General features: G+C 46.2%; 1 protein-coding gene across 11 annotated transcripts; it reads right to left on the reverse strand.

Moving 5' to 3' along the window:
* Window positions 1-6,359: 6,359 nt before the first annotated feature.
* Window positions 6,360-52,531, reverse strand: mbnl1 (muscleblind-like splicing regulator 1). Of its 11 annotated transcripts, XM_056293556.1 has the most exons (11): window positions 37,386-38,041; window positions 18,709-18,879; window positions 17,746-17,967; window positions 15,809-16,048; window positions 14,995-15,048; window positions 13,561-13,714; window positions 12,494-12,529; window positions 11,565-11,656; window positions 11,104-11,148; window positions 10,318-10,389; window positions 6,360-10,063 (listed from the first exon to the last, which is right to left on the reverse strand). In XM_056293556.1, exons 1-10 carry the CDS (start codon window positions 37,557-37,559, stop codon window positions 10,333-10,335), a joined length of 1,245 nt encoding a protein of 414 aa, XP_056149531.1. In that variant the 5' UTR covers window positions 37,560-38,041; the 3' UTR covers window positions 6,360-10,063; window positions 10,318-10,332. The 11 variants fall into 11 exon arrangements, with proteins under 11 accessions (XP_056149531.1, XP_056149530.1, XP_056149524.1 ...); XM_056293555.1 differs by lacking the exons at window positions 14,995-15,048; window positions 37,386-38,041 and adding an exon at window positions 51,987-52,531 and having other exon boundaries at window positions 18,664-18,879; XM_056293549.1 differs by lacking the exon at window positions 14,995-15,048.
* Window positions 52,532-72,089: the final 19,558 nt, after the last annotated feature.

A 72,089-nucleotide genomic window follows, 5' to 3' on the forward strand; every position in this document is an offset into this window, starting at 1 on the left:
GAAAAGTGACTGAATATTCTGTTCACTATGGACTCGGTGTCAATGTCCAACCATGTTTTGCACAGTTGTGCACTATATGTGGGCCATACAGTTTGCCTTTATGATGCCACTGTTATCTGCTTTTAGCTTCTGGAAAAAACAGAATTGCTTTTGCCGTAATTTACACTTGCATTATCGGCAGTGTATGCTGAAATCGTGTCCAGTCGCAGGTCGTTTTCTTTTTTAACTTGTTCGTAATCTGGCGGTGTATGTTAGCAGATGACTCGTCGCTATCCTCATAAAAGTCAAGGATCTTGCTTTTCAAACCCAACTCTGGTGTCCAATATGTAACAGACAGTGGGAAAAGTGTTGTAGTGCCATGATTAGAAGCATCTGAAGCCACTGAAAAAAAATGGTGTGTATGCATTTTTGTCACTTTGGAGTTGAACCGTTGGTGTTTTTAATGGACTCTGCATAACTGTGGTCCCACTGACTTCCGGTTTCTACTGCAGCGGTCATACCAGTTTCCCGTTTGCTGGCGTGTGCTATCAAGTTACGTCCGTCCGTCCGTAACTTGATATGTATGTGAGATGGTGAAGGTGACACATCATTTGTGCTGTAATGTTTTATTTTTGAGATGTCTCCTTCCTGGTTCAATTTACAAGGTAGTCTGGGAGTAGCCACTGGGGGGCGCTCGGTTTGTTGATATGCCTGGTTGAACAGCTGTTTGAGCTGCCGACGTTGGTCGTGGTGGCCATTTTAGGTCACAACGTTTTTGATATGTTAAAGGTGACGAAAGACAGCCAAGAGAAAATAAATTCTGCACGGCTCGGACCAAAGAACGCCGACTCCTGTCCGTTTTCTCCTGACTCCAACCACACCGATCAAATAACACATCGCAGAGGGAGCCAGGGAGGAGGCAAAAATACAGGGCCTGCAGAACCAAGGGCTACATGTACAACTTGAAACTTTTCACCCGTTTGCTGGTAGGTGCAGGTGAAAGTTTGTCGACAATTCTGTGCACGTCGTTGACATTTATCCATGATAAATTTTGCAGGCATCGCGAAAAATATGCCATTGTCAAGAGGAGGGTTTCCGTGCAACGTCATCACAGAGATGCGTGCGCAACTAGGGGGCAGAAAGCAGCTACAGCGCCGAGATTCTAACCAAGCTAGAGCTCAGATACTGCAGCAATGACGCGCAGTTGCTGTGAAATAAACTGCACAAACCGCTAAAAGGATGGGTGGAAAATGTTCAACATTCCAAAGGGGTTTGGAATGTTGGAACATTTTCATTGTTGAACGGTTTTGCCCCCCCCCCCGGCTGCGCACTCACTCGTCTATAGCACACGCAAACAAACAGGAAACCGGTATGACCGCTGCAGTAGAAACCGGAAGTCAGTGGACTACAGTTATGCACAGAGCCGATTCTATCAAACAAGTCTCCACAGCGTGATTTTTTTCGTACCCATTTTCCGGCAACTCTGCCTCTGATTGGCTAGTACTCGTTGCCTCCGTTGATTAGGTTGGTTAAGGTTAGGGTTAGGGATAGGGTTAGCCAATCAGAGATAGAGTAGGGCGGGTCTTCCCGGAATGCAGGTGAACGCTCTCTCAACGAGCACTAGCCAATCAGAGGCACCGTTCCCGGAAAACAGGTACGGGAAAAAAATCACGCGTCTCCACAGAGGCAGGTGCAAGCACATCTGTAACTATGGACGCTGCTTCTGTACAACCACATGGCATTATTTTTGCAATGTCCGAGTCTGGAAAAATGACCGGTGCTAGCTTACGACTGTAACCGGTTGTTTTCTTGCCCCGTGCGGGATTCGATACGGGGTGTACTGCACCATAAGGCGACGTCACTAACCGCTCGGCTAAAGGGTCAGACCCGTTAGCTAGGGGGCTAACGTGTATTATTAGTAGTTTACAATATTAAGGAAAATAATAATATAATATCCACGCTAAGCTGATATAACTCAAGCGTTCCATCTTCAAACTCCTTTTGAACAAGACGAAGGAGCTCAGGTGTTTTTGATTGTTGATCTTAAAATATTTTTGATTCATTATTTTAGATTTTTTTTTATGATTAAATTGTTTATATTTGAAGCTCTGGGAAAACAGGGTGGCGCTACGCCGGACTGGCAATCTAGCCAAATGCCAGATGAGCCGCAAGGCCAGAAATGTGTGTGGGGGGGGGGGGGGTTGCGAGGGGGGGCGGATCAACCTGCCGACCGCGGCCCGCGTGACTTTGGAACGGCCCATTTGATTGGGGTTACACGATCCCAGTTGCCAACAGGCTACCTATACTGTAAAGCAGGTGCGGGAAGCGCTACGCTCGCCCCCCCCCCCACCTTCTTCAAGTGGACGCGTCCGGCCACGTAACGTCAGAGGTCGAGCGGGAAATAATCAAATCAGGAGGGAACGAGCGGAAACTAATATTTTTAAGTTCAAATCGAAAATGACGCTAACCGGAAATAGGTCCGGAGCGGGAAAGGTCAAGAGAAAAAGAAAAACCCGAGGCTGATGCTGCAAACTGTTTTAAGTTACGTTTATTCGAAAATACCGATGCCACCGATGAGCCGTCCTCTCGCCGCCAACGGTAGGACGCGCTGTTTTACTCATCGTTTAAGGCCGCTGAGCCCGGCCGTTGTTTCAATGCTGGCGAGGCGAGAACGCCGCTATGACTCGGCTGATTGGTCAATCTGGGGCCGCTCCGATAGGGTGCAGGCGTGAAAAGTGGGCGGAGCTACCCGGATCCCGACACCGGCACTTCTCCTCCTCCTCCCCCGAGTCAACCGGAGCTGAGATCCGGCGCTCTGTAGACAGGAGTAACTTCAACCTTTTTGTCACAGTAAAATTTAAAACAAAAAACATGATGCAGCCAATTCACAAGCATTACAAAATAAATCGCAAGTAAAGTCGTTCTTCTATTTTTATAACTACTTTACTTTTTCTAAAAGTTTGAACGATATCGCGTCCTCACGTGACCCGCACCTGCCTGCTGTCTGGCTTCACCAGACTTGACGTCAGAAGAGACTGGCTTCACACTCACGGGTCAGGGTCAGTTCACCGCACCAGGCAGACAAGACTCGAGAGAGCGTCAACCTGCTACCCGCACTATTATCCTGGATTGGGGGGCATAAAGAGTGAGTATCTTCAGTGTATTTCCGATAGTATTTCCAATAGTTTTGTCTAGCTCTGCTGTGGTTTTCATTCAAGCAACTAACGTTAGCGAACGTAACGTTAGCTAGCTAGCTAACTAGCTGTCTTCCACCCGGTAACGTTGCTAGCTAGTTGCTGGCTAGTTGTTTGGATGCTGCTAGGCAAGCTAACTATCGGTAGCGTCCGGTAACGTTACCGGTAGCTAGCTAGTTATGTTTGTCCAACCTTAGCTCTGGCCATGCAATATTTTCATTCAAATAACTAACTAGCTAGCAAACGTTAGCTACCGGTAGCTATTATTAGCTAACAATGCTAACGTCGGGACTACTGGACCAGTGGTTAGCTAGCCTAACGTTAGCTAGCTAGCACTTTTGCCCGCCTCTCTAATACAGAGATCCCCCACTTACCAAATCCCACTTTAACCCCTGCCCTCACCTACCAACTCGAACCCCCCGTGTTACCCCCCCGGCTTAGTCGGGCGTCTCTACAGACACAATATGTGGGTATGTGTCCTGGTCGCTGCATTAGCGCCTCCTCTGGTCGGTCGGGGGGGGGAATAGCGTGATCCTCCCACGTGCTACGTCACTCTGGTGAAACTCCTCACTGTCAAGTTGAAAAGAAGCAGCTGGCAGCTCCCTGTGTATCGGAGGAGGCATGTGGTAGTCTGCACTGCAGCCCTTCCCGGATCGGCAGAGGGGGTGGAGCAGAGACCCGGACGGCTCGGAAGAGTGGGGTAATTGGCCAGATACATACAATTGGCGGGGGGAGGGGCGTTTAAATAGTGACAGTAGCACGAAATACTGACTGTTAAACCTGGTGTGTGAATGGCATCAGATCAGCTGTGAACACACACATTTCCAAATCATCATTAGGCTGGGCCTATATTAAGGAAAACCTTTGTCCGGTGTGAAAATGGAATTTGGCTGTTTTGTTTCATGAAGACTGTTACGTTCCACGTTGCTGCCCCTGCTGAAATGCTGCAGGACAGTCATTCACTCCATTCGCTGTCACTGCTGTCAAGTCATCATTATCCTGGTCCCTGGTTCACCATGCCATTCGATGTCCCCACTGTCAATCATCGTCCCATTTTCAGCTGTCGTACTCTTGCGTGCGTGTGTGTGAAAAAACAAGCCAGTGTTTGACCATTTTCCCTGCTTGTGACTGTATGGTTGTCTGTGTGTAGGTCAGGCCCAGGGGCGGGCAAGACAGAGGCCTCTATACATGGCTGCGACACATAGGAGGAACCTGTGTATAGACACATTAGGTAAGGGGTGTCTTTATTCATCCTCAATAATCCAGGTAAGGAAATCACATAAAGCTGAATCAGTTCCTCTGGACACAACGTTACAGATGAACTGATTCAACTTCCTGTGATAGGTAAGGGGTGGTTGCCATTTGTGTTTTTATTTTTGGACAGTGGTCAAGAGTAGTCATATGGGCAGGCTTTTGTTTGATTGAACATTTAGTTAGTTAGCCAGAATATCTTTTGATTCTTTCATTTCTTTGGCAACATCCGTGTCCCTTGGCCTTGTGACCTAGTCGTGTCTTTGTGAAATTATTGGCAATGTAAATAGCCCTTCTCTTGCACCTTGTTACAATACACCCCCTTGATTGCACCTTTAATCTTGTCTGTTCTCAATTATCCCCCCCCCCCAACACGGTCAAAATCTTTCCACCTGGTCACTTTATTTAATTATATTTATGTTACGTACCTCCTTCTACCCCTAGACCCACTGAGAGTCGTGACAGCATTGCATTTTGTCATAGACTACATTCATGACATTATTATGCCATATTTGTTTAATTTAAGTTACGGATTGTCGCATAAGTGTGCGGAGAGTTGGGTTGCCAGTTGTCAAATGAATAAAATCTTAAGTGCGCCTCTTGGGGTGCAGACCTATCTTCAAGGCTATTTCTTGGCTATTACATTATTTTATGAAACCCTGTAAGTACACCTGTTGTTAGGGGGTCAACTTGATAGCTATTGCGTAGCCTATATGTTATAAATTGCCTGATATTGCTTTATGCAACTCGTAAAGTGCGTAAGTTGGGGAAAAAGGGGGCCAGTCCAGATGAAAATGGCCAGGGCCGAATTTTGTTCCCAGTCCGACCCTGGCGTGGCGATAGGTTTGGCAATACTACACAAGGTTAAATAAACCAGCTGTGGCCAGACCCACACAGAGAAGGCCACAAGTGCCTATTTTGTCTATTTAAGGGCCATCCCAGAGAACTAAATGGAAACCTGGGTACAATGCCTCCCTCTTCCAAAACCCACACACTTCTATGGATTGACTGTTGCGATTGGTAATAATGCACACAGGTAGTGATAGTACATACACATAGGCAGCAGCTAATGAGAGAATTGCTATAGCACCCTGTCTATGAACTGTTGATTTGTGGCAGACGTCTCTAAACAACCCAAACTCAAGTGCGGCACATTTGTGAAAAATGTATGGTGTGGATGGGGAAGTTCTCTGCTTGGGTTCTGGATACTAGAAAATATCTGAATATCCATCCCTCAGTCAAAATGTGAGTGGTAAACAGAAGTGATAGTCGTCTAACACAGTCTGCAGTTTGGTAGTCGACACAGAGCTGTAGGGATCCATCAAAGTTAGAGCACAAGCACAATTGCATGCAATGGTGACTGTGGGATTCCTCTAATATTTCCGGCAATGCGTTCCTTTCAACTTTTCGCTCGTGTTCGGGCAAGTGCAGAGACTGGCCTGCACTACTGCCGCAGGAGAGTGTTAACATGGTGAACTATTAGATTTATGCATTGTGTGTGGGGCCAAAGCACAAAAGCTTTTCTGTACCACGGCTACCTTGAGATGATAAAACCTTTCATTGCATCACCTCTGTGATTGCACAGCCTCTTAACGGGAGTCATGAGTTTTATTCGGTGATAGTATTATCAGTTCTGCTCCAGAAAATACCTTCTTGTTGGTAGAAAATTGCCCTTGATGCACTCCCAATCACCTGTCCTAATCATTGCCATATGTCCCAGTACATGTGGTTCTAGGAATTTTTAAATTGAGTAATAATTCCTAGTCTCTTGCTATTTTTGAACCCCTCAATTAGACAAGGTCAGATAGTATGGGCAAATAACTATTGGTATTATGACCCACAGACACCCCGCCCTGTCCGCCCACACACACACAGACCACACTGTTGACCTCACACACATTATCTGAACAAACCAAACCACACACAATACAAGTGTTGCATGAGCAAATCAAATTTTGTTTTATTCAGATTTTTTTTATCCATACAGCAAGAGTCAATTCTGGCAACAATAAAATGTGCATAAACAAATCTGAAGACAGAATAGTACATTATTGTGTGGCAACTATTAGCAAATACATAATTGGTGGTTGCACTTACAAGTAAAAAGCAGTCAAAGCATCAATGTGCGCCCAGCAGGGAAGAAAATCCTTGGTTTTAGCCAAAAGACTGAACGTCTGTCTGCCCAAACTACTTTGCTCGGTTTGGAGAAAACTGTGCTTTGGTTCTTTAGCAACTATGCAGTAATTTCAATTCGGAAACATGTTGACCTTGACTTAAGATGGTTCCTTTTAATTTTTGCGTTTGGTGTGGTGAGCCTTCGCCTGCTGAGTGCACAGCTGTGATAGCAGGAATGATTTCCTGTGAGTCAATGTTGAATATACGGCCATGATGAGAGAAAATATCTGGGGTGGATGAGTGCTAAACATGTTATTTCTTTTTAAAATGTTATGGTTGCTTGGAAAATATTTCATCACACGAGTAAAGTGACTTGCATTTGAAGTATTATTCCTTCCCCACCGTGGATACTACTATATGTCAGTTGAAAAATATGTTATTGTGTATTTTGTAATCTGAATGCATTAACTTTCCTTACACTCTATGCAGTTTCTTTTTGTTTAGATGTTTGTTCTTTTTACATGCAGTCAATTAAATTTACAAGATAACAGTTTTGATACTTTAATGCATTAACTGAACTATGGGAATAGCAATGCTGCATGACCAAGTCCAAAAAACTGATATGTGGACGTCATTTGATATGTCATCCTAGATAAAGGGGTGGAAGTGAGTATGACATGGCGTTATCTGCTCCCATACAACATTCCCTGGCAACACGAGCCACCGATAAAATAAGCCAAAAAGCGCGCAGCTCCCTCTGAATGCATTGGCCAAGAAACTAGTGCCCTTCTTTGCAAGCAATTTTTTTTTTTTTAGCTGGTCTTCTAATTTAAGAATTTAAATTAATCTAACAAAATTCCTTATAATTATAGATCTTTTTTTTATTCAAAATAATATCTCAATATGATACATGTTTTTTTTTTCTCTGTTCATTTGACTATATACAGAAGTGCAAAAAGTCAACCTTCGTCCCTTAGGTTAGAACTCATCATCTGCAGCGTATCCGACCTCACCACTCTGGCAAAGTCTTTGCCTCCTCACACCCTAAATCCCACAATCCACCAGACATCCAAAGACCCGTCAATCTCACTGTTCATTTTGGCCTGACATTCAGGGCAAACTTAAGAAATATTCAAACAATAATACATATCATTTTGAAATGGATACAGTAGAAAATAATTTTCTCCTCTAAAACATGGACAAATCTATATTTCAGTACAATATAATTTCGGACATGATCTCGACATGTTACAAGGAAAATTTTAAGTCGGTTAAAACATTAGCAATTCTTCTACCTTTGCTGCATTTGCAGCAAATTAATTGATCTCATTCCTTGTATATAAAAAAAAACACAAACTCTTTCACCGGCAAATTAATTAATAAAGTAACAACAACTAAAAAGAGGCATCCAGCTATATGAATGAAGTGAATATTTAAAACTGACTCAACACATTATCATGTATATGGTTTTGAAAAAAAGTTATGAATGTCATACTACCTCAAAATCTACAACGGCTATATCAATGTTGTCAAGTAATATATAGTAAGGCAAAAAAAATCTACAACTACATACCTCAAATAGATTCAAATCCTTAAGTAGTACATAACACATAAGTTCAATAAAATTTAAGAGTAATTGTTACTTTTACATAGAGAGAGAGAGAGAGAGAAAGAGAGAGAGAGCGAGAGACTATAAGCGGCATGTAAGAGAACTATAAAAGATCATTGGTGTCCTTTACCTGCATGGTGATTGAAGGTACATTTGAATGGGCTGGGACCCATAATTGTAATCTAAGGCTTTGTTAGGTACATTACAATCGGTAAAAACAAATCACACACGTCTGTGGGAAAAAAAAAAGAAAGGGAAAAGGGATGTCACCGTATAACCGACAGTTGGAACGAACGACAAACGTGTTTCCCGAATTTTAATCGAAACCTCTCAGGCGATGCTTCAGTAACCCTTCATAAAATACAATTAATGACAAAAAAAACAAAAACAAAACAACAACCCTGTGCTTTGGTTTCTAGAGTCAGATCAACATGTGAATTAGGAAGAAAAAAAAACACTTTGCGGTTTCGTTTCAGTGAGTTCAAATGGGATATGGGGAATGAAATCTGAGCATTTGGGTGATCAGACCAAACGACTATTCAAGTGCACGTGTGGTTCAGATGACCTACGAGACCTCGTTACGGTCTGCCGTCGTTGCGTTTCATTGTTTCGTTCCAAATCAGCACATGGCTCAACGGTGCTTCTTGCACACACACACACGGTTTTAGAGTCCCTCTCCTTTTCATGATAAGGGGGACCGGAGTAACATGGTCTACACACTGGAGTGCCGCTTCCCCTTCACTTCCCCAGTCAGAGGACTTGAAGAACTACCTTGTCCTAACTGATAAGCAGAAGAAGAAAAAAACAACCTACGCAACACAAGCGAAAAGAAAACCTGGGAGAGGGGAAAAAACAGCTTGGGGAAAAACAAAACGAAAGAAAAACAAGCAAGGCACCTCCATTCTCTCAACCTCATTGAGCAAACAAACATTAAAAAAAAAGGACCTCATTTCTAAAACAAATTACTACGACGAATGAAACGTAAAAAAAAAAAACACTCAATGGAGATTCCGAAAGAAGAAGAAGGAAAAAAACCCAATATAAAAAAGGAGCCATACAAAACATATATACCTTCGGTAAACAGGATAACACTGCTGAGATAACACTCTGGTTTTAGCTGTATGGCCTTGATGGCACATGACGCGGTGAGAAAAGCTAGCCTGGCTGTGCTTTCAAGGTACACAGGTATGTTGGTTTACCTAGAACATTCATATGTCCGAGACCCTCATTTTCGACATCTAGTTTCACTAGTAGCCATAAAAAGACAATACTGTACACGCTAAATCATTTTTGGCGAATAAAATTCCTGTTAAAATGTCATTGTGCCTTTCAGATTTTGAATCAAATTCAAGGTGCCTGTTTGCATCTCTCTTGTAAACCATGAAATATGGCTGTCAATAAAAAAAAGAAAAGAAATAAAAATCAGAAAAAATAAAAATCAGAAAAAATAAAAAGGAAAGAAAATCTTTCTTGGTCTACTAACGTACCAGCACTGTATGTCGTAAGTTTGATACAACCACGGTCTGGACCGTCGGTGTGTGCAGTAATAATAATAATTTGAGTAATTTGGGTGGGAGGATTTAGTCAGACACAGAGGTGTAATTCCAGTGGACGTCCCCACAGAGGAGGAGACAGACACACTGACCTTGGCACCGGGATGTATTCTTTTGGCTGGACAACTGACAGCACGGAGGTTGGCGAGGTTGGCTCTTCTTGAAGTTGATGTGCGGGTGAACAGTTGCACCCTGCGGTTGAATGTTGCACCCTAGTTGTTTTGCATGCGTGGCGAGGTCGTCACTATGGACCGGCTAAGAGATGGCACACCCTCCTGTCCCTTTGCTTGACATTCTGAACGTTATGTACATAAAGGCTGAACTCTTTTGGCTTGGACGGTGCCAGCACACATTCATTTGATCTGCAACACAAGAAGACAGGTATTTCACTTGAAATCCCAAAAACGCTTGGTGCATTTGTCTCTGAAAGACTTCAGGGTTCCAGTTTGCCTTCTGAAAAGATGAGAATTATATAAGGCTTACATTACGTGCATGCAAAACCAAATGTCTTGATTTTACCTACAGGCTATGCATTTGCAAATAGAATTCGATTCACACAACATGGAGAACGTTCATAATGATTAGTCAGAGGATGAGGATTAAAATGGGAACTCACTGTTTTTGAGAGGAACTACATTTGAGTCAAGTACTTGTGACTACTCAGATGATCTGCAGATATTATTGGAATCTAGGGGGATAGAAACAGAACAGAGATCAAATGAAATATCACCAGACTTAATACATTTCCAGTAAATGTTGGCCAACAAAAGTATCTAACACAAATCAGCATGTTAGGAGTTCACTGCTAAAAGCATGGAGATGACAAGGTAGGAAAGCAATTCGGTTAAACTTGTGCCACAGTTCATTCAGGCATGTCAAGGGTATATGATAATAAAGAGTCAGCATTAACTTTTGCGAGGGGAGGGAAGGGAGGACTGAAGGGAAGGGAGAGGTGAGGGGTAGGGACGGAAACTGTCAGTGAGGAGGCTCCCCCCATGCAAATCCAAGCCCTCCAGCTTGTTGACCTGCACCCCTCATTACATTTCAGAGACCTGGCCCTGGACCGAGAGGAGCAACCTGAACATCTGCTATATCAACTACTTCCATTCGTCGATCTGTCCACATAAACCGCACACTGCAGCTGTGCTTACAACTACCCAGTCCTGAAGAGAGTTGAGATGATGGTGTACATCTGAAACTGTGACATCCTATGAAACATTCCGTCTAAATGGTTTGAAACACAAGGCATGTGGAAAGCTTTGCCTAATGTGCTTGAAAGCAGCAGGGTAAAATAAAAAAATAAAAAAAGCCAAGCACCAAATGGCACAGATAGCAGTTCTTGCACAAATTGTGCAAAAGTCTCTTTAAAAAAGGGGGGGAAAATCAGCTACCTCATACATACCAATTGCATGTATTCGTTGGTAGTCAACTTTGAAAAGGAAGAGTCCTCAAAATGGGAAAGGACAAAAATCGAGGTTAAAATGAGGACAAACATTAAATGGAATACAGTATTTTTCTTCTGAAATACAGTTGAATACTGCATCATAGTTGCAATATTATGTTTGTATTCTTAAAAAAGTGTGATGCTTTTTAAGTTCTCGTAGTTATATAGCATGTGTGATCATTACTGTGTTTTGTGCTAATACAAAAATACAAATGCAATGTGTTTTGTACTGATACAAAAGTGTAGGCCAACAAGAGGGAGTACCGCCCATTCCCTTGCCCACCCTCTCGCTGTCAGACACGAGCATCCCCAGATCGTCCATGTGCATTGAAAGAGAGAGAGAGAGATAGACAGAGAGAGGGGAGAAAGAGAGAGAGAAGTGAGAGAGAGGAAGAGAGAGAGGCAGTGGAGGTGCAAACCTGATTGGTGGAGGCAGTTGCGAAGGGAACGCTTGTGGCAGATGTGGTGGCTGCAGACACAGTGGCTGGACTACCACCGTGCATCATGGGAACTTTTTTTGGAGGGAAAATCATGTAAGCAAATATACTTAGAGGAGCAGTGTAGCTACATACACCAGGCAACTTGGGCAGGAGAAGGAGGGAGGGGATCAGACAAGGGCTCAATTTAACTTGTTTTCCTCTCCTCAGGCAGCGTTGACGAAAGCTCTCATGACTTGAAAACTTGATTTGACCCAGTTATTGAAGCCATGTTGGCAAGAACTTCTGCATTTGTGTGGCTTAATGATTAAATGACCGTACAATTTCCAAATAAACACCAGATAAGTGCAATGGGGAAAAAAAAGTCCCAATCCTGTCATGTCATTTTTGAGAACAGCGTACGAGGCGAGGAGATAAGGAGGCAAGTTACAATTGAAGCCCCCTTGCTTTAAATGTTTTTCAAAGGGGTTTTAATAAGTGTCAGGTTAAACCAGCCAAAAGCCAAGGTGATCACAAGAGTTGCGAATGAGCAGAGATGTGTGTTGGATATCGGGGGAGGTAACTGATACAATTATATCAAAATCAAAGTCACTTGAACGGTCAATAGGAACTATTGACGCTATAATAAAGTGCAATATTCCACAAATGCACATCACAAAATCCATCTCTTTATACATGGACACTTGCTTTTGCGTCAAATCACAAATCATGTCCTCATGTAAACCAGCTCTGTGACTCTCAGATCACCAAAACTCACATTAAAAATCAAAGTATGTGTCAAGAGGCTCATTCATACAAGGTTATTTGGGTAGCTCAGTGAATGCCCCCTTCACTGCCCCCTTAGTTATCGCTGATTAGATTATGATGGCATGCGAGTTACAGGTAACTGAAGAAGAAGAGCTGAAACCTACCAACGCTGGCCGCAGGTGTCATGCACAATATTGAGCCTGCCCATCATGCAGTGCAACAGGAAGTGGATTGGAAAGGGAAGAGAAATCAAAACAGCCCATCACAAGGTTCGTTAGAATGAGGGGAGAGATAAATTGGAAAACATGTTAATAACTCTTGGACAACACAGTTATCAGTGATTGGACAAGCGAAGTGGCGAAACTCAAAACATGGCAGTCGGTAAAAGGGTAGATTCTGAATCTTCACTTTTGCTTCAAGTGCAAAGCATATCAATGTGTAGGAGACCAACGGTGATCGGGAAGATGATTACACTACCAAGTGTTAGCCATTATATACAGACTGAAGGGAGAAGAGAAGTATCCCCCTGCACAGAGGCCGAACACAGCCTACCATTTACTGTCAAGCTGATGGATCGGACAGAACTAAACAACCCATCCGGCCCGCATTCACTCTTAGCCCCAGCCAAAGCCCCAGCAGTAGCACATCATCCATACCATCAGCACATCAATCAAAAAGTTTACAGAAATCCAATCCTATCCCTGTCTTTTCAAAGATGCCCATATCTTCCTCCGCTCATCGTACAATTCCTATTAGGAGGAAGCAGCCATTATGGAGCCTTATAAAGGCAGTTAGTGAGCGATTAAACAGCGTACCCATTCTAAGTACAGAGTGACCATGCAACGCCATACAAAGCTCAAGGCAACATTGGCTGAAACCTTTGAACTTTCCCATGCTCGATCTCAGTAATTCTAAGTATCTTTTTTGTGCATACCCCCCTCCCCATTACCATGCCCAGAAATTGTTGATTGTTTCCTGTCCACTGGCCTCTCTCATTTGTCATCCTTATTCTTTCCAACTTTCTAAAAAAGTTAACGGGCGATATACTCGATTTTTCCGTGCCTCTCTCGTCTTCGGAAAAATAAGCAAACAAATATGCGCTTAACTGCAGTCTACTCGCCCCTATACCTGTTCTGGGATCATCCAACAACAGCTGGACAGAAAAGTTAAACTGATCTAGGCCTCCTTAAGGCGGTCAGAGGCTTTTTTCGACTTAGTGATGGAGCCATACCTGACGGGAGGAAAGCAGCCTGCTGCTGAAACTGCATGTTGGCCAGGGCCTGTTGGTACTGCAGCATGCCAGTGTTAAACACAGCAGAGGCCCCATTGGCCTTCTCCAGGGCTGCCCGCTTTGGCAGGGGAGCCATGACACTATGGGGGATGCCCTGCCCAGCCAGGCGGAGGGAGGGAAGTCAGGGAGTGAAAGAAAGAGAGCAAGAGAGAGAGGCGTGTGTGGAAGAGGAGGAGTGTGTGTAAGGGGAGAGAGAGAGAGAGAGAGAGGGAGACAGAGAGAGGCAAAAACGGGAAAGAAAACAGACCAAAACAAAAAAAAGGTAAACAAGTTAGATGACATCGTACAAACATCGTCACAACATCCTTCAGTGTACAACCACATTATCATTATGATCATCATCATCATCATCATCAACATCATCATCATCATCATCACATCATTATTAGCAAGCAAGCAGCAGTCTGACACAAGTACTACACAAGCAGGAGCATGGTGCCTACTGCGACTACTGACTAACAAGCACATCATATATCCATCATTTGATCAGGAAGCTTACTGGGATGATTTGATTTTTTACAAGTCTAAGGCTAACTAAATGCAACAGAGGCAAGCATTAACTAACAAAACAATAAGGCTGCTTATAAGTGGTGAAACAGACAGGAAGCACTGAGAGAGGGAGGCTGCACTGCTAGCTCCATGACAAACTGTGTAGGCCGTGTTTAAGTGATCGTTCACTCTCAGGCAGGCGTCAACAACGGTCTCAGGTCAAGACAGTGAGTTGAGCTGTTGAAAAAAACATTTTTTTCTCTCCAGGTTTTCCACACAAATACACGGCATGTAAACGTTGCCTTGACGTGGGGCCGCTCCTGAGGCCTCAATATCTGTGACAAGGCTTGATGGTGGAGTGAACAATCATTTGAACTCTTTAATCATCAGTTAGGGCGGGAATCACTCCTGGATGATTTTTTACATACTGCTGAATCTCTTAGCCCCACTCTTATCCATCTGACATGCGCTATAGGAACACACAACATGCACGAACACCCTGATTTGAGCCGCTCCACAACATTGAACACTGACTTTGGACGAAAAACTTAAAAGCCATGCCACCATTGTAATAGGTCTAATTTTCTAGCCTTCACTGACTGACGTTAATTAAGCTATTGGTGATGAATTGATTGTGGCTCACAAGTTCCACGTCTGAATTCGTGTTTGAGTTGAAACACAAACACGGTGGTTATGTGCCAGATGCAGTCTAGTCGGCCAGAAAGCCACAATCATTTTATCACTGGTAATAATGACAGAGCAACAGGAGGAAAAATAGACATTGCTCTAAACACAACGACAACAAAAATAGCTAGGTATCTTTGGTTAAAACATTGCTCTACAACAAAGCCACATGCCAAGCTAAAAGGTGAAAGGTCATAGTACCAGGTCAAAGGTTGCGTCGAGGGGTCGCTTCAGTGATTTGACAGCCGACTGAGTCTTAATTAGCAGGCAGCGAGCACATGATGGCAATGGGCCAATGGGGTTCAAGCGCATTAACATAAACCAGCAAGCAGAGGTGCATCATGGGGGCAGCAGTGCAGTTTGGGTATAGGTGAGAAAAAACAAAAACAAATAAAAAAACAAATCATTGGAATGCAATATACAAGGGGATAACAGGACTAAGGCATGCACAGTTTCAACACTAGCTCTACTGCTCAATAGTTACGTGATCATCACTAACAATAAATAAATCTACAGAAATTACTGTCATACAAATAAGGAAATATTGCAATGACAAAAATGTTCAATCGCTACTTTTAGTGAGTTGTACTACGTATAATGGACAGAAAATTATAAAATAGTGTAATTCAAAATTGTTATTTTTTTCCCCATTGTGCACACTATCGTGCATTGTGACACACAATCATTCACCCCAGGCCTTGCTATTTCACAAACAGCATATAGAGAACACTGATCAAAAGACAAGCGTACACTTTACTACTGTTCAGGTGCTGTTACTGAGTGACAGGACACTCTGCTGCACACTGAAAGCACAATGAATCCATTTGTTTATTTCAGAAGGAAGTGGAGTTAAGGAAGGGAAGTACTGTATCATCAGCGGTCATCAGAAGTAAATAGACAGAGAGAGAGAGAGAGAGAGGGAGAGTGAAGGGGAGCGGCCCGTTTATGTTATAGCCCTGCTGAACTGTGTGTATGTGGATGAATGTGTTTCCGAGATGCCGTCCAGACTGCTCACCATGGCCGCGGCGGCTGTGGCCTGGTTCACCTGGTGCTGGGCGGCCTTGATCTTGGCCTGGAGATGGGCTGGGGGGTGGAAGTACTTGCACTTTTCCCGGGAGCAGCGGCCCTTGATGTAGTCCATGCAGACGGTGACCGTGTTGTCATTGGTGTCTATCATGGTGCTGTCTGCGGGGTGGGCGAAGCGGCAGTCGTTCTCGCCGCGGGAGCAGTTGCCCCGCTGGTACTCCCGGCAGACCTGGAGACAGCGTCGGATAGCAGGGATTACGAAAAGACGCCGAGTCACTTCAGCGCACGTTGGCACTGCGAGACGTGATTGGTGCGGTGGCTGTACTTTTGGTGGCCATGGGAAGTGCTTTGTGCAGTTTGTGTCCGTCTTTAGGACACCAGAGGGCAGCACCTCCTTTACCTTTAGAAGGAGCTCTGACCTAAAGGTCTCCGAAAGTGCCACAACAGAGCACATGTTTACTACTTCAGGTTGCTGACGGCTCTATCTCATGACTCGACAGTTTACAGGCTTGAATGTATGTGTGCGCCGTATTGTGCACAATAAAGGACGCGTCAGTAATGTATGGGGAGTCTTTTACAGGCGTGGTTTTATTTGACTTATCTGCCAGGCACTCACAGTCACCATTAGGAAATCACCCATAAATGTTAAATGGGTCATAGATCATATCAGATTATATATCCTGCGGCTGAAAGGGCCTAGGCTAACAGCCGTGGCTAACAGCGGCGATATGGTCATTAACACTTTGTTTATATGGTCACTATTATCCTTGGAGACTCCCCGTCTCCCATTAAAACAGACAAGCGCCACATAAAGGTGCCTCGTGCAACAACACCCCCCCCCCCCTTAAACTTCCCTTAAATTTGTTCATACAAGAACTGCATGAGAGAAATTTACATCGCATTCATGGAACGTTCTTCACCACCCAAAGGGATTAGAACAGGCGCTGCCTTTATATCAACGTGCTGCTGTCAGAACTGACAGAAAGGCATGAAAACCTTCAGCATATGGTTTTTAATGCCAGGGTTATCGATCAACTCTCAAACGTTGACGTTATACGAGAGCGTGGTGTGTGATGTTTTTGTCTGGATTTGATACGTTTGCATCACCTCTATTCCTCTTATCTGCGTCTGCATTAACATTCGAAAGGTATGCAAATAATTTTCGAAGAACCGACAAATAGGGAAATAATTTTAAGTAAGGGCAGGATTTTCTATATATATCCATCCATCCATCCACCTGTTATCCAAGCCACTTATCCTGAGTAGGGTCATGGGATGCTGGCGCCTATCCCAGCAGTCATTGGGTGGCAGGCAGGGAGACACCCTAGACAGGCCACCAGGCCATCACAGGGCACAGGGCCGACACACACACACACACACACACACACACACACACACACACACATTCACACCTAAGGACAATTTAGTATGGCCGATTCACCTGACCTATATGTCTTTGGACTGTGGGAGGAAACCAGAGCACCTGGAGGAAACCCACGCAGACACGGAGAGAACATGCAAACTCCACACAGAGGACGACCTGGGATCACCCCCAAGGTTGGACAACCCCGGGGTTCGAACCCAGGACCTTCTCGCTGTGAGGCGACTGCGCTAACCACTGCACTACCGTGCCGCCCTCTATATATCAAATATCTTAAATATGATTATATTATTATATGTTATGTATATATGTGTTTATAGGCCAACCTCTCCACCACTCTTAAATTTTGACCATACCAATAAGCAAATCAAAAACAAGTGATAATTGGTGGGTGCAGCTAGAGTTCTTAAATAGCTTGTACCCACACTTTACAAACAGCTCTGTGCAGATGAACAGTTGTTGCACGAGGCCCAGTGGTTGCTGCAGGTGTTCTGCTCCCTTTTAACCCTCATACTACGAGCCAGTACATCTGTCTGTCTGCTTACCTCCAGTCTGTCTGTCCTCAGCAGCTTCTGAGCAGCGGCGGCGGCGGCGTTGGGGACCTGGCTGACGGTGGGGCTGGAGGCCATGAGGACGGGGGTACTGGGCAGGATCTCTGCAGGCATCAGGCTTGGTGACACGGGGCCCAGGTAGGGATTAAAGGCAGCAGCCGCTGCTGCAGCTGCACTGGCGCTGGTAGCCAGGCCAGGGGTCACCGAGAACATGGGCTGTGAGGGGATACATTGATGGGGTGGGGGGTAAAATGTAGGCATGTAAAAGGAGCCTATACTGTATTAGCTTTTTTTCCTGGGAAGACGGAGGTACAGACTGAAAGACAAATGGAAAGACTGAAAACGCCACAGGGGACGTAGAAGAGTGAAGGCAACTTTATTTTTAAAGTACCTTAAACCACAAAAAAAAAAAAACGTTTACCAAAGTGGTTTACAAAGCAAAAAGAATAGAAAGAGAGAAAAGAATATAATAAGAACACAAAAGCAAGAAAAAACATCAAAAGCGAGAAAACATAAAAGCGATAGAATATGAAAGGCTAGTGAATAAAAATAAGTTTTTGGAAGGTTTGTGAATTTTGACAGCTTTGTCTGATCTGGGAGGCAGTCCCAGAGACAGCAACCGCACCAAAAGACCCATCACCCAAATTTTTTGACCAGGACCTCGGGACTGCCAGGAGCCCCTGACTGGCGGACCTGAGGGACCCGACCGGATTATGCTGGGAGAGAGGCTTGGAAATACAGGCAGGAGCAAGACCATGTAGCGCTTTGAAAAGAAACGATAGGAATTTAAAACCGGGATTGTAAATAAATAAATAAAGCACTATTTTATTTTTTCGCTGGCATAAGTAAAGGATGAGCTGTCGGCTGATAGAAACACGAGAGGGATGTGTATGTGCATGTCTTTGGTCTCACCATGGGCGGTAGCTGTGGTGTAATCATACGTGTGTGCCCCCTCACCATAGGTGGCAGCTGTGTGCCGGGCATCATGGCGTTGGCAAGTTGCATCTGCTGGGCCAGCATGGCCATGTTCTTTTGCTGGATCAGGTTGTTCCTGCCATTGATCTCCAGCTGAGTCTTTAGGTGTGGAGGTGGATGCAGGTACTTGCAGTTCTCTCTGGAACAGCGGCCCTGACGGGAGAGAGTGAAGGAAGGGAAAGACAAGCGATTAGGGCGCGTGCCAAACACAAAATAGTTGGCAACAGCGGATTTTAGGGCGCAGTTGTAGAGCTGTGCTTTCTGAGGACCGATCCGTTTTTGAATTTACTCTTGTGTTGTATACAAGGTGTGCGAAAATATGTGATGCTGGAGCGAGTGTGTTTTTCTGCGCGTGTTTCTGTTTGAAGCGCAGGAGAATCTGCATATTAAACATGCGCCATCCTTATTTAAAGACAGTTAAAATCTGCAAATCTGAGTTGACATTAGATCTTGTCTGAGTTGTGCGCTAATTGCTAAGGGCCTGTCAGTCCTGGCAGGGGACCAGAAGTGTCCATGCATGCATGCGTGTGTGTGTGATGCCTGAGGAGGTGGTGACTGGCAGTTTGGGACTAGTCTCCAGACACTGAGCCAGGCTACATGTGTGGCAGTCTCTATAAATACCATCCACTCATATGATCCATAGATATTATAGACTAGTCAACTGGAGGTCACACTTCAAAGCCATCAGATAATTATCTGAGACAGAAAACCCATTTTGCTGCCTGCTGTGTGTATCTAATAATACTGTCAGCTCATAGGGAGGGGTCTCGTAGCAAGCCCGGATGACTGAAGTCAAGCCCCAAGGATTTAAATCAAGATAGCTCAAGTCTAACACTCACATGCTCTTGCAGGCAAGAATGCACAGACACAAATGCATGCACACTAGGGGCATGTTAATGTAACAGGTGGCAGACACACGTCACGGCTCGCATACACACACACACACACACACACACATACACATACAAATGCATGCACAACACACACACAGCCACACAGCTGTGCTTAAGGAGAGGTATGGATCTGCTCGCCGCCCTGTGTGTCACAGCCGAGCTGACTCCGGCAGTCTGCGCTCCCTTGCTGACAGAGTTTCCCCCCACTGGGATTCATCTAAATGCTCAATATCATGACTTCATTCCCCTCTCCGCTTTCCTTCACTTTAACTGACACTGGAGCACTGGACAGGTGCTCGGCTAGGGGAAGACGACGGGAGGGGGAAGCACTTATATGATCGAGGGCCTCTAATCATGCTACAGATACAGTGTCATATAGCTGAAGCACATGAAGTGGCCCCCTCAAGCCTGTCCTCATTTTCACCATTAGATTTGGTAACACAAGTCTATAAAGATGGCTGCTATACTGTACAGCTACTCAGTGTGGGTAAATGTCCCACCTATAGAAAGTACCCCCTACCAGAATATTCCTCTACTATACAGTAGCCCCTGACCGCCTTTTATGCAGTCCTGCTCTGCGATGTGAATTATTCACATTCCCTTTCAACGGTCCCATGCAACGGCCTTAAAGTGGAAATTTAAACGGGGCATTTAGCAGCATTTAATGTGGACGTTTGCAATCTTGAAATATGAGCAGTTGGGTGGGCTTTTGTGAGGGGAGTTTGTTTTGACTGACGGCCAATAATGTGCAGAAGAATGTGGACATCGAGACGTTATTGGCTGGATTTAATTTGGTGGTGGAAGATCACTCGTCTTCTCTCAATCTCGCCCCCATTTCACTGAGCATTTTCGTTAGTGTACATCCGCAAGTGCAGGCGTTACTACACGTTACTAGAAAAATGTATTTGTCAAGAAGAGAAAAATATTATTCTCATAAAAGCAAAACATTTTCGTGAATTTCTGGAGCACCGTGTCAAATAGATGTAAATGAAGTGCAGATAAAAGAAGTATGAGTAGAAATACATTTTTTGGGGGGGGATTTCCCCCCTTTTTCTCCCCAATTGTACTCGGCCAATTACCCCGCTCTTCCAAGCCTTCCTGGTCGCTGCTCCGCCCCCTCTGCCAATCCGGGGAGGGCTGCAGACTCCCACATGCCTCCTCCGATACATGTGGAGTCGCCAGCCGCTTCTTTTCACCTGACAGTGAGAAGTTTCACCAGGGGGACGTAGCGCGTGGGAGGATCACGCTATTCCCCCTCCCCCCTGAACAGGTGCCCCAACCGACCAGAGGAGGTGCTAGTGCAGCGACCAGGACACATACCCACATCTGGCTTCCCACCCTCAGACACGGCCGGAAGTAACACGGGGATTCGAACCGCCGATCCCCGTGTTGGTAGGCAACGGAATAGACTGCCATGCCGCCCGGACACCCATGAGTAGAAATACATTTGACATTTCATGGGACCTTTTATAATGGATGTAGATTCTGTTATTGGACTTGTTGGAACAAAACACCCAAGTGAGGAGCAATGCAAAAAAGAAGAAGAAGAAGAAGGGGAGGTTGACCGATGTTGATTAATCACCATTATGCAATCGGACTGTGTGGCATGAAAGGGAAATGGAGGAAAAGTAAGGTTGGACATATAAGAAGAAGAAGTGGCAAAGCTGCCTCAGGGCCACATCTGTCGCAGGAAGACACCCAGCTTGTCGAACATTGCCGCCGAATGGCCAAAACCCAGTCAACCCCCTGTTCCCGTGCTCATCCACCGCCCGCGCTGCACTGTAATGTACGATTCATCTCAGAACGTGCAGGCGGAGGGTGATTGATTGTGTGCCCTGCAGTTTTAATAACTCATAGAGGCAGCTGCGGAGCCACTGTGCACTAGTAAGACACCAAACGTGATGAGAAGCAGTAGCCGTTAGTACTGTAAACACACATGACAGCAGGGGGAATGGGTTCCATTAAACCATCTGTCTGAGATTTGGATGAGGAAAAAAAAAAAAAAAAGCACAAACCAACCCAAAAATCTTAGACTTGGCCCCTGTTATATGTTGTGTGGGGCGGTGGTTTGCATGGCAGACAGATACCCTCGCTTTGTTTGCCATTCCAAATAAAATTTTAAGCTTGGCAAAGAAGTCCTCTCACGGCTTCTTGGGAGTTCATATGCGACAGATGAGTTTGTGATCTAAACAAGCGCCCGTGAGTTTAGCTTGCATTAAGGCAACCTCTGACACCGGCGACGGTGAGAGCTGTGCGTGGGAGACGAAGGGACTGGAAAACAGGCACTCATCTAGAAAGTGCTAATGGCACACAGAAAGTGTGTGTATGTGTGTGGGGGGTGTTATGCACAGGGGAGGGGTTAGGTGGGCATGAAGGATCATGTTGCCTCCAACCCCACCTGACCCCGTTCGTCGACCACTGGATTCACCACTGCACTAGCAGAGTGCTTTTCAAAGTAGGAAACATGTGGCTTTGACTCTGACTAACTGCTGAATCATGCAGAAGAAAATGACCAAAGAAAAAAAGAAAAGAAAAGGAAACCCTGTCAACTGACATGCGTGGCCATTTTGAATAAAGAATTTGGTTTCAAAAGAGGAAACAGACAGTGTGTGTTTATGAGGAGTATGGAAAGACAGGCCAGGGAGCGAGAGAAGAGAACTGGAGAATGACAGAGATCTAGAGAGAGAGAGAGGGCTGGAGAGGGAGGGAGAGAGAGCTGGAGAGGGGGAGAGAGAGAGCTGCAGAGGGAGGGAGAGAGAGAGTGAGCTGGAGAGAGAAAGAGAGAGAGCTGGAGGGGGGGAGAGTGAGCTGGAGAGGGAGGGAGAGAGAGAGCTGGAGAGGGGGAGAGAGAGCTGGAGAGGGAGACAGAAAGAGAGAGAGCAAGAGCTGGAGAGGGGGAGAGAGAGCTGCGGAGGGAGAGAGAGAGTGAGCTGGAGAGGGAGGGAGAGAGAAAGAGAGAGAGCTGGAGGGGGGGGAGAGAAAGAGAGAGAGCTGGAGGGGGGAGAGAGAGTGAGCTGGAGAGGGAGGGAGAGAGAAAGAGAGAGCTGGAGGGGGGGGGAGAGAAAGAGAGCTGGAGAGGGAGAGAGCTGGAGAGAGAGAGGGGGAGAGACAACTGGTGAGGGAGAGAGCTGGAGAGGGGGAGAGAAGAGGAGAGAGAGACAGAGGAGACAGACAGAGAGGGGGAGAGAGTGACAGAAGAGAGACAGACAGACAAACAGATGGATGGAGAGAGAGAGCGAGGGAGCTGGAGAGGGAGAGAGAGTTATCATGGTTCTGTACCAGGAGCCTGGCTGTGTCAGGGAAATTGTAGAACCTGCAGGAGAAGGAATTAGTGTGGGTCACCCCATATGGGGAGGCAGGCAAGGGAGGGGAGATGGAAGGAGAGGGGGGGGGGAGGAGAAGGAGAGGTGGAACGGAGGAGAGACGAGGCAGACGTTCCGTCTCACATGATGTTTGTTGGCTGCTGTTATGACATCAGGGGCCTTGAGCGGCAGCAAGCGACGGTGTCCACGGCAACCGAACAGCCCCGCACTTCCCACAACAACGTGATTCCTGGAATCTGCCTGATCACTGGCAGATGCAGGAACTCTATGCAAAGGCCGGTCTGACAGTCACAGCTACTCCTGAGGAGGACGGGCTGCGTTCACGTTATTCATAACACTCTCTTTGCCTGACATATGAACAAACAAGCTAATGGCAAGCGAGGTGTACTTAAAAGTGACTCCCTCGCCCTTCAAGAGGCCGACGATCACAGCAACTGAAGGGTGGAGATAGGATCTCATAAACACCTCATCGCAGACTGATGTCATGCACGCGTACGTTTTCATAGCGACAGATTTGAAAACCTGGTAAGTGGAGCAGAAAATCACAACATCCTCTTAACGCCGACTAATATACACATCGTAGACCATTTTGCTCAACATAAAAACAAAAAAAATTGAGGCTTCTGTCAAGTCTCACTTAATTAGATGGGCGTCTGATTAGCAAAAATAGATTCAGCCTGGGGGGGGGGCAGAGTTTAAACTGCGTTCTTAACAAATCTGTTCCTGAAAACGTTGAAGCAAGAAGTCGCACAATCATTCGCACATAGGCGCCCACATCTTCATGTCAGTGAAGGGCATGTAATGTCGGCTGTAGCAATTCTACAGTGTGAACAGTTTTGACAGTTCAACAGCAGTAATGTAATGTGGGAATACATCACTTTGGTGTCACTTGCCCTAAATTTGACAGTGTGCGTAACTTGAATCCTGCTTACCTACAAAAGACGACAGTCTACTGTATTACAACGCTAGACTCCATTATCCAAGCCCCTTAGCCGAATTCAGGTCGTGGGATGCTGGAGCCTATCTCAGCAGTCGTTGGGCGGCACAGGCGGGGAGACACCCTGGACAGGCTGCCAGTCCATCACAGGGCCCACACACACACACACAAATTAACACCTAGGGACAATCTAGTGTGGCCGATTCACCTGACCTACATGTCTTTGGACTGTGGGAGGAAACCGGAGCACCCGGAGGAAACCCACGCAGACATGGGGAGAACATGCAAACTCCACACAGACGACAACCTGGGATCACCCCCCAGGTTGGACAACCCCGGGGTTCGAACCCAGGACCTTCTTGCTGTGAGGCGACCGCGCTAACCACTGTGCCACCATGCCGCCCAACTCCAGACTCCCACATGATATATTTCTATACTTTTCATACTATTCAAAATGCTGTTTACTTTTCGATATCTAGGTTCGCATGCGCCTTTTTTCCCCCGGGCATGACTTTTCTCAATGAACACAGGCTAAGGCTACCCCGCTGAGCCTCTTCTGCCTCGTCCCGGCTTGTTATGAAGTATGCTATATTAATAGTAGCGCCATGTGTTTCGCCTTGCAAGATCTCCAGCGTTTCCTTGAGCTGTTGCTAGACTCCCGGCCCCAATATTTGGACAAAAAGAAAGAAATAATGCCAATGGCTACTGTGCAGTCTTTTTCACGGTTTGCTGTAATAACTTGTCCGACCCTGGTCTTTCTCTCGCTCTCTCTCTCGCTCTCTACCTCTCTCACTCATAAACACACACCCTGGTTTTGTCATTGTGTGAGATTCAAGCAAACAGTGAATCAATGGATAAAGAATGCTGGGTGGGGCTGTTTCCCGTCCTTTGGAGCAGAGAACACGGGCCATGCAGTAAAATGTGTTAATATGGTGAGAAAGCAGGGAAAAAAAGAAGAGGGAAACATGGAAAACGGGAGCGGATGCGTGAAACGGTGAAAAGGTGAGGAAATACTTAGCCCGTGAATCATCGTCATCATCCCTATAGTGAAATACATGCCATACATAAGCCGCCATTCAAAATTTCCCACAGGCCCCAAACTGCAGAGGTAACACGGACCGTATCTGCACATTTAATCGGATAATAAACTCGTCAGATCACGATTCGAATGCTCTGAGGTCTCAGTTAAGGGGTCCGAGTTTGCTTTTCTTCCCCCTTCCCCATCTTTTTGAAATCCTCAGAGCTGCGCTCAGTGGCGTTCAGTGCAAATGTGTGAAGCTACCGTGTTCTCGGCCCCACGTTCCAGTGACTTCTGTCTAAACACACACAGAGATGAAAGGCCTTTCTCCTCACGCACAATGTGAATGAAGCTTTGTTCCGCTGCAGAGAAGTGGGCACTCAAAGGCCGGGCCCAGTGGTTGGTCCCTTTTGTCTACTGCGCGGCTAAAATGTAGCATCGAGTGTAGACCATAGCAGGCTCAGGGCATACGGACGTTGTGCTGACAATAATAATCAACTCCTGCCCTGTTGAATTTGCCTGATCGTCGATACACTGATGCGATCAGATATGGAAAAAAGAGGCATGGCTGATGATGCAGCAGGCAGGAGAGCACTTTAGCATTAGCACTGAACTGTGTGGCAGCTGCTGCAGGCTTGCTTCTGTATCAAGGCCATGCTCCATATACACTATAGCTGATCCTGATCATTTGTAGGGACAGACACACACCACACACACCACAGACACACAGACACACCACAGACAGACAGACAGATGGACACACACACACACACACACACACCACAGACAGACAGACAGACGGACACACACACACACACACACATACTAAAACACAACCAACTTACGCACAAATGGTAAGACCCCTCCTTTCACACTTACATTTCAACACCCACCCAGCCACACCCACACACACACCCACACCCACACAGACAGAAAGACAGGGAGACACACACCCCTGTGGTCATGAGTATATCTCTCTGTTGGGAGTCTGGGGGGCTTATGAAGATATGTGTATGTGGTGTGTGTTAATCTTCATTAGATTTATGATTAACACCCCCCCCCCCCAGACGTGACTTACTGCTGGCCACAAAGAACAAGGCCCAGATAACGCACTACAGCGCTGCTGCACCAGAGACCACATAGAGACAGCAGTAAGATTAGCCCGAATAACAGAACACATGGAGGGTAAATGTACATGCAGCTATGCGTACCGGCTTTGGCGATGTCATTTAATGAAACCTAAACGTAAATGCCAATGAGACTGGCCTTTGTTGGTCTGCATAACACAGACATGCATCTGCACTATGCAAGCCTGGGATAGCTTCACTGACCTGGCTATTGACACAGGCCAAGATACAAACAGACAGACACACACACACACAGACCCCCACATGCACAGACACTTCAACAGAAACAGTTATTCACACTTGGGAGGGTGTTGGTTCTCAGAAATGTCTGAGGTTAAATGTCACATACACAGTAGCCCTAGATCCAAACTTAAACCTCCCTGTCTTTATGACGGGCCACTTTTACTTTTACTTCCACTAGCTAGCTAGCTAGCTCTCTCTCGCTCTCTCTCTCTGTTGTGCTTACACACACACACACACACACACACAAATGTTCATGTCACTGTATTTCGAGCAGTATTTCCCCGGTGTCTTCATTCAATACGGCAGTGCTGCTTCTTGCCCTGGGAGAGGCGTAACAAGGTTAGCTCTGTGCTGCTCATGAGCAATCGCACCGCTATTGATCTGAGCAGCAGCACTTTATGAAAGTCATCCAATACTCACGGTGCAACTACATGGTGTGCGCCGCGGGTGTTCATTTAGTTATCTCCTGACTCCAACCCCCAGTGGGGGGGAGAGAGGGAGAGTTTTCATGGCATCATGAAAAAGAGAGAGTCATTGAACAAAAAATCTGCACCACAGTGAGGTGTCAGTTACACCAAAGTTTTTGAAACGACTGATGTGCGCTCTCCACAGGGCGTTTATGCGGTTGGCTGAATGATACAGTATGCTTCTGTGTGAATTTTGTGTGCACATCTAGTTCACCATTCAAACAAAGACTGGCATTTGTTCTGCAGTCCCAATTCTAGCCATGTAATCTGATTTGTCAGAGAAAAAAAAACAATTTGGCTAATTCCAATACGGCATAGGTAGTGATGCTGTATTAGTTGCCATGGCAACCTTGATATATAATGTTTTGTTATTATTTCCTGCTCTTTGGGGGGGGGGATTCCTCCCCCAATCGTATACAGCCAATTACCCCACTCTTCCGGGCCGTCCCAGTCGCTGCTCCACCCCCTCTGCTGATCCGGGGAGGGCTGCAGACTACCACATGCCTCCTCCGATACATGTGGAGTCGCCAGCCGCTTCTTTTCACCTGGCAGTGAGGCGTTTCACCAGGGGGACGTGGCATGTGGGAGGATCACGCTATTCCCCCCCCAGTTCCCCCGAACGGGCGCCCCGACCGACCAGGGGAGGCGCTAGTGCAGCGACCAGGACACATACCCACATCTGGCTTCCCACCCGCAGACACGGCCAAGTGTGTCTGTAGGGATGCCCGACCAAGCTGGAGGTAACATGGGGATTCGAAGTGGCGATCCCTGTGTTGGTAGGCAACGCAATAGACCACTACGCCATCTGGATGCCCTTAATTTCCTTCTTAAATTCACGCATGCCATGTACATCATTATTAAGAAAACTACACAGGTGAACTGATTCGTGAGAGCGTTAAAGAACCTTCTTTACAGAAATCTCAATGATACCGCCGCCTCCAAAAGAAGCAACAACAAAAAAATTCTATGAATTTGGAAACGATCATTGACACAGGACAGATAAGGCGGGTAAGGGAAAGAGAAAAACAAAGTTAGAGCGCGTAGAACGAGGCAGGCGTGATGCAGATGGCGCAGGAAGAACAAATCCTCCATCTTGAATAAGCAAAATGAGAACGAGATGAGCAATATGACTCCCCCAACTCTCTCCCTCTCTCTATCCAGTCATCTCTTTTGTGCAGCCTGCAGCGTTGTTTCCACAGCGTCAGACTGGATGAGGTAGCTCAATAATGCACCTTAAAACTTCAAAAGCTGAAAAAATGTCGAGGGTTAGGTCTCCATTTCCTTTTCTCTGTTACATACTTGTTTGATCCTTTGTATTTGCCCTGTTTAACCCCCCCCCCCACCGCCGCCGTCACCACTACCCCCCCCCCCGGTACACGTATTCACCTCCAACACAATACGGAGACTGGCAAACCTGACTAATAGAAAGCCCCACACACAATGCATGTTCCACAGGGCTGAAGATTAATTTGGTTAGCTACGCTCACCCATTAATCTGGTGTGCATTACGGTAATCTGATTTCACTCGCCGTAATTCTGTTCACGACTCTAATCCCCCTGTCAACTGGCCTAATCCTGTTTCTGCACGCGATAATCTCCTTCTACCTTGGCACTTGCTCAATGAGTATGTTCTCACTGCCTTTTCTCCGACTCCCTCCCTCTCTCTCTCTCTCTCTCGCTCTCTCTCTCGCTCTCTCTCTATGGCTGAGATGTGCTCGGCAGCGCCGGCTCCTCAAGCTTACAGGAGCGGGAAGAGGATTTGAAAGGAAAGTGACATCTGTCAGAGAGGGATGCCGCAGGTCTGACAGGCCCAGATGCTCACTGAGAGGAGGAATGTTGTGCATGAAAGGATGTGAGCGAGATAGACAAGGAAATAGAGAGCGAGAGAGAGATGGACAGCTATTTCCTACCATGATCTCCCCCTCACATATCACGCCACTTTCAACTCTTCAGCCCTGCCACAGCTGCTCTGACTCCCGTGTGGCGGAGACAGAGAGATAATGGCAGAAAGACAAACACGAGTGAAGGACTGCATTTCAGAGGAGAGCGAGAGAGAGAGAATAGGTGTTGGTAGAGTTTAGCTAAGCGGAGAGCTGTTTCCTCAAGCCGTTCTGCCACCTGTCTAATGAGAGGATAATGGCCTTGCTGACTGACTGGATGAATATCTGCTGGCATGTCTTTAGGACAGACAAGAGGTGTGTGTGTGTGTGTGTGTGTGTGTGTGTGTGTGTGTGTGTGTGTGTGTTGACTGGGTAGAGAGAAAAAGAACGGCTCATTCATAAATCTTAGTGACAAACGTATTATTATTCCACATCATTATTACATCATAATGATTATATGTGTTGTGAGCACAATGAGCGGCCATGATGAATGGTTGATTGGTTTGTTCACAGTATGTGGACATTTCCTACTCACTGAAATGCTCACAAAACAAAAGCCTCGCCTAAAATTCACGAGAAAACGTAAAAAAAAATATATCATGTTTTAGCCATTAAAAAAATTGTCTGTAAAAAATAAACAATGCCGGCGATACGACCGCTTAAGCCAGCTTACGAAGAGCAGATGTAGCATCACTTTCACCGCCTGGCCCGTTTATGTGACCGTGGGCAGAAACGAGTCGTGTCTTGTAAGCGGTTTTACAACGTACATATATACTTTACTTGGTCCTGGGATGCAGGCTTGACTGAATCTGCAGCCAGAATCCAAGTCTGACTTCTATTAAAGCCTTGTAGTTTCAATTCTTGAGGCAAATAAACACCACATAATACTGACATTTTACACTGTGTGGAAGTCTGCACTTGTTTTTGAGAGAGACAGTATGCAAAGGCAGACAGACGAGACAGTCGGAGAGCGCGAGAGACAGAGAGAGAGAAAAAGACAAAGTGAGAGAGAGAGAGAGAGAGAGAGAGAAAGACATAGTGAGAGAGAGAGAAAGAGAGAGACATACAGTGAGAGAGAGAAAGAGAAAATAATAAGACAGAGTGAGCGAGAAAGAGAAAGTAATAACAATAATAATAATAATTTTATTTATATTTATATAGCACTTTTCTAAAACAATGTTATCCAGTGCTTTACAACGAAATAAAACCAGACAAGGCAAAAATAAGTACGACCAAATAAGTATGAATAAAGGAAATATAAATAAATAAAAACAAATATCAAACTGAAAGAGAGAGACTGTTGTCCTTTATGTGAACACACACACACACACCCAGGCAGAGACTGACAAATTCACACACATCCACTCATACAGGCTCTTGTTGCCATGACGTACCTGTGCGAGTTGTTTTATTGCATCTGTTGATGTATGTTAAGTTCTGTATTATTGTCCTTTATGTGAAAATGCTTTGCAATACAAACGTTTATTTGTCATGCTAATAAGAGCACATTTGAATTTGAGAGAGAGAGAGACATACAGTGAGAGAGAGAGAGAGAGAGCGAGCGCGGTAATCATTATATCAGTGGCGCTATAAAGGGGCCCAGTGTGGAAGAGGGACAGGGACGGCTGACACTGAGAAGAAAAGCGGGCTGTTGTCGTCGATGTGCCATCACACAACCTCACACTAATGCACAGAAGCACTGATCTAAGCAGGACCCTGGAAGGGCAGCCACAGACAAGGACGCACACACCACGGACCGAGCAGGCTAATGAATGTCTGTGTGTGTGTGGGTGGGTAGGCCAGGGTTAAGTTCTTCCCCGGTGCAAATCACGCTAGAATAGGTCCGAATGAGATTGAAAAAAAAAAAGAACTGAATCGCGTTTATTTTTTTTGTTGCTGCATGCAATATGCATTGCAACATGCAGCTCTTACCGAAGCTCCGTTTGCAAAGACTGTGTCAACCCAGCGATGATGAGAGTGATTTTAGAGGTACAGCAGTTGTCCGAGAAGTCATTAAATCAGTTTGGATTACAGCATTTTTCAGATGCGCTGGAATACTTTTATTCAAGAGCAGCTGCAAAAAATTGCAGACCTTAGTAGAATTCATTTTCTCTCAAGCGTTGCGAGTTTTCAGCTTAAAATGACCGACGGGCCCGATTTGCCTCACGTTGCATCATTTGCGACGCGGGTATTGCATGTGTGCATGTCGTGACGTCAGTTCTGAGACGATAGTCCGTCCAGCTGTACACTGTGTCGTCTAGCAGTCACAAGCCGGACAGAACAGCGGCGGGAGACAGTGACGTTTTGATGTGAGCGGCGAGCTCACGACGTGGTTATGGAGATGACGGCGCATAAATTTGTGACATGAATGAGCTCCCTTCTAGCGGGACCGGCTCATTGTGGATTGATGTTTCCGTTTCTTGTTAAAAGTAAACGTGTGAAATATTTAATGTGTTCCCTCGGAGACACAGATTTCCACCAGTGGATGCACCCAGCGCACACCCCATCAAAAATCCAATTAGGATGGAGATTCCGTCTGTAGCCTGTAAAGAAGGGGGCATGCGTGGACCCGGGCCTGATTAAGACGGAGACAGTGTCTGTCTGTGTCTGGCTGAGTTTTATCGTCGCTGCAGTGGACTGACTGGGTTTTAACAGGATGTCTGTCACCAAACACCAACCTGATCACTGGTGTGACTGAGGCCTGGTCTGTCAGGATCACATGATGTGGTGAGACGCAAAATGCCCTGCGATTGTGTCCCCCCCGTACTTCCTCTCAGAATTCGGGTTTCTTCTGGCCAAAAGTCTTGCAGAACCGCTTTTTTTAACCTTATTATCTAAGCGACTATCACCCGCAACTATAATTTTTTGATTCTGAGATACTTTATTGATCCCCGTAGGGGGATTCCTCTCTGCATTTAACCCATCCTAGCTGTGTAGCTAGGAGCAGCGGGCAGCCGGTGTGCAGCAGCAGCAGCCGGGGACCGACTCCAGCTCGTCTCGCCATGCCTCAGTCTGGGGCACAGACAGGACCACTAACCCTAACATGCATATCTTTTCTGATGGTGGGGGAAACCCGAGCAGCTGGAGAAAACCCACCGCAGACACGGGGAGAGCAGAGGATGACCTGGGATTACCCCCCGCCCCTCGCCCCAAGGTTGGACAACCCCGGGGTTCGAACCCAGGGCCTTCTTGATGTGAGGCGACAGCGCTAACCACCGTGCCACTTCGGATAAGTGAAGTTGCAATTTGGTCTCCAAAAAGAATAAATCTACACACACACACATACACAAATCTGAATAAAACCTAAAGAGATTCAAGATCAAATGCGTCATTTGACCTCCACAGCTGATTTTTAAACAGCTTACACAGACGCCTGCTATATCTAAATTTCACACTTACGTCTACCATGTCTTCTCAAACCGCGTCTTTACGAGCCCTATTCAGGCCTTATTTAGACGCAACCTAGACACAACTTGTAAGTGCATGGGTATTTTGGACCCAACTATAAACGGTTTCCAAATTAAGAGCGCCCGAGCCTAGGTCTGACGTTGACGCTGCAGACACGATAAGCCACGCCGCTTGACCAAGATGAGCTCAACAATGGCCACCCAAAGCTAAAATTCACGGGGGCCCGACCCCCCCCCCCCCCCCGTCTCCGTCTAGCTGTGAGCAATACGTGTCTGGATGTACGTACTGTACTGACAGCTGTGTCAAATACAAATTAGTCCTCTGACCTAATAAACACCAGCGTGCACACTCTTGTAACATAAGCGAGGGAATTTACTGGCAAGTGAATGGCTCAGGTTTTGTTTGAAATGAAATAAAACACTGTCGACTAGCAACGGCACTAATATTTACCCCACATGTTGGTCCAATGCAATGTGTTTTTGTGTGTGTGTGTGTGTGTGCGCACATGCAAGCCTGCACATAATGTGCATGCAGGTATGTGCGTGTGTGTGTGTGTGAGTGTTTTTAGCTCAACCCAAACCAATTCAGCCTAACCTCTGAATGTAAGCATGGGATCAAAAATAGTCTGCAAAATGAGAGAAAGGGTTTGAGAGAGAGAGAGAGAGAGAGAGAGAGAGAGAGAGAGAGAGAGAGAGAGAGAGAGAGAGAGAGAGAGAGAGAGAAACGGAGGTAAAGAGAGACAGAGAGATAAATAAGAGGCGTTTGCCCACCCTTGGTTCAGCAGGAATGTAAACTTGGCTAAGAGCGCGGCAGCAACACAAAGAGACACACTGCTTGCACGGCTATTACGCCAGACACACACTTGCAAACACACACACACACACACACTCGGGCCGCTCTTTTTCAGACGTAGTGACAGTGGGTGTGTCAACGCCAGGAGCTGACAGGTAGACAAAGTACAAGGTCTAGTCTGTTTGTGTATGTGTGTGTGTGTGTGTGTGTGTGTGTGTGGGGTTGTGCTCAGGCTGAGCTCTCCATGTTGCACCAATCTCCGGTTTATGACAGGAGTGCGGCTTGTGTGGGGGTGGGGGGTGGGGGGGGGAGTAAACATGGCCCTGCTGCTGCTGCTGGGTTCACACAGGGTCAACTGTTGATGTCACGTCGGCCCACGAAATCATATCGCACACGTCCGTGCGTGTGTGCACACGTGTGTAGTGCGTGCGTGTGTGTGCACGTGTGTAGTGTGTGTGTGCATGCTCGTCTGACAGGGTGTAATGTGAACCAGCCAGTTCAGGGATGGGTGTGGCCTAAAGTTAATGAGGCAAGAACCAAACCAAACGGGAATGAAAGTCGACCCAAATATCAAGGCCGGGGGTGGGGGGGGGGCGGGGGCAGGGGGACAAGACCGACAGAGAGGCCTGGCGATAGTGTAGAATAGGCCCGTATAAAATCAAATTACTTTTAAATTAAAAGAGAAAAGATGATTTAATCCGCCCGAGTTTAACGCCATTAAATTCTTCTGGCTGCAGAAGGTCGTCTTACCGTTCCTGCGGTTGCCCTGTTTGCCCCTAGTTAGTGGAAGTAAACAGCGGGAATAACGACCACTTTGTGCCGTTTTTAGGGTGGAGGTATCGCAGAGCGACCCGCGTGGAGCAGTTTAGTCGTTAACCATTAACAGGGAACGTTCCAAAGTTGACTCCGGATCAGGCGGCCTTTATCCCTCTCCAAATATTTACCCCACAGCAACATAGCCGAGTTATCTGCCGTCTACCTACCAAATACTGAACCGGCACACTGAGCTGCACCGTGGAGTTAAGGCCAAGTGCAAGGCCGACACGCACGCACACACACACACACACAAACACACACAGTCATATGTATAGGCACCATACCCAAAAGCACACCGGCACAAATATAGACACATGATTACACATATTAACATGTGAGCTCACAAATACACAAAAAGCTGCAAACAAAACTTCGTGCATGCATTAACACACAAAGACACACAGGTACACACACGAGAGAGCGTGCACACACCCACACACACATACACACACACACGTGCATTAACTCAAAGCATTTTAATTCTTTTCATACGATGAACTGGTTGAAAACTGGGAACTGATTGCCCCTGTGATTGATTGTCTCTGCCTCGGGGGGGGAGGAGGCATATTACCCACATCTAATTGCCACCCTGATCATCTTTTGAAAAATTGCAATTTTACTATTTCTGGTACAGCTATATTCCCTGGCCTAATTCCCCCCGGCATGGCAGGGTAGCTCTCCCAGCTCGGTTCGGTGGTGTGCGTGTGTGTGTGTGTGTGTATGGCCTGAGAAAAGAGACCAGAGTGGGGGAAATGACAGAGTTTGGGTGTGACCTGCTCAGCTATGCTCTGGTGATCATGTGAGACCTGTTCTAATTATACACTCCTCAAGAAGAAGGTCGATCCTCTCTCATGGGCAAGAGAGTGCGCGCGCCTGTGTCCATGTGTGAGTGTGTTACTCGGTGTGTGCGTGTGTGTGTGTACGATGTAAGAGGAGTAAGAGAGCAGTGGGGGTTTTTTTTTTTTGGTAACACGACTAAATAGCAAATGAGATTAACTCGACGGGCCCTTTATGTCCCATTTCTAACACCGAATATTCACTCCTCGTGTGAGTGAAGTAGGGCGTGAGAGGCGCGTTAAGTGTCGGTGGTTGTGCGGCTCGGCGAAACTGATCATATGTGTGTTGCACATTTGCATGTGTGTACATGCGTCACACGTCCCGCTCCGACGGCCGAGCGGGATAAACCGCCGCTCTCGCAACCCGCTCGCCGTGTGGCTGGGAGGTTCGTATCCCAGACTCGCCGCAACCGCTCACGGCCAGAGCGCCCACGGGGTAGGGCCTTCATTAGGCCGCCCTTACCCGAGGGATAGCGGGTGTAGATCGGTGTAGTGTTCGGGGACTCGTCGCTCTCCAGCGACCCCTCTGGCCCACCCTGCAGCCAAGCAACCGAAAGCATTCTCCCTACGCCTCCTTCGCGGCCTGGAGGTAATGCGATCCATGCGAGGCTTCAGCGTGTAAAATAGCGAGAGCAGCCGACACGAGTTCGAAGGAAGCTGGTGTTACGACTATCTCCTTCCTGTGGAAACGTGAGCCAGGGGAGTTATTCGACAAGAGTTCTGGCCATATGCCATTGGGTTAATCGGGTGGGATAAGGGGGAAAACCTACGAATAAATGTATAAAAAAAAAATTTAAAAAAAAAAGGGGGGGAGGAGAAGCCATCGCGTCTAATCTCCTCCTGTTCCTTACCGGTCCTTCCCTTTCTGTCTCGCTCCCTCTCTTTTTGCTCCCTCTCCCGGTTTCCGTACTGGGATTTTAAAGACCTGCTCTGTTTTTCATTACCGATGGGGGGGTGGGATAGGCCGTACGGTCAAAAAGAGAGAAAGAACGAGAAAAAATAAGGTCATTTTTCCATTAATACACAAGACGTAGCGAGGGGAAGGTTCAAACTATCGAAACAGGCCCCTCGGTCCCCCGAAAGCCCTTCCCGCCCACTCGCCACTCCTCTCTAATGGCTGACCTCACGCTCGCACAGCAAAAGAGGACGGTTGAAATACTGCTGTGCCGCGTTCGCGTACGTCTCTTACGCCGTTTCGTCACTTCCCCTCCTCGTGCCCGCGTCCCCTCGTCTCGCTGCCGTCCCTCGCCAGCGAATGAAACGCTCCGTCGCTCATTCCTCGTGTCCACGTGCGGTAAACCTCTTACTATTAGGCCACTTCGCCGGGTCCTGTCCACTGACGGCCGTATAGTAAGGACAATACAGGACTCTGTGTGTGTGTGTGTGTGTGTGTGTGTGTGTGTGTGTGTGTGTGTGTGTGTGTGTGTGTGCTGATACATATGGATTTACTTCTGAGCTATGCAGTAGTTCGGTGGAAACTCTGCACACACACACAACACACGCGCGCACACACACAGGCGTTAGCGCATGGTGGGGAAACTTGGGAAGAATTCAGCGTGGGCCAGACAATGTTCCTCTGTCCAGATCTGGCTATAAACAGTGTTCTCAGAGTCAGCTCACACTTGCTGGCCTAATCCTAACCCTGCCCCGCTGCTACATTGCCAATGACCACGACTCAACAATGCCTGCAGGGGTACAACAAAGGCAGAAGGGGAAAAAAAAAAACGCACACACAAATGTGTCTGTGTGCACACGCGTGTGTGTGTGTGTGTGTGTGTGTGTCGCGTTGGGACTCATTGGAAAATTAGGGTCGAGGTGCTCCCATCTCTAGAGATCTTGAGTGCCAATGGAAAGAGAGAACGTGTGAGTGTGTGTGTGACAGAGGTAGAGAGAGAGAGAGAGATAGAGGTGTTTGCCTTCCTGCTGCTGTTTAAAAATAGATGGAAAATTACTGCATACGGTGCCCCCCCCCCCACCTCTCTCTCTAACACACACACACCATGCGCATGCATGCATACACAACCCCCCCCCCTTACTACCCCTAGGCCTCCGCACAGGAAGTGGTTTGACTGAGTGAGAGCTACACAATGACGTTAACTCTTTGCTCTTCCGTGGCCGTGGACCGGCGTTGTATTCGGGCCAGTCAGTCCGTCCGTACGTGTGTGTGTGCGTGCGCTATTTAAACGACATAAGCTCATAAGCTGTCTCGTAAAAATCTCCCGTTTCCTAAATTCTCCGCATACCTTTCGCTGCACAGTGACACTGCGGCCCGGAAAACGGCACACAGTGGAGTCTTCACCGCTCTCCACGCTGCGGGAGCCGACGCCAGGCTCAAACAGCGTTAGAAACGTGTGCGTTTATGTGCTGCAGCTTCGCCGGCTGGAAACATGACCGCCTCTTAAAACGTGTTTGAACTGAACTGCAACACCCCGCCAAAAATCATTAGCCCCCTTCCACAAAATTCTACCACACAATGTGACAATGTCTCCCTCTTGCTTCCTGAACCTAAAGAGGCGATAACTCCCCACCTCCCTGTGCGTGAGGTCACATGTTCCAGTCACCTGACCGGAAGTGGGCGGGACCAGACAGAGCACATGCTGAGGCCAGATGGTGCGCAGTTCCTAACTGTGGCCATGTGGGAAACCCCATTCTCTTGTTCACCAAGTCTTTGGAATGACATACATTATATATATATATATATATATATATATATATATATATATACACACACACACACACGCTGCAATACAGTTATTCCCCACTTTGTTAACTCCTTATATTTGCCCCGCACCGCCGTTCTGTTTGTGTATGCTGATCTCTCTCTGGCTTGACCTGTGCCTCGCCTGTCTGCGTCCTTACCCGGCCGCATGATTTTCTGTCTGATGCTGCATTCTCCATTCATTGCTTACAAATTCTTACCTTGAGCGAGTCGAAGCAGGCAATGACCCGTCCATTCTCGACCTGACAGCTCTTGGCTGGGTGGGCAAATTTACACTCCTGGTCAGATCGCGAGCATGTGCCCCTCTGGAACTCTCTACACACCTCCAGTGTCAGCCACTTTGTGTCACGCATGTGTGCTATGTTCATCGCCATTGCGGCCGGTTGGCAAAAAAAAAGTACACCAAGCAGAAACGGGCAAGAAAGAGTCACAGAGGTTCCGCTGGTGTTTTCGACCACCTCGACTAAAAGTTCTCCTCTATTGATTTGTGACTGTTTGGGACTTTAAAGTTACATGAACTTGAAATGAAACATTCAAAGGAAGATGGCTCCAACTGATTTGAGACAGCTCCTACTCCAACTGTGTGCTTGTCCCAAGGTGAAATGCGGCTGGACGACGTTTCTCTGTCAGTGTTAAAGGATAATTTTCCTGTTTCAATCCACCATTGACGGAGGGTATAAATCCAGCAGACGGTTTGACCTGACAATAAAATTGCCACTCTGTGCCTTGACTCGTCTCCCTCACTCTTTTTAATCTCTCCCAGTCCTACCTACAACATTCAAAATCAAAGGTGCACAGGGAGAGAAAGAGAGAGAACAGCCAAACCAAGGTGTCTCTGTCTCCGTGCAGCGAAGCAGACGACCACAGAGTCAAGAGTCTGGATGAAGCCTGTGTGCAGAGGTGCGAAGACACTGAGGACCAGTGGAGGCTAACAGGGTCGAAGGCAATGGTTAAAGGCAAGGCAGGTGAGATGCTGCGTAGGCCTAGACGTGTTTGTTGGGCTGCTGTGGTAAGGCTGGTCAGCTGGTGGAGGAGAGTGGCAGCGTGGCTGACTGGTGGATTCGGCTGAGGCTGGAGCCTGGCTGCAGTGAGGGCAGAGAGGGGTGGAGGTGGTGGCGGAAGGGGATGAGCGCGCGAGCGGGTATGGGCGTAGGCCGTGTGGCGGGTGTGGTCGCCGTCCTTTTTGCTCACGTTGCCGTGGTAGCAAAGCGAGCGAGGCAAGGGAAGGGCAGAGCTTTGGCTGTAGAAGCAGGTCAAAGCTGCAGCAGACGTCAGGGAAGGCACTTCCTCTGCGGAGAGAGAGAGACAGAGTGAGGGAGCGAGGGATAGAAAGAACAGAGAGGGGGGGGGGGAGATTTACGTTAGCCTGGTAATATCTCCTTCCAAAGAGTACTTTCCAATTTATTTATCCTTCCATTTATTTCTCACTGGAGGTTCTTTTTTCCTCCACTCTTGACCTGGAGTATTTTTCCAAGTCATTCTAACCGTGCCACTGCTAAGCTATGCAGCTGTGGGAACGAAGAATACGTAAAAATGTCAGCAATGCAGGAGTGTCTGCTAAAACAAATAAAACTTTCACCCGCCCCGCGCTCTAAACACACATGGTACGCACACACGGTCATCACGCCATGCCACACACAAACACACTCCTTTAACACAGGCAGAAGTGCACAAAGCAGCCATTCACGACTTTCCACAGCTTCTGGTTAAAGCAGGAAAACCAAATCAAATCCCATATCACTTACAGTTGAGTACGGCAAAGCCAGTCATGGCAAATCTATTTAGAAGAGAGCGAGAGAGAGAGCGGGAGGGAGGGAGGGAGGGAGAGAGCGAGAGAGCAAGAGAGAGAGAGAGGGAGAGAGAGTGAAAGTAGGGGGTAGTGGAGGCAAGGCGAGGGGAGGTTAGTCATTTCCCTTCTTACAAAGCGGTGTGCAAGCGAGGACCAATGAGAGCAAGCAGAGTTGCAGCAACATTCTGGGCTGAGCGCCAGGTGAGAGCTGGTAGGAGGAGCAAATAAGAGGTTGACCTGCCTGCCATGGGGGAGAGAGATAGGGGATGGGAGAGAGGGGGAAGGGGGGGGGAGAGAGGCAGCCAAGCTAATTACTGTAGTTGCAGCGACAACTATCTAATTCCTGCAGATGGTAATACCCTACCATGATAAACTTCTCTTTGCATAAACAACATTTCACAGTGAATCGCCAAGGCTCTTTTTCATTCTGAATAAAGCAACTTAAGCATTTCCAGCTGAGAGGAGACCACCGGCATCAAAGGAATACCACAGCAGTCTTGGAGATGCAAACTTGTCTTCCATGATAATATCATATTTATTATTCTGCCTCCATAACCAAATTCTCCCCTTACAACTCTCAGACGAGACAATGGGTCGAGTAGAGAGTTTTGTTCCCCCCCCCCACATTTCATTACATGGCCAGAGTATGCTATTTTTGGTGAAGCCATTGTAAAGGGTTTTACAGGGGGGAATTTGAATTATTGGGATCCCAGGGGCCCATTCCTCTCTTATCACGAGGGCAGAGCAGTTCACCACACCCTAGCGAGAGAGAGAGAGAGAGAGAGAGAGAGAGAGAGAGAGAGAGAGAGAGAGAGAGAGAGAGAGAAAACCTTTCCCAGAAACACCACGTGCACCCTCTAGCAATGCTATGCACGGCTACCAACACTGCAACCCTGTGTATCAGAGCCCTGCAGCAGCTCCGCCATAGCCTGTCACTGTGAGCCAGCAACACGAACATATGTTTACAGAGAGCAGGAGAGAGAGAGAGAGAGAGAAAGAGAGAGAGAGAGCGAGAGCGAGAGGAGGAATTAACCTAGCTTCACCTTGGATGACCCCCCCCTAGAATGGCAGAAGTAGCAGTGCTGCTGGAAATGACCTTTTTACTGCAAGTGTAAAAACAGACATGTTGCACACCCAAACACCCAAACTCGCATTACAGCCTCCACGCCAAACACTTTAATTAGAGCACTTTGCATTACCGTCTCGCTGGTCAGTATTTTTAAAATGACAGACTACTTAGTTATTATCGTCTTTCAGGGCACATTAAGCAATAACTTGGAACTTGTAATTTAGCAATATTACTCAGCCCATTTCAAAGCATTTTCTCGCGGGAACATATTTGGAGTCAATGTCAACAACAAACTGGGGTGGAAGTCTTGTTTTGGGAATAGAACTCCTCAAACACGGACTGTTGTTTTGAACATTCTGGGCATGTTCCCATTCCTGGGAACATGCCCATTCATCATCTTATCTTCATCGCTGTTTAAATGTCAAATCAGACAATTTCCAACTAAGTTTAATGTAGTTCAGTACTTCCCAGAACCACTTGTGATTTTAACGTCACATGATAACAATTTAGCTTTAATTGCTGCAGCTCACTTTGATAAGACTTGATGGAAATACATTTGTATCACCCGGAATATACTTTTCAATAAAATCAGTTACGAGCAGGCTACACGGGACAAAGTATACACACATTTGGTGGTCATTATCTTTAACCTTATTAAGCCGAAGCCAAACCATGGAAGGAATTACTGAGTTAGTGCAAGCCACTGTGAATCCAGTGTGGGATGACTTCAGTCAAACGACAGAATGTGATGACTTGTTGGATGAAAAGCTGGAGCCTCCCTGCGTTCGGGTTGACTGACCGTCTGCTCTCATGGTTTGTGTTAAAAGTCAGCTCGGAAGGGCGTCCGGGTGGCGTGGCAGTCTATTCCGTTGCCTGCCAACGCAGGGATCGGTGGTTTGAATCCCCGTATTACCTCCAGCTTGGTCGGGCGTCCCTACAGACACAGTTGGCCGTGTCTGTGGGTGGGAAGCCGGATGTGGGTATGTGTCCTGGTCGCTGCACTAGCGCCTCCTCTGGTCGGTCGGGGCACCTGTTCAGGGGGGAGGGGGAACTGGGGGGAATAGCATGATCCTCCCACGCGCTACTTCCCCCTGGTGAAACTCCTCACTGTCAGGTGAAAAAAAGCGGCTGGTGACTCCACATGTGTCGGAGGAGGCATGTGGTAGCTGCGGCCCTCCCCAGATCGGCAGAGGGGGTGGAGCAGCGACCGGAACAGCTTGGAAGAGTGGGGTAATTAGCCAAGTACAATTGGAAGAAAAGGTGGGGGGGGGGGAAGTCAGCTTAGAAGGTGCATTTCTGTGGCTAGCCCATATGACACTTCCATCCATCCATTATCCAAGCCACTTATCCAAATCAGGGTTGCAGGATGCGGGAACCTATCCCAGAAGTCATTGGGCAGCAGGTGGGGGGACACCCTGGACAGGCCACCAGTCCATCAATCGATCAAGTTGCATTTTATATAGCGCTTTTCTAGCTGCAAAAGCCACTCAAGTCCATCACAGGGCCAACACGTTCACACCTAGGGACAATTTAATATGGCCGATTCACCTGACCTACACGTCTTTGGATTGTGGGAGGAAACCGGAGCACCCAGATGAAACCCACGCAGACATGGGGAAAACATGCAAACTCCACACACAGCGGACGACCTGGGATGACCCCCAAGGTTGGACTACCCCAGGGTTTGAACCCCAGACCTTCTTGCTGTGAGGTGACCGTGCTAACCACTGCGCCACTGTGCCGCCCCCATATGACACAACGGGCTCTTATTATGATGCACCGTGTCTGGACACATCCTTCCCCTCTATTGATTTCTTCATCACAAAATGGCCTTCCATGTCAGACAGCCACTCCCATTATCTAATTCCACTTTGAAGGACGATTTCCACTGCTAGCGATTCGGACGCGGTGTGTTTTCTGGAGCCCACGTGCACATGTTTCTGTCTGTACCGAGCCGACCGACCCATGTGGGAAGGATCTAATACGTGTGCTGCTTTTGCTGTTATCCACTATGTTATGCTCTCTTTAGCACTATTTCCTGGGACCCGAGTTCATCAGTGAAGCGCCAGAATACATTTATGAATGTCTTCTACCATCTCCTTCCCTACAGGAACCAGTGAGGAACAAAAATGAAAACAACTTATGACAGAAATGAAACTTAATCATCTTCAAATATCCTGGAACAGAAATATTAATTTGGTACCGGTTAATAACGATTCCCCCCCCCCGTTCGGTCATATTTAATGAGGGATCAAATGTGTCTTCATTGTCATCTTCATCAAATAAGGTTTCACCAAAAGTGTTAATTTCAGTTTTACCTCCAGACTCCCAAATGTCTTTGGGTCTAAATCACGTCTTGGCGTGCCTTCATTCAATAACGTGCACAAGATCAATGCGTGCTCATTTCCTGCTCAGCCGAGAGCTTGCTCCAGCTTTTCCACACACAGCGTCCACAGTCAGACAGAAACACTTTCAACACTTTCATTTCACAAGTCGACAATAAGGGTGAAAGAAAACACGTCATTTATTTCCAGCTTATATACCACTGACCTGATGATTCACATGAACAACGTCATAAAATAACACGTTTTGAGAGTTTTGCATACATGTTATTAGGGGGCCTATGAAATTCATATTAACAATGTGTATTTTTACATGTTATTTTTTCCTGGTTTCCATTTATATTGCCCGTTATCCAAGCCGCTTATCGAATTAGGGTCACAGGATTCTGGTTATCGGGGTGTTATCAGGGGGTTATCAGGGTGGTATGGCCTCTGATAACGCCTGATCTCTGAAGCTAAGCAGGGTTGGGCCTGGTTAGTACTTGGATGGGAGATACTATTGGACGCTGAAAGCTCAACCTCGCTCAACCATTGGTCCAGTTGAGGGAAACCTCGCTCAACCATTGGTCCAGTTGAGGGAACCTCGCTCAACCATTGGTCCGGTCGAGGGCCGATAAGGACGTGGAGGAGCTTTCGCTTGGGAACACAGGGTGCTGTAAGCATATTTTTTTTTACATATATATATATATATATGTGAAAAACAGGGGTACTTCCCAGCATTTTATTTTGTTTTAACTGGCCTGGGTTGTCATGCAGGAACAGAAACGTTCAAGTATTGGTTCTGCTCTGAATAACCACTGAAAGTTTTTTTTTTTTTTAGTTTCTATGCCTTGCCTTTATTTTCCCCCTCTGGACAGACGTTTCCGCAGGTTAGTTTGCTTTCTGTCTTGTTATCAGCTCTGCCCTTTCATATAAGGAACTCTATACTGTGTACACATGCATGCATATTTACACACACACACACACACACACACACACACACACACACACACACACACACACACACACACACATACACACATGCATGCGTACACATAGTATAGTATAGTACAGTATAGTATAGTGTATAGTACAGTATAGTACAGTATAGTGTATAGTACAGTACAGTACAGTATAGTATAGTACAGTATAAAGTATATTTGTGATGCTATGAACATGAAAACATCTTGCATCACTACTGATCAAGCGGATGTAGGAAAACAACTTGTTCTCTCTTGTGTGACATTACAGCTGTGAGCCAGACAGATGCACACATGACAGAGCTGGGGGGGGGGGCATTTAAGGCTTTTTTGAACCCAGACCTCATTAAGACATTGTTGGTTGGGTATCATTTAGATTTGTCTTTTTTTTAATTTTTTGATTTTGATTTTGATATACTTTATTAATCCCCGCAGGGAAATTCCGCTCTGCATTTAACCCATCCTCGCTGTGTAGCTAGGAGCAGTGGCCAGCCGCTGTGCAGCACCGGGGACCGACTCCAGTTCGTCTTGCCATGCCTCGGTCAGGGGCACAGACAGGAGTGTTAACCCTAACATGCATGTCTTTTTTTTTTAATGTACAGACAAAAACACTGATTTCTACAGGACTGAGATATTTGTCACTTTGCTGAATCTCAATCTTGCTGGAACTCAACATACTTCTCAGAAACCAGGCTATATCTCTTTTTTAAAAAAAAAAGAAAAAAAAAGGGAATCTCACTGTACAGGCACACACATACCCAAATATGTTCCAGTGAGAAAGAAAATGGTTGCAAACCATGCTTTCTAACGCGTTAAAATGGCTTTACTTTGCACTCTGGCCGTTACGTTTTCCTCCCTACATCTGTGCCGGTTTTCTCAGAGGACAACCCGGCCATCAGAGCTCCTGCTCTCTCAAGTGGGGAAGTTTACAGATGGCTGGACTGTACCAACTGCAAAAAGTAGATCATGTGTGTGACAGAACATGTGTATGACTGAATTGTGAACTTCCCGTTTTCATAAAGGGTATATTATGGTTTTTGGGGACTTGAACGATTGCCCAGCTGGATTGTGTTGAAGCCCAGCAAGAATATTCAACAGTGGCGAGTCTCTCAAGACTAAAACGTTCAGTGAATATTTTGCTCCTAAAAGATGCTCGACGATGTTTTAATGAGGACCGGCTTAAAAAAAAAAGTAGTGAAACTGTCCTTCAACTCTCTGTGCAGACTCTCTTGAAGGCAAGGTCTTTTATTTTAAATAATTATTTGCCCTGGTTGGTCTAGCCCCTTCCTGAAAATGTGTATTCATACCGTAGAAGCTGTTCAAAGCACCGATCCACCACTCCTCTATTCCTCTCCTTCCTTCCATCCTTCACAGAGCTCCCTTTTCATCGGCATGTTTTTGTGCCCTTGATATGACTGGCTGCTACTCTTTGCAAGGATCCTAGCCGCACTACCTCAGTCTCCAAGGTCTCACAAGTTGGTGCAAGGTCAACAACAGTGGAGGATGGGAAGATGGAGAGAGAGAGAGTGCGAGAGAGAGAGAGAGAGAGAGAGAGAGAGAGAGAGAGAGCATGACGGAGATAAAAAGAGAGAGGGTTGTGTGCTTTCCCATTTAGGCCATGTGGCAGGAACATGATGCAATTGGAGGAGGAGGACGTGTGTCTACAGAGCATCGCCATCAGCTCATGGTCATGTGACAAACGATGCTAGCATATGCCTGAACCGCATAAACGACTTCTGATGACATTCAAATGAGGCAGGCCCGCCTGACTTTTACTTCTGGGTTATGAGTCACAAAATAAATCGGTTCCTAGTGAGTCAAACGCACTATTAACACAAAACTGTCCAAAATCCACCCTTCTACATATGCTAAAAGTGAAGGCCGCGCAGAAAATTTGCCCGTGACAAATGACGCCCAGTCATTATATTACATATCTTTTGTTATGGGGACGTGTCTGAACTGATGCAAAGTTAATGCAATCAAGGCTACGTGCTAGTTGCTAATCTGGGCTGGTCTAGGAGTTGTCAATGTGAGTAACTGCTGGAGCTGCTCCCAGACAACAAGAAAGAGGGTGTGGTTCGCAGTTATGATAAGGCTTCCTGTAAAATGCGTGGTGCATTATTAGCCTAGCCAAGCTTCCCTTCATAGAGAAGACAGAAAGTACAGCAAGTCCCATTCTGCTCTACCACAGTTGACAACAAAAGGATCAAGATATCAGCGGAGGCCGCATGAAACGAAACGGACACTTTTCCTACGACAAGATTTCGCCGTGGTAGTAGTATATACACTCGTGTTTACAGCATAAATGCTACAACCTTTGATGTAATAACCTAGCCAATAAACCGTGACATGCACTGAAGCTTTATATTTTGGCAGTACTGCAGAGAGCAGCTGCAGTTTATCTTTTTCAGCTTGCCTTTTTTTTTTTTTCCCCCAGTAAAGGAGTAGTCTCAGCATATTGACAGAGGTGATGTCAGGGTGACTGTGTGCTGAGACAGGTGGAGGACGCAGAGGGAAATGCAACACCACAGGCCTCACTGCCGCCGCTGCTGCTGTTGCAACTGCATTAGCTTGAAATATCCTACACCGAGACTGCCCTCTCTGACCCGTCCTTATACACGTAGCCAGCATGTGCACACACATGCACTCACTTATACATCTATGCACACGTGGACTCCTGATCCGTCTCGCTTTCTCTCACCATCCTATACACACACACACACACACACACACACACACAGTGAAAGCTAGTACTCCATCAACCACATCTCTCCTGTGACACTCAGCCATACATACCAAAGTAAACAGCATTTCCTTGACAATGGCGCTGCCTATGTTGATGGAGAACTCGAGATTTACTTAGCTCTTGAGAAACGACTGCAAGGACTGCCGAGGACAAGGCCACAGGCTTCTGCACAACGCCTTCACGCAGAAGACATGGTCAGGGCCTCATAAAGAATTGATGCAAGATTCTTATGGATGCAGCATTTATTTATCTATCAATACTTTTTTTTTTTTTTTTTTTTGCATGGACAGGAAATATTGACTCAACAGAGCTCGCATGGACAGGAAGACGGGCGTCAGTGCTCTACCGGGGCACCGCTGAAATGAAATCTCTGCAGACAGAGCACTCATTCAAATGTCCCGAGCAGGGTCACTGTTGAGGCCATCGTCCTCACCCTCTCACATTATCGTCTTCACTCACCCTGCACCATGCCTTGGCTATTAGTTTAGCTTACTGGTTTGTTACTGGATTAAGTAATGCGGTGGTGAAAGAGACAGTTTGTGATTAGGAACGCGCAACAAACAATGCCCATTGATTCCTCCAAGACCGAAACTCTGGAGACAATGAGATCTCTTGTGTAGCTCACACAGACCTACAGAGATATATAGACACACACATACACGTACACAAACGTATGCAAACTCAAGCCTATACAAATGCGCAAAAAGCACCATGAGTCGCGATGTATTCTTAGGCTGAGGTGAAAGGGGAGTGTGTAGTCCTGCATCAGCTTTCCCTTTTTCTTTTTTTTTTTTATCCCCCCCCCCTTTTCTCCCCCAATTGTACCTGTCCAATTACCCCACTCTTCCTAGCCATCCTGGTCGCTGCTCCACCCCCCTCTAACGATCCAGGGAGGGCTGCAGACTACCGCGTCTCCTCCGATACATGTGGAGTCACCAGCCGCTACTTTTCACCTGACAGTGAGGATGTAGTGCGTGGGAGGATCACGCTACTCCCCCCAGTTCCCCCTCCCCCCCCCGAACGGGCGCCCCGACCGACCAGAGGAGGCGCTAGTGCTGTGACCAGGACACACACCCACATCCGGCTTACAACTCACAGACACGGCCAATTATGTCTGTAGGGACGCCTGACCAAGCCGGAGGTAACGCAGGGATTCGAACTGGTGATCCCCGTGCTGGTAGACAACGGAATAGACCGCTATGCTACCAGGACGCCCTGTGCATCAGCTCTTCTATGTGTGCGTGCCCACGTGTGTCCATATGCATTCGCAGCTCTTCATATCTGAGTGTATACATTTGTGTGCCTGTGTGTTTCTGCATCTTTGTGTTTGTGTGTATATGTTTTGTGTGTGTGTGTGTGTGTGTGTGGATGTGCTCGTGTCTCTGTAGGGATGTGTTAAACTCACCAGTGAATGAGGATAATAGCCGGCCTTGTGGTTTAATGAGGGGACTCATTGGCTCATATGTATGTCATCTCAGTTATTGTGATGAAGCATAGTCATTCTAAATACTGGAGTGGCGACCCTCAGGAGCCATAGAATAAACTACTACCATTTTTTTTTTCAAGCGGCATTTTCCACACAGCTGTAACAATGGGTTTTGTTAAAGCTACACTATTTGATCACATCAAAGTGTGTCAAAACCCTAAAGCTATATAGATTCAGAACTTTTACCACATGTACACTACCGTTCAAAAGTTTGGGATCACCCAAACAATTTTGTGTTTTCCATGAAAAGTCACACTTATTCACCACCATATGTTGTGAAATGAATAGAAAATAGAGTCAAGACATTGACAAGGTTAGAAATAATGATTTGTATTTGAAATAAGATTTTTTTTACATCAAACTTTGCTTTCGTCAAAGAATCCTCCATTTGCAGCAATTACAGCATTGCAGACCTTTGGCATTCTAGCTGTTAATTTGTTGAGGTAATCTGGAGAAATTGCACCCCACGCTTCCAGAAGCAGCTCCCACAAGTTGGATTGGTTGGATGGGCACTTCTTTGAGCAGATTGAGTTTCTGGAGCATCACATTTGTGGGGTCAATTAAACGCTCAAAATGGCCAGAAAAAGAGAACTTTCATCTGAAACTCGACAGTCTATTCTTGTTCTTAGAAATGAAGGCTATTCCATGCGAGAAATTGCTAAGAAATTGAAGATTTCCTACACCGGTGTGTACTACTCCCTTCAGAGGACAGCACAAACGGGCTCTAACCAGAGTAGAAAAAGAAGTGGGAGGCCGCGTTGCACAACTGAGCAAGAAGATAAGTACATTAGAGTCTCTAGTTTGAGAAACAGACGCCTCACAGGTCCCCAACTGGCATCTTCATTAAATAGTACCTGTTAGAGCCTGTTTGTGCTGTCCTCTGAAGGGAGTAGTACACACCGGTGTAGGAAATCTTCAATTTCTTAGCAATTTCTCGCATGGAATAGCCTTCATTTCTAAGAACAAGAATAGACTGTCGAGTTTCAGATGAAAGTTCTCTTTTTCTGGCCATTTTGAGCGTTTAATTGACCCCACAAATGTGATGCTCCAGAAACTCAATCTGCTCAAAGAAGTGCCCATCCAACCAATCCAACTTGTGGGAGCTGCTTCTGGAAGCGTGGGGTGCAATTTCTCCAGATTACCTCAACAAATTAACAGCTAGAATGCCAAAGGTCTGCAATGCTGTAATTGCTGCAAATGGAGGATTCTTTGACGAAAGCAAAGTTTGATGTAAAAAAAATCTTATTTCAAATACAAATCATTATTTCTAACCTTGTCAATGTCTTGACTCTATTTTCTATTCATTTCACAACATATGGTGGTGAATAAGTGTGACTTTTCATGGAAAACACGAAATTGTTTGGGTGATCCCAAACTTTTGAACGGTAGTGTATGGCCTCCAAACAGGACATGTTCCGTACCTGTGCTTAGCTTTATCGGTATAATGTGCATGTGCGTGTTCTTTCAGTGGCTCTTAAGCCTAATCTCTTGTTTTGGCCAGCGCGCCTTCTGCTTTGGTGATCAATATAATCTTCATTTAGTCAATCATTTTCACAGAAAGCAGACTTTGCATGGGGCTGCTTGCATCACATCCCATTTAGTGTGGCTTGCTTGTCCAGAGGCCTGGTTTGAATAAGCGAAAACAGTGGCAATGCAGATACAGGGAAAGACAACAGAGGGAGAAAGTGCTAGAAAGCGGGGGAGTTAATAGAAGAGGAGGCCAAGAGCTGGTGTCATTAAACCCCGTAGTCCTCTCTTTCTCACTGTCAGGGGTGGATGGGAGCATTTACAATGACTGGCACTGATGCAACTAGGGTCAGCAAAAAAAAACATATATATACAAACACACACACACACTGCCTCGTAAGACTTATTGTCTTAAAGAGAAGGAAACAGTATACTTAGATATAGATGAACGTTTTACTCAGTTTAGCACTATGCTCTTGAGATCAAAAAAGGCTGAATCAGGTCATCTGGATACAATGTTTATTTATCAGTAAACGTAGTATCCAGATGAACTGATTCAACCTTCTTTGATGTAATTACCTGGGTTATCGAGCATGCATCGAGACATGTGCTCTTAGACTTGCTCAGTTGTAACAACCGCGATTCAAACTGGGACCACGTCGCAAACGAAGGTTGATATTTACGAACGTTATCGGCCTTCCAGTTTGGTAGTGATATGCCTTACACCGTGTTCCCAGTCAATACATGGGTACATACTAGAAGTTGTCCGTCGCAACACGTCCCACTAAAGTTAAGCCTAATTAGAGAACATAATGCGAGCGCTGGCATGGCGGGAAAGGGTCGATACGTTACGATAACAGAGTACAAAATGATCCGATCAGATAGACGATCTGTAATGAAGGATTAACCTGCCAATGAGAGGCAGCCACGCATGTAATCCTATCTGTATTGCGCAATGAAGCTATTGGCCTACGTATGCGCGCTCAACAACATTAACAAATAAATAAAATCATACTAATTATCTGTATTCATGCTCCCATTCAGGCGGTAACAAAGAGAATATCTACGGAAATGCTAATCTGTCGTCTATAGCAGCCACAGAATGGGCGTTAACAACATTTCACGTACGCCTTACAGATGCCGATGTCCTACCTGCGACACAAGTTATCCCTGGTGCGATCGATAGCATATCTATCTGTGTTGTGTGTGTGTGTGTGTCTGTGTGTGTGTCAGTGTGTGTGTCTGCTACTGTCTGAGCCACCGCAATCCCTCTAAGTCACAACAACAACAACATTCCTCTTCATCGTCCAACCACGGACATACCACCAAGACGAAACCCAGCGGAGGGGGTTAGGGGTGTAAGGAGTTGGATGGTGGTGGTGGTGGTTGGGGTGGGGGGTGGGGTGGGGTGGGGGGGGTTTGAGAGGAGAAGGGAGGGCAAAGAGTCTGAGGCTACAAGGGATCCTGAGACTGTGTAACAGAAGCAGACTGTCTTGACTTTTATCCCAGTATCTGTTCGGAAGGAAGTAAGACCAGAAGTTGTGCGCCCAGGTTGTTCAGTGCGGGCAAAACAACGAGACGCACGGGTGAGAAGCCCGCTTATTCGCTTCATATTCGGGTCTTCCAAACGACCAGCGATCGCCGTAGGCAAATAAATCCAGGAAACCACCCGCGGCCCAGTCCCCTTCGACCCTACCATGATGGCACACGTAGCGCCGAGTCGCTAAACACACATTACGGCACGATCTCGCTCCGTCTACCGAGCCCTGCGAGAGAATAAAGCTACTTACACTTACTCCCGGTCAGACACCCAAGTTCCACGCCGCCATTCGACGTTTCTTTTGCTTTCTCTATCTTTCCCTTCCATTCTTTCCTCTTCCTTTCCTTCTCCAACTTTCTTCCTCTCTCTAAGTTACTCCCCCCTCTGAAAGATGCATGCAAACACACACACACACACTCCTGCAGACAGAGCCACCCTCTCACATACACTCTCCTCCCGCGACCCAGAATGCTTGGCAAGGGTCTACTGTACTGAAATACTGTGCTCACCATATAAGGTAGCGGCAGCTTCACATGTCACACATAATTTACATGTAGCGGGGCGGGAGTTCACCTCACACAACACACGCGTACACGCAGACACCCGCATACCCACACGCACAATAACCACGCCGACACCGTACGCCGGAGGCACAAAGTAGGAAGGCAACCCGCGGAGGAATGAGGGCGAAGAGGGAAATGGGGAAGACGCACAAGGGAATTATTGAGGGTTAAAGAAAAGCACACAAAAAGCAAAACAAATGGCATTGTTTGACTAGTCAACCGAGTCCTGGCAGGATGACTCCCAACATGTTCGATGTTGAGTCACATGGAGGGAATGAAAGCTGAGTGGGCGATCTATCGATCCATTTCACTGTTCCTGGAACATCCACGGCCCTCCAAACACACACACACACACAGACACACACTCTCACACACACACGCACACACACACCCCAGCATATTTTCTTGCTAACTAAAGCTATCCTCAGGAAGTAGCTATTGTGCGGCTGTTTTCAGCCAAAACTGGGATGTACCGCTCGGTGTGCGTGTGCGTGTCCATGCCTGTGTTTAAGTGAACGTATGTGTGTGTGTGTGTGTGCGCGCCATAACAAACAGATGTTAACCCCATGGCCCTAACACTGAACACACACACAGATGCAGCAGAGTCTAAGCAAACAGACCCCGTATCTCTACCGTCGCTATAACAAACAGACACTTACTTCGGAAAAGCAACGACTGCGGTACACAGAGGAGGAAAGATCTAGATAAAACCGATGAGAGACCCCTGGGAAAGACAGCGAGAGAGAGAGAGAGAGAGAGAGAGAGAGAGAGAGAGAGAGAGAGAGAGAGAGAGAACGAGAGAGAGGGAGATCGGGAGGAGGTTACAAACCAAGCCCTTACCTCTCACATTGCTCTCCAGTTTCTGTGTGCGCTTCCACGTGTCGTTTGACTCTGCATGTGCCTGTGTGTGTGCGCGCGCCCGTGCGTGTGTGTGTGCGCGCGCGTCTGAGTACGTGTGCGTTTGTATGTATGTTCAGACAGGCCACGACAGCAGACCCCCAGGCACCGGCTGGACCATTCTCGGGCAGAGCGCAGCGAGGCAGAGTGGCCGGCGGAGAGGAGAGGCAAGCGAGTGAGCGAGTGAATCGGCAGCGAACGAGTGGCGGAGCTGCGCGGCGCTGAGCGCTAGAGTGTGAGAGGAGGAGTGTTTTGTCTGTCTGTCTGTGTGTGTGTGTGTGCGTGTGTGTGTGTGTGCGTCGCAGCGTTGGCTGTGTGCGCTAGTGTCTCCCCTCCCCTGCTTCTTGAAGTGGCTGCGCTGGGGCGCTGTTGCGGAGACAGGCTAGGCTGTGTCTCTCTGGACTCGCCAGCCTCTGGATCGTCTGCCCTGCTGCCTGTGGAGAGTGGTGCTCACGAGGCGGCAGTGGCAACAGCTGTGAAGGAAGAGGAGCGCGGGAGGGTGTGGGTGGGGGGCGCAGGAGAAGTGGAGGTGGAGAAGAAAGGGGGAGGGAGCTCTGACTGCACTGGGCACACAGATCCTGCAGTCTCCCCCCCCCCCCCCGCAGTACCTCCCCTCCCTCCCTCCCTCCACACACACCCCCCCCACCCTTCCTCTCAGAGGGCCGGCCACGCCCCCTAAAACAACACCAGGAAGTGGTGGCTGTTACAGCAACACTGGCCTTGCCTATCCAGTCAGGCGGGGGGGGGGGGGGGGGCATGGCAAGAAGAGGAGATAAACAAGAGGCAGCATACAAACAGACAGAACAGAGAGACAGAGAGAGTGAAAGAAAGGACAGAAAGAGAGATCGAAACAAGGAATGAAAGAGGGGCACTGAGTCATTTGTAGGGTGGCAATTATGAAGTAGGGTAAACAAGGGATGATTCAAGGTGGGAAGCGTTGAGGGCGAGAGTAAGGGAGTAGACAATAGATTAGATAGATAGAAAGATAGACAGGCAGAGAGAGAGAGAGAGAGAGAGAGAGAGAGAGAGAGATGGAAAGGTACAAACCAGGCCCCTGGAGTTGGAAACAATTAAAAGATTAAGGGGAGGGGAGGAAAAATTGTGGAAAATTTTACAGAGAGCTTGCGACAGATTAAGCCTGGCCCCTATGTGGATCTCCTGTCTCACTCACTGTTTTTCTTTGGTAGCATGCAACCCCCCCCCCCCCCCAGACACCTTGGCTTCGCCGCACATACACAGGCCTTGTCCACATTGTGAAAAAAACTCACCCTGACCTGTACCACCCCAAATGCACCACGTTCCTCTCAGCTGAAGTTACACGTCAGTCTAGAACTCGGGACATATTCGGGGAGGGACTGTTGCAGTGCATTCACACAACAATGCTACTTTCTGAAAAAGGCTGAGACCACAATGACTTTGAATTAAACTTGACCATGACCGCCACACTGCTGTTGTTGACACAAGGCCTCCACTTCCAGAGTCTTCTCAATCCAGACAGCCAAGAAAGCCACAGCGGCTCCTAATGGTTGGATGTTTGATTTGATACCGCAATATCTGGAAGCCATGGAGGCAGTGGCCTTAAAATTGTCAGTAATCTACATCCATACCGACAACTGTCTGTTGTCTTAGACTTTGTGCATTTGAAAGTTTGTTTCACGCTGATAAAGATGACATACAAAGAGCGCTTGCAATAAGCTCTTGTAAAATGGCTAGATGACTGCTTCCCTCTATCTTCTCATTTCCGATGATGTGGCATGCAACATTCAAAACACAGCCCAGTTCTTCTGAGCCCAGTTCAGTTCACACCTGCACGTTTAATGCAGTGCAGGTGCTGATGTTTGGGAGTGTTGTTTGAGAGATGTACTGCATGCAACAGCTCTCTATTTATCAGACTGCAGACTCGAGGAAACAAACATGCAAAAGTGACTCTTGCATATTATGGCTGAAAAATGTGTTGTAGAACCGAGATTGCAACATCCACATGTGCAAAAGTCACATTGCAAAGGAAGCAATGTGAGGGAAACTGGGCCAATCGGTCATGTTAGGTGAAACACTAATTGCTTGACAGAAAACAAAATCTAGCAAGGTCTGCTTTTTTATTACTACTCTTGAACAAAATTAATCTATCACATCTGACAAATGATATAATATAGTCTGATTTAATGACTCCTTTGACAACCAACTTATTTCCTCCTCTAAAATAAACCGAATCGTGGCTCAGAGTTCAAACACTTTCTCACCAATCATTTTCAGCAACTCCTCCGCGACTTCTAGGTGACGTTAAGTTTAATTTAACTGACCCAAAGACACTGTTTTTAAAGTTTCTACTGACAAGTTGTGTTTTCACATTATATATGGCATTTTAGCAGAGGTGTGGACTTGAGTCTCATGACTTGGAAGTCAGACTCAAGTCATAAGTTTGAGGACTTCACTTGACAGAACTGAAAAAGACTTGTTGTCTTCTCCAATCCCTAAAACAAAAGCTTGTGTGCATCCAGTCAGTTCTTTTGTTTTCATAATTACAGAGCCACATCGAATGCATTCACAATATGCATAAATTTAGTACAACTATTACTCCATTGTTAAAATTATGAAATGGCATTAAATTTGATAAAGAGCCCATTATGACTTGTTCAGGACTTGAAACTAAGAGTTTAGGACTTGGGACTTGATTTGGGGCTTGCTTGTTTTGACTTGGGACTTAAAATTTAGACTCAAGTGCCAAGACTTGAGAGACTTACTTGTGACTTGGAAAACAATGACTTGGTCTCAGCCCTGTGTGAGAGTCAGTCTATATTTCAAATACTGTATATAAAGCACTCGACTCTTTTCGACAATTCGAACAAGAACAACTCAAACTCAATAACTCGACAACTTTTGCAAGCCATATTTTGTACTTCTGTACCATTTGAAGTCACTGGTTGTTGAAGCTTCACTTGCACGAAATGCTGTCAACAAGAAAGCTAGCTAACTGATATGAAAGCTAGCCAGTGGAGGTATATGTTAGCATGTTGCATTCATATAAATTCTAAAGCCTCGCCACAGTGGTTCCACCTGCTGTTACTTTTTTTTCCTTCTTCAGGTAAACAATCTCAATTTTCAACATTATCTCTCTATATATGTCATATATGTTGTTGGGATTTGGGAAGACTGTTGAAGAGATTGAGCTTGGCCTGCATTTCTTATTGTATGGCCGTGCCGATTAAGGTTAGTACTGTTGATTTGAAAAAAAAAACAAAAACATTCTCTTCAACAGACTTCCCAAATCCAAAGGGATTGCACCCCAGACTTGTTGCAATCTAAAGTCTGTATAATGTACAGCAAATCTCGACAGAGCAACAAGAATCATGTGTTTTTATTTGATTGGATAGCACTCCCACAGTTCAAAGACGTGTAGGTCAGGTGGATCGGCATTACTAAATTGTCCCTAGATATGAATGTGTGTGTGTGTATGTGTGTCGGCCCTGTGTGATGGCCTGGCAGCCTGTCCAGGGTGTCTCCCTGCCTGCCGCCCAATGACTGCTGGGATAGGCTCCAGCATCCCCGCGACCCCAAGAGCAGGATAAGCGGTTCGGATAATGAATGGAATGGATGGATGTTGTCGGGATAATCCACCATTAGCAGCCATAATGTTGGGGCTAACGTCACCGAAATTGTTTCCATGGTGACGTCACTGGCGGGCAATCAGTGAACCTGAAAACTAACTTCCTGCTTTACAAATAGGCTGAATTGTATAAAAACAAATGCAATTAACAATGCTACATATGGTTGTATAAGAAATTGTGAAAAACAATGCTACAAACAGCTGTGTAACATAGTGTTGTTGCTGCTTTAGTCAGATTACCGTGACATTTCCAGAACGGTGACAAAAAAAGAACTCTGCCAGGGCCAGGGAAATTGCATTTTCAAATTCACTGACTTTTCCAGGTTTCTCATGACTAAGAATCCTGATCGCCAGAGTGATGCATTATTTGCAAATGGAGCATTGAAAGAAATCTAGAAATTATGTAACGCCTTCACACCTATTGCATATAATAAATAGCTTTCTTGGTCACCCCTCATGTCATCCCCAACTCTTCTGCGTCTCTCTCTCTCTCTCTCTGCCTCCCTTATGTTCTCCAGTCTACTGTGTATTGCTGTGTAGTGCCCTCAGATACAGAGCTGGTGATAAGTCATCTCTAATTTACACTGCAGGCCCTTAAACCCTGGGTGACAAGCTGTGGCCGAACCCCGGTTACGATGCTTACCCTTTATCTAGTCCAGCCTATGTTCAGGCACAGTTTCTCTGAACAATCTGACAGATTTTCAAATTATATTATTCTCATCGTTTTGAGCAGACCAGATATTGACGGTAGCAGAAATCAGTTGAAAGAGGGAAGTTCTGACCCACTTTCTTCCGAACTGAGGCAGATTTACAACATCCTTCCTTCGGAGACAGATTCTACATGGTTGATGGAGGTCAGTCAGGCTTAATAAGAATTCAAAACAGCTGGTTCAGATGATTTTTGTCCACGGCTGCTGATCACTGGAAGCAGCATGTCACTCTGACACCACAAATAGTTTGCTTTGACCTGTTAAGAAAAGTCTTGACCCAAGGAGCAATAAACAGGGATCGATGCTGCTCTCTGGTTCCACAAAAGGCACATGAGCAACGCTCCCAAAGAGCTGGACTCGCTGCGAAACTCAAGACACTGACGTGGAATTTCCCCTCTATTTCAGCTGCTGACATCACGCCAGTGCTTCCCTTTCTTTCTGTTTTTTTCTCTCTCTCTCTCTCTCTCTCGTTCTTTCTCCTTCTCTGCCTTGCTAGTCCTTATTTCAATTTCATAATCGTTCATCGTTCATCTCTGTGCCCGTCTTTTCTTCACAATCTTGGTTATGACCTTATTTGAATTCCCAAAACTTTCTCCCTCAGACACACAGACACTTGTCTGTTTGTCACAAACCACAGTGCAGCACATTTCAATAGTCCAATTAAGGGCACGAGTGTCGAGGAAAGCTTTGCAAATTACCAGATGGTTTTTGCATTTGGTTCGACAGTTACTGAGCGCGGGTGACAAACTGCATATTTTTAAGTCAAATGTTAAAAAATGAACCGACTTTATGACGAAATGCTCTTTTTACAGCCAATTTTTCTTTTCTTTTCTTTTTTTTTTTGGAGAAAAAAAAACACACACAAAAAAACAGGGAGTGGATAGTCCAGTCTCTTGGATTCTTGATTCAGACAACAGGGAATTAAAAGTGAGGAAATCCAGTTAGAGAGACATGGGACAGAACACTGTGATGGTGTTGGATCACAAGACAATGTGGGCACACATGTTGTTTCACTTATTTCCGGCCACATCCAACACCATGTGTCCTTTATGTCAAAATTATATATACATATATATATATATATACATATATATATATATATATATATATATATATATATATATATATATATATATATATATAAAGATAGATATTCTGCTCCTCATTTGTTGAGCACTTTTATCAACACCAGTGATGGTTTCTTAAAATAAATGCTATATATATATATATATATATAACTTTGTTAAAAGCAACACTCAACGGTAGGGAAAGTGCTCAACAAATAAGGAGCAAGATAATCCAGTGAATCAAGTAAATTCTTTATGAGACAGTACAAGCCTGTTTCATGCCATAAGCAATCATCAGCTGTCCCCAAAAAAAAAAAAAAATATATATATATATATATATATATATATATAGTCGTTACTTATATATATATATATACATCCCCGCGACCCTGAGAGCAGGATAAGCGGTTTGGATAATGGATGGAATGGAGACATATGTATGTATGTTTATATATATGTTTATATATATATATATATATATATATATATATCAATACAGATGCAGGAAAAAAGTTTTAATACATAGTAGAGTATGCATTCTTTTCCTGCATCTGTATTGATATTCCGCTCCTCATTAGTTGAGCACTTATAACAACACCATTGACAGTTTCGGAAAAAAAAGCTATACATATACACACACACACACACACACACACACTATATAGTAGCTACTACTATATAGTATATATATACACATATATGGTAGTTACTACTATATAGTATATATATAGTAGCTACTACTATATAGTATGCATATATAAGTAACTACTATATATAGTAACTATATATAAACTACTATATATAGTAGTTACTTATATATACACACTACATATAGTATATAGTATATGTGTGTATATACACACATACATAGTAGTAGTTACTATATATACATGTGTGTGTGTGTGTGTATATATATATATATATATATAGTAGTTACTTCTAATATATATAGTAGTTACTTCTAGCTCCACGTCTTGTACTTTGCAGATAAGGGATGGTGTGACTGTTGCGCTGGGAGAGATATGCAAGGCTGTGGAGCGTTGCTTCAGTATGCACACAGAGCAGTGCGACAGAAACCGCCGGGCCAGGGTTGAGAAAATTGTCACTGTGTGTGTGTGTGGCTAATTCTGTTTTCGAAACCAGTAGGCGGTCACACAGATGAACGTTAACTGATAGAGAACAGGAAAAAGGCGTGTGCGTTTTTGTGTGTCCCGTGTTTTTCATGTGGTAGTGTGTGTGTGGCGTGTGCATGTGTGGTGTGTGTGTGTGTGTATGTGTGTGCGGTGTGTGTGGTGTGTGCATGTGTGCGGTGTGTGCACGTGTGTGTGTGTGTGTGGTGTGCACGTGTGTGTGGTGTGTGCATGTGTATGTGTGTGTGTGTGTGTGTGTGTTTAGTGCGGTTGAGAAATAACAGCAACCTCGATGACCCACAGGAAAAAGGAACACAACTCTATCTAATGGGAAAGGAAGAAAAAAAAAAGTATAACTACTCAAAATAACCCAAATGTCTTTTTGATTCTCATCTAGGGCTTATCAAGTGTAATCACGTGACAGCACGGCCAGCTGAGCTTGACCTCCCTGTATTTCTCTCTCCACCGATAAATATCCTCCCTGTTTTTCCCCTCTCACCCTCCAGCTCTTCATCATTTTCTTCTCATTTTCCGTGCCAAATGTGCTGTACAAGTCTTTGCCCCGAGCTCTGTCGATCCCCTCAGCGGTCTGCTATTTCCCAGCGTTCTGTAAATGACACTGGCTGGCTGATGTGAACTCTCACTCCGCTGAGGAAACGTCCCTCAGCCTTTGTATGCCAAGCTCTGACGGGCTCATCTATCTCGCCGGCCACAAATACACATTACACTCCCATTACAGACCATCATGGCCGCAGCTGCAACAGCGCACAGCCTCACAGACGGGCCCACAGCACACCACCTCGCAAGAAAAAAAAAAAAAAAAAAAAAAGCTGCATTCAACGTCAGCCATTTTACAATACTTTGTATTGGAAGTTGCAGAATGAGACAGCAGAAAGAAGAGGAGAGGTAATTTCTAAGCTTAAAATGGCTGCTGGTCGTTTCACAACTCCCCCCGTCTCGGCGCGGAGCGGGACTACCCCGAGTCGAGAAGGCTCGATATAATTTTAGTAGGCGAACTTTAAGACGGTATTGGTGAGCCAATATAAACTTGGCAACCTCCGGCACAGATAAAGAGATGAAATACGCGCCGGGCATCACTGAAATGTCAGTAACGAAGTGGGGGGGGGGGGGGGATGGGGGGGGGTTAAACGTCATTAAACACGAACGTTACGGCATTTTGTCGAGTTGTGTATTTTATAGGCTGCATCACTTTCCAGCTACGAGCTACACGAGACGGTCGCCCGTCGTTGCTTCCTCGAACAACCAATGTGGTGGTTTTCTACTAACTTTTTCCACTTTGACACAGTGAGGGGAAACAGGTGCAATTCAAGCTTGCAGTTCAGGTTAGAAATACATGGGGGGGGGCAGGGGGGGCGGGGGGGACGGCATCCTGTACGGTTCCTCTCTTGACACTCGCGCCTCTGTGCCGCGGCATTCACACTTAAAGAAACACGATGAAAAGATGGAAACGCCGTGTGCGGTGGGGCATTTCGCTTTCGTTTTCTCTTGGGTTTCTGTCCTGATGTGACCCGTGTGTACACGCGGGTCAAAATATACCATAAACTGTCCTGGATTGTAGCACAAACACTCACACAAGCACTCGTGTTGGGTTTTACCATAAAAATACGACCACCCTGGGCTGCACGAGTAGTAAAATATCGCATAAATTCGATAAACCCTTAGCTATTCGCTCTGTGAAGCACTAGAAAGACAGAGAATGTTTTTCGATGAGCGCAATTAACAGCGGGAATAACACACACAAAAAAAAGGAAAGAAACAAGACAAAAAACACCAATAACTAAAATAACATTCATCGTGTGAAGTTGTTTTTAAGTAGCCAGCTCAATACCGATGCAAGACCCGCTGCGGTTTCTCACCTGTTTCTGTCTAGCGCTGACGAGCCACTGGGGCAGACCGAGCCGCTTCAGCAGAGGTCACGCTGCAGCGGTGCATTGTGGGCCGAGCAAACGCGTATATCGGTCCTCCTTTTAGGCCCCGTCCCCGTGTCGCTCTCGTAAGAGCGGCTTCTGCTTGGCAATGGCCAGATCCCAACCGCGACCAGGTTGACAGCAAACCATCACTCCGCAACACCATGTCACCATGACAACCGTGGCTAATCTCATTTGCATCTTGCGCCTGCATTATCTGTCGATGCCAAATATGGTCGGCGCTTATTTTTCCCGCCCCTTTCTGTTTCTCTTTTTTTTTTGGACTTCCTCTTTCCCCCCCCCCGATTCTCAAAACTATGTGTGTTTGTGTGCGCGAGTGTGTGTATGCACACACACGTGAACATTTTGTTGTTGTGCGTGTGTGTCTGTGTGTGTGTGTGTGTGTGTGTGTGTGTGTGTGTGAGTGCAGGTAGACATGGCCGTGTATTTGATATATTTACAGTCCAAGTGTCCAAAAAGAAGAAGTGCTGACATCTGACCAGTTTGCAGCCTTACAGATAAGCAGCGAAACGACTTGGTAAAACAGGAAGTGGTGTGTTGCAGAGGCCGTTATTTATGGACCGGGGGGGGGGGGGTGGAAAAAAAGGAGATGCACTTTGGTTTTCTTAACATCCGTGCCAGGTGTATGTATTGCAACAGGTTTCACTTACCCCGAGTAGTTCTTCAAAAAGGTTGACGTGGGCCTGTGGCCTCCTCCTCCTCCCCCACGGCCATGTCAGTCAGCCTGTCACCGGAAGGTTGAGACAGCCCCCCGGAGCCCAGACACAGGGCAACAGTCAGCAGCACTCAGCACCTGTCTTCAGCTGCCATCACCACGAGACAGACACGTTCAATCACAGAGGACAGCAAAGAAGAGTAAGAAACGGAAAAAGAGTGGGGATCTGCAACACAAAATCTGATGAGTAGGCTTTTTAAAAAAAAAATGTATTTATTCAAAATAATAACCAAGTCGTCGTATGATGTCCACTTCACTGATTCAACCGTTCAGACAATTATCGGGAGGTCTCTCATCCAAAGCCGACCATCTCTCCCTCTCACTTACCCCAGGCCGTGTCTTTAAGAGCTGTGAAGTGGTATCAAAGGCCTTGAGTGCCAGGCGGCCTCTCACTCCTCCAGGCTGCTGGGGACCCTGGGGACTTGAAGTCAATGAAACCAGGCCTAATTTAGCCTCCCCTCCTTCGCTAGCTGCCAGGAACTAGAGTGAGACTCCTTCCCTTTTTAGGGATCTCAGGACACTGCAGTCTGCAAGTGGCGCTACCGCATTCCTGGCCCTGCTATACGGAGGAGGTGGAGGGACAGACAGAGAGAGCTAGAGAAAAAGACAGAGAGAGAGTTGTTAAGTCCATCTACATACGCTTATGATATGGGTAAAGGGTAGTTGTAAAATATGTACGGTCCCTCCATATACGGCAGAAAAATAATTCTGACTTAATTGCCCGTAATTGATGTTGAATGTGCTTCCCTGTAAGTCTGATCTTTACCTCTTGTCGTTCCCAGATGTGAATTAACAGCGACGAATCAAAGCAAGCAAGGTACATAAATTCAACTGGAACGCTAGCAAATACGCAGCATGTGTGCTGACATCTGCCATTTTGGAATGTCCTCAATAGATATTGTTCGCTTTGATTACCACATAGTTCACTTGAGGACTGTGTGTGCGAGCCAAGTCTTTTGGGAGTCGGGGGCATCGAGCCACAAGGAAAAACAACTCAGCTGGCGCCATATCTTTTTTAAATACCGAAATCAGAGGAGTGGTTGAGGGGCTGTGAAACGTTTAATTTGTTTAACTCGGTGCCATTAAGCGACCCGTGCCGATATCGCTCTGTCAAATTATGCTTCGGGAAAAGCCAAAAACGCTACGTGCGGCCCCCTCGAAAATAACTCGTCTCTCGGAACGGCTCGTTTGTTTGTAGCGTAATTCCCCAGGTAAGGGGAGGTTTGCGAAACTGTTAATATGCCGTTGATAATAACGCTCAGCCGAAGCCAGATAATGCCGGCACACAGACAGCCCAGTGCTGTGAATGAGCCAGACACCGGCGTCCAGGGCCCACTGTCACAATAGCCTGCCATGGTACCACATCAGTAACGAGCTGCAGAGAACAGACTAATTAGGGGGCCTATACTTACACTATGCACTCAGCCAGAGCCTGCCTGACACTCCGCCGTGTAACGTTTACTCACTAACGCTGTACTGAGCCTAGACGCTGTCCGCCCAGCGATGGGTCGTTTCTCCAGAGTCAGCTGACATTTAGACAGACAGACAGACAGACAGACAGACAGACAGATAGTCTTTATTGTCCTGCAGAGAATGTGTTTTCACAGCCACTACATGCACAGAAACCACACCGCAATGTAAGTACACAACAAACACCTAATACAGAAGTGTATATGAGATAATTCTTCGCTTGGGATTTAGGCGTGTTATTAATAATTAACTAACTTTTAGTAACTAGCTTGTTAGTAATAAACTCAAAACTTAAATGTCATATGGCATTTTGCATGCACGTGCCGCTGTCAGAATTAGACTTAAAGCTACAGTCCTGAAGAATGTCGTTTTCGTTTCAAGCCCTCGAACATTTTCACAATGTCTCTATGATATTAAGGTCAGTTTAGTACGGCCGAGTCACCTGACCTGCATGTCTTTGGACTGTGGGAGGAAACCGGAGCACCCGGAGGAAACCCGCGCAGACACGGGGAGAACATGCAAACTCCACACAGAGGATGACCTGGGACGACCCCCAAGGTTGGGCTACCCCGGGGCTCGAACCCAGGACCTTCTTGCTGTGAGGTGACCGTGCTAACAACTGCGCATACTAAACTGTCCCTAGGTTTGAATGTGTGTGTGTGTGTGTGTGTGGGCCCTGTGATGGACTGGTAGCCTGTCCAGGGTGTCTCCCCGCCTGCCGCCTAATGACTGCTGGGATACACTCCAACAACCCCACGACCCTGAGTAGGATACGCGGTCTGGATAATGGATGGATGGATGGATGGATGGATATTAAGGTCGATGGACGCGGCGCCACATATTTCCGATGTTTCTATTAATAACTTTGCAATAATGCAGCACTAACCAAAGCATTCCTGGATTAGCTATTAAATATGTGGCGACACGAAGTATCACAAAGGACATCTGTTTGCATGTAAATCTTCACGATAGCGGCTTTAAATTAAGCAGCAGAATAAAACAGTTATTAGCAAGACAACCCAGAGATCAGACTGTGAAAGCTTATGAATAGTATAGACATGCCCCTATTAATCAATCATGGCAGCTGTTGTGTTTGAAATAAATGGACTGCATTAGGATTACTCAGCACTGTGCCTTTCCGTCCCAGCGGTTCTTAGCGCCGACAAAGCAATACATATATATATTATTTACACAAGTGATCACTGTGGTATGAACAAAGAGAATGATTATCTTTTGAGTGGGTGCCAATGTCTTGTTTTCCGCTCCTGCTCCCTCACCACTTTTATTTTGAAAATCCAGAAAATACTGCTGTCATGCCCCTGCAACTGTATGGAGATGAGCCGCGTTGACATGCTGCTGTGTTGCAAAGTCAAATAAACTATTTTTTTAACTGGGGCATCCGGGTAGTGTGGCGGTCTATTCCGTTGCCTACCAACACGAAGATCGCCGGTTCGAATCCCCGTGTTACCTCCAGCTTGGTCGGGTGTCCCTACAGACACAATTGGCCGTGTCTGCGGGTGCGAAGTGGGTATGTGTCCTGGTCGCTGCACTGGTGCCTCCTCTGATTGGTCAGGGCACTTGTTCGGGGGGATAGCGTGATCGTCCCACACACTACACCCCCCTGGTGACACTCCTCACCGTCAGGAGAAAAGAAGCGGCTGGCGACTCCACATGTATCGGAGGAAGCATGTGGTAGTCTGCAGCCCTCCCCGGATCGGCAGAGGGGGTGGAGCAGTGACCGGGACGGCTCGGAAGAGTGGGGTAATTGGCTGGGTACAATTGGGGAGGAAAAGGGGGGGGGGATTTTTTAACTGGCATTTTTTCTTACTCCTAAAAAAACAATTCTCTTACATGTCAACATGAAATGGTAGTTAGATAATATCTTAAAAAAATAACAGCCTGAAAATGAGTTAATTGATTACGTGTTCTCCCCCACTGTGCCGCCAGCTGAAATTCGGCCAGGCGTATTACATTTTCTTGAGAGAACACACTTCATGCGTTAACAAGGTCCCCCATCATGATTTCACATCCACATGTGTTCAAACGAATGATTACACAATCACTGTCGTCAACTTCCTGAGGTTTAACAACAGAAACAGCTGAACAGCTGATCAGTCCTGCCGCGATGAAGACCAAGCAGCTGCCAGTGGAAGTCAGAGATGAAGGTGGAGATGGAGAAGGTGATAAAAAGTCTGCCAACGCATTAAACCTTCCTAAGAGAAGTCCATTTTAACAAAATGGAAAAATAAATACGGCCCAACACGGACCCTGCCAAGATCGGGTCGTCGCACCAAACAGCAACCGGGCAAAAGGGGCAATTTTCAGAGAAGTGACCAAAAGACCAGCTGCAACGCTCAAAGAGTTCATTGGCTGAAAGGAAAGAAATGTCCAGGGCATCCGGGTAGCGTAGCGGTCTATTACGTTGACTACCAACACGGGGATTGCCAGTTCGAATCCCCGTGTTAGGTGCCCCGCCCCTCTGGTCAGTCGGGGGACTGGGGAAGTAGTGTGATCCTCCCACACGGTATGTCCCCCTGGTGAAACTCCTCACTATCAGGTGAAAAGAAGCGGCTGGTGATTCCACATGTATCGGAGGAGGCATGTGGTAGTCTGCAGCCCTCCCCGGATCAGCACGGGGTGGAGCAGCGACCGGGACAGCTTGGAAGAGTGGGGTAATTGGCCGGATACAATTGGGGAGAGAAAAAAGGGGGGCAAAAAACCTCCCCTCCACCCAAAAAAAGAAAGAAATTGTCCAGAAAGCTACAATCTCTTCAACGGTACAACACAGGCCCTGTTCCCTTTAACCCTACCCCTTGTTTCAGAGTGCCCTCGACTGAGTATCAGCCCTTCAGAAAGAAGCTACAAATGGTAGGAGGAGTACTATCTGACTATGAAACGGGACACCGCCGCTCGTTTACATCGTCAGTAGCCGAGTAACCTGCGTGATCATGAGTATTATCCGCTTTTAACCGCTGCAGCTAGGTAGGCTTCCAGTAAGAGTCCAACCCACTGATATTCTCCTTTACATGGACGGCCTGCCAGGAAGCAGTTCTTATTTAATCATCTTGATCATTTTGTATATCACATTCACATTTGCAAATTGAAGGGGGGGATCAAATCCAATTTCATTTTTGAACTCCCCATGAAAAGTGTTAAGAAGATGAACAAAACGAACAAGAAAATATATGGCATGCATGTCTAAAAGCCTTTTATTATCCCCGCCGGGCGGCTAGCCGGGAGGGGATTACGCGTACAGTCGCGCGTGTCCATGTGTTTGTGTGTATCTGTCCGCAGCCCGTGGCTAATCTTGCATACTACTACATCTACCAGCCTAAAATGTTGTGTGCACAGTTATGACTGTGGGCTCAAGAAACTCTCATGGTTGCGGTGACCCAAAACCTTGGGAAAACATTTGTCATCGCTACTGCTGGCTGGGGCTTCTTTATGGGCTTCTTTCCCCAAGTTAAATTGGGCCAGTTCATCACTAAAATCACGGGAATCAACTCTCAAGTAAAACTGGTTTAACTCCTCTGCCGTGACGGAGTCAGACTTATCAGGGCTAAACACCCTTTGTCCTGAACTCCTACCACGGATCTGATTCCCCTCCAGGCGGAGTGAGCGTTGCCATTCTGAAGTTGATCCTCTACCTTGTCTTTAAACCGCATTTTGGCCACCTTCATTTCCTTTTTTGCCAACTTTTGAGCATCTCTTTGTTGGTGAATGTCACCCTGGGGGGAAGCTAGCTTTTTCTGATTGAGAGTATTCGTGAGGGAATTACTGACCCGGGGCTTATTAATAATGTCTTCCTGGGACTAATCATTTGCTCACAGAAGGTAATTTAGCTCGATACAGTGATAGTTAATCTAAGTCAGCATAAGAATCTTTAAAAACATCACATCTTAGCAGTCTATTCCGTTGCCTACCATCATGGGGATCGCCAGTTCGAATCCCCATGTTACCGCCGGCTTTGTCGGGTATCCCTACAGACACAATGGGCCCTGTCTGCGGGTGGGAAGCTGGATGTGTGTGTGTCCCCTGGTCGCTGCACTAGCGCCTCCTCTGGTCGGTCAGGGCGCCTGTTCGGGGGGGGGGGGGGACTGGAGGGAATAGCGTGATCCTCCCATGCGCTACGTCTCCCTGGTGCAACTCCTCACTGTCAGGTGAAAAGAAGCGGCTGGCGACTCCACGTGTATCGGAGGAGGCACGTGGTAGTCTGCAGCCTTCCCCGGATTGGCAGAGAGGGTGGAGCAGCGACTGGGATGGCTCGGAAGAGTGGGGTATTGGACAGGTACAACTGGGGAGAAAGGGGGGGAATCCCCCCCCCCCCAGAAAAAAAACATCCCTGTTGGTACTGTGAAAACAGCCATTCAGTTCATGAATAGCGCCCTCTGTCCACATAGCACCCTCTGCGCTCAACTTCCCCTCTCTTGAGAGCTGTTGATAGACCGGGGCAAGAAGGACATAGTTATGGTCAGAAGAGCCTACTGGCACCATTGCATAAGATTTATAGGCTGCCTCTGTGGTGCCATAGCACAAGTCCAGCACTTTAGCATATCTTGTTGGACAGCTAACCTACTGGTAGAAATGACCAAGGGGCTTCTTAAGACTACAAGTGTTCAAATGCTTTGCAAATGGTGCACAAGTTTCACAATGGTGGCTGTTGCATCTGCCATGTTGGCTCTAGGATGACTATAAACCACTGTCATAAATACTTGTGGAATTTCTCGTGGCAAGTAGAACGGGCGCAATGAAATGGTTAAAATTTCGATGCGAGGGCTACAAATAGATTCCCTTACTATGACAGTCTTACACCAGCGTGAATCAACATACAAGCACATGCCCCCTCCCTGTGCTTTACCGGTCAGCTGTGCGTCACAGTCAAGCCAGATGGGCTGACCAAAGCCATGGATTTCAAAATCCTGGCTCAAGTCACGATCTGCTAACCTGGTTTCAGCCGATACCATCACACAAGTTTTCTTGTATGCCGGTATACACCTCACAAATTGCTTGCAACTCGTTGACGTTATGCTTCAGAGACTGAGTTTCCAGAGAGTCATAGAGGGAAGTGGCAAATGGTAGGAGATCAGTGTTTAGGGCAACAATTCATGTTCAAACAAGATCATGACCAAAGGCACAAAGCAGATCTACACAGCACTAGCATAAGATAGGAAAGTACATCAAATGGAACGGCCCGGCCACAACATATCTTTAAATCTCACTGAAGATCGCTGGTATGACCGGAAAATTGCTGGCTATCATTCCTCAATGTAATCTGGCAGAGGCTGAGCAAATTTCCATGAAGGGAATTGGCAAAAATTCCAAAATATTGACTCTGGAGGGGATGAATACTTTTGTACATGAGCAATGCTGTTCATTTTTGAAAGAACGTGGTTTTTTTTTTAATGAAAAGAAATGATGCTTCAAAATCTGTGTTTTTGGTTTCTGAAGCATTGAAATTTGGAGGTCTAACAGGAACAAAATGCAAAAAAAGAAAGAAAAGTTTTTGGACTTTGGATCTTTCGGAAGGTAATCTACATAATCTCATTTGTCTTCATCATCTGTTCGTCATCTGTTTGGGTGACTGTTCTCATGTAAAGGAATTCTCTATGTCAGTTTAACAAGTACAACAAACACCAGGTATCACCCTATATAAGAATGGTAGTTTAATGTCTTTTAGGAAATGTGGTGTTCCATGAGCCCTTTCTGTTTCAACCAGTGCCTTCCCCAGCTAATAAGATGCCCTTTTCGTTTCTTACTCCCTTCAGCCCGTATTAAAACTCTAGATATCGGGTTTTCCCAATCCCATTTCAAGTGGACGTTGCAATCCATGGGATTCCCTTGATTTCTCATGATGTGTTCTATTGTCCATCATAAATGGGAGCAATAAGCTAAGAACGAGTCCAAAACCTAACCTGCAATAACAAAAGTAATAATCACTATTAAACTAATAAAAACCATCAATTAATGATTAAATTGCAGATCTATGTGAACATGTCTCCTGTGCTGAGTTGGACAAGTCCTATCGGTTCATACAGACTACTGGTTAGAGATTTAATGTCATGATGGAACTGCAGTGGATTGTATCGGAAGGGGTTGCAGGCAACTGAGCGACAAACCACAAATCAGAGCTGGTCATTCAGGGAAATGTCTCAGTCATACAACTAATCAATCATCAATTATGATGATGGCAAAGGCTGGATGATGTCTGTGACATTCACACCACAACTTAAATTTCCTATTACATAACATAAGCAATGTATCCATGGAAGTATACAATAATATATTCCATTAAAGGGAACCAATCACGATTTTCAGCGTTATCTCCATCTGTCCATCCATCCATTATCCCAGCCGCTTATCCTAATTAGGGTCACGGGATGCTGGAGACTATCCCAGCAGTCACTGGGCAGCAGTCGGGGAGACACCCTGGACAGGCCGCCAGGCGATCACAGGGCTGACACACACACACACACACCTAGGGACAATTTAGTACTGCCGATTCACCTGACCTACATGTCTTTGGGCTGTGGGAGGAAACCGGAGCACCCAGAGGAAACCCATGCAGACAACGTGCAAACTCCACACAGAGGATGACCTGGGATGATCCCCAAGGTTGGAGAACCCCAGGGTTCGAACCTAGGACCTTCTTGTTGCGAGGCGACAGCGCTAACCATTGCGCCACCATGCCGCCCCATTATCTCCATATAGCAGCCATAATACTGAACAATCTTCTGTAATCTGCTGCCAAAATGTTCTCATTCGCGACACACAGCTGTGTAAGTAAATGTGAATAACAATGCTGTGTAATGCAACATTGTTGTTAACTTTTTTTTTTGTTATTAAAGTTTTAGAATAAATGCATACAATAAATACAAACAGAACAAATAATACAACGCTACAGACCGGCCAGCATGACGCCATCTCCTCATCAAACCAATCAAAGTCCATGTGCATATCACCAACTCCAGGCAGAGCTTCCCGGTAGCTCTCAGGTATTGGTCAAAAAAAAAAAATGTTAAAGAAGCCCCCCTCCCCCAAATTTTTCAGATTTTGCTTTTTTCAGATTTTTCTTTTCTCTCCAATCTTCTTCTTCTTCTTCGGGGTTTCGGCTGGATGACGGGCTGAGCAGTGAAACTTTTCGTAGCTCTGCTTCCTTATAGCCCAAAGTTAGAAATGTAGACGATTGTATCGACATCAAACGGCTGGATTTCAAGTTGTTAAAATGCCAAATTCAAAGAAACCTGTTGAGGGTCGCCCCTCGAGTTCTACAGCTCCCCCCAATCTACTTGAAAACACAGGACACGACTACTTCATGGAGGTAGATCCGAACGCTAACAGCAGCAAGAGGGAACGGGAACAAGACTCTCCACCAAATATTCTGACAAAAGAACGCGGCGAAAAGAAAAAGAAGTCAGAGGAAGAGGGAAGTGAGTTCTCCACTAAAGCCATCTTGGAAGCCATAAAGTCCTTAGGTAGGAGAGTGGCTGACCAGTTGGTGGAGATTAAGGACCAGCTGAAACGCAACAGCACCATGATAGCGAGCCTGGCGAAGATCACGCAAGTCAACTCGGAAGACCTCGCCCAATGTAAGAAAAACATTAAGGTGATGGAAAATGACATCGGCCAGCTTCGGAAAGAGAATGCTGAGATAAAAACGAAGGAGAGGGAGAAAGACAGATACAGGTGGAGAAGGTGGTGTCTGAGGATTAAAGAATGGAAGGAGAAAACGCTGGATAACATCAGAGCAGAGACAATCCAGCTCCTGAAAAGCATTGCTCCTGACATGGATTCGAAGTTGGAGGTTGCAGTTGATGTGGTGCATCGTGTCGGGTGGAAAGAAGATGGCGTTCGCCATGCACAATGTGAGGGACGAGATTTGGAAACGCACTAAAGACTCTCCCGTGTGTAAGGAGGCCGGAGTGCGTTTCGCAGAGGATCTGACCCGCAAGGACTTGATGGAGAGACAACGTCTCTGGCCCCAGATCGAGAAAGCAAGACAGGCCAATAAAGTTGCATACTTCAGAGGCCCTTTGCCTACATAAAGAACAGTCAGAAGGATAATTTATGATAATCATTGCCAAGACACCATTTTGTCATTCTGCTCGTCATGTGCATTGAGAGAGAAGAGATCTGGAGACACACCTGAAGCCCCTTCGCCTTTAAGGAAGGATGCAGGTTTACAGTATGAATTACACCCACTGTACGTTATTAAATAGTCAGAATTACATTAGATGTCACTGACTAATTGTTTCGGGCGTTTCGTTCTCTCCTTTCTGCCTTTTTTTCCACACAATACTCTGCAATCCATTTGTTATTATATCTACTTTCGTTCAGTAGAGTTGTTAAATGTTATTTTTGACTACTCATATTTCTTTTTGTTCCTTCAATACCCGGGGTTTAAAGGACAATGTTAAAAGAAAAGCCTTATTTCTTTTCTGTAAAGGGTAAACGTTTAACTGTTTCTTTCTTCAAGAGACTCACTCATGCGCCGCTGACGCCACTTTCTGGTCTAACCAGTGGGGTGACTCTATGTTATTCACTTTCTGGTCTGATCAGTGGGGTGACTCTATGTTATTCAGCCATGGTTGCAACCGTTCTGGAGGAGTTGCAATCTGTTTTAATAATTTTCCTGGTAAAGTTGTCACACATATGGCTGATACTAATGGACAGTGGTTAGCTGTAGTGTTGGATATAGACAATTTTTTTTTTATCTTACTCAATATATATGGGTATAATAATTATAAAGAAAACAGTAAGTTCCTTTCGAAAATCAAAGAGGTTATAGTTGAGTTGAAATCGTCCTTCCCTACTGACTATGTGTTAGTAGGTGGCGGCTTTAATTTAGCGCCTGATGAGTGGCTTGATAGGTGGCCATCCAATTACGCTACCTTTCACTATAACCCAGCTATTTTACAATTTAACATTGACAACCATTTGCTTGATATTTGGAGAAATTTAAATCCGAACGTAAAACAGTTCTCGTGGATTAAACCTAATGCAAGCAGCAAGTCAAGAATTGATTTTTGGCTTGGTACAGAGGCAGTGATGAGATCTACATTTAATTCTTCCATCACACAGGCCCTCTTAACTGACCATTGTTTAGTCTCGTTAGTTTTGAATCCAGCTACGAAGCCTGTCAACTTCAAAGGCTATTGGGAGTTTAATGATGATCTATTGAAAAATTAGGAATATTGTGTCAATATTGGAAGAATGATTTCTGAAATTAAAAATGACGTTCAACTCTCCTCTAACTGCAGCAAATGGGAGTTTCTAAAATATAAGATTCGAGAGCACTCTATCGGCTTTAGTAAGAATCTGCAAACAAAAGAGAGAATATGAATGTACATTGCTAAATGACATCTGCATGTACACTTATAATAATCAGGACAATAACAACAGTA

This window comes from Lampris incognitus, chromosome 14 (assembly GCF_029633865.1).
Source record: "Lampris incognitus isolate fLamInc1 chromosome 14, fLamInc1.hap2, whole genome shotgun sequence".
Lineage (NCBI taxonomy): Eukaryota > Metazoa > Chordata > Actinopteri > Lampriformes > Lampridae > Lampris > Lampris incognitus.

Coding starts and splice junctions, on each gene's coding strand:
- mbnl1 (XM_056293556.1), bottom strand. CDS start 37,559: ATGGCGATGAACATAGCACACATGCGTGACACAAAGTGGCTGACACTG. Junction 18,880..37,385: donor CCTGCTTCGACTCGCTCAAG/GTAAGAATTTGT, acceptor CTCTCCCGTCAG/GGCCGCTGTTCCAGAGAGAA. Junction 16,049..17,745: donor TGAGGACAGACAGACTGGAG/GTAAGCAGACAG, acceptor CGCTGTCTCCAG/GTCTGCCGGGAGTACCAGCG.